The 72,089-nt window shown below is 40.8% G+C and overlaps 1 protein-coding gene and 1 long non-coding RNA gene across 4 annotated transcripts; one reads left to right on the forward strand and one right to left on the reverse strand.

Moving 5' to 3' along the window:
- Positions 1–2,979: 2,979 nt before the first annotated feature.
- LOC140465858 (uncharacterized) lies at positions 2,980–19,743 on the reverse strand. Of its 3 annotated transcripts, none has more exons than XR_011955172.1 (4): positions 19,621–19,743; positions 4,418–4,635; positions 4,124–4,225; positions 2,980–3,646 (listed from the first exon to the last, which is right to left on the reverse strand). It is a non-coding gene; the product is annotated as an uncharacterized lncRNA (long non-coding RNA). The 3 variants fall into 3 exon arrangements; XR_011955171.1 differs by having other exon boundaries at positions 3,867–4,225; positions 4,448–4,635; positions 19,621–19,724; XR_011955170.1 differs by having other exon boundaries at positions 3,867–4,225; positions 19,621–19,724.
- A 78-nt stretch (positions 19,744–19,821) lies between these two features.
- Positions 19,822–51,021, forward strand: slc35b1 (solute carrier family 35 member B1). Its single transcript, XM_072561725.1, has 9 exons — positions 19,822–20,121; positions 26,961–27,058; positions 27,635–27,765; positions 34,534–34,564; positions 35,617–35,777; positions 39,953–40,079; positions 44,698–44,804; positions 46,666–46,819; positions 48,132–51,021. Exons 1-9 carry the CDS (start codon positions 19,964–19,966, stop codon positions 48,188–48,190), a joined length of 1,026 nt encoding a protein of 341 aa, XP_072417826.1. The 5' UTR covers positions 19,822–19,963; the 3' UTR covers positions 48,191–51,021.
- The last annotated feature ends 21,068 nt before the right edge of the window (positions 51,022–72,089 follow it).

The following is a 72,089-nucleotide window of genomic DNA, read 5'->3' on the forward strand; positions in this document are numbered from 1 at the left end:
ATGGACTGAATTTAGTTGATTCACTTGGTGCATTTCCAATGACAAAAAGTACAAATGGAATTCTTTTATCCCAATCATCTGGATAGACTTGACAATTAGGCCTTAACATGGTCTTTAATGTCTGATGCTACCTTTCTAGCGGTCTCTGCAATTCTGGATGATATACAATGGATTTCAATTGTTTTGTTCTTGAGCTGTCCATAACTTCTTTGAGTAATTTTGATGTAAAGTTTGACCCTTCATCTGATTGTATCTCTGTGGGTAGTCCATATCTAGTGAAAAATTTGCGTAACTTCTCTACAATCCTTTTAGCTGTGTATATGGCCTCTGGAAATCTAGTGGCCATTCCTTTTGTTAATACTGATTCCCACTTTTTGTTTTAGGTAGGGACCCTATGCAATCAATTAAGATTCTTGTAAAAGGTTCCTCAAATGCATGAATGGGTATTAAAGGTACAGGTTTTATTATTGCCCGTGGTTTTCCAATTACCTGACATGTATGACACATCTGGCAAAATTCAACTACATCCTCGTGTAGTCCAAGCCAGAAAGAATGTTTTTATATTTTAGCTTGAGTTTTTCTTACTCTTAAATTACCTCCTACTGGGAGTTCATGTGCCACACACAATACCTCTTTCTATAAACCACTGGTATTATGGCTTGATGAACTTCTCTTATTTGCCTGAGTATGTGATGGTCTCCATTTCCTCATTAAAACATCATTTTTATGAAAGTAGCTTTCAGGGATACACTCAGATTCCTCTTCTATGTATGCTTTTTGATACAATTGCTTCAGTTTTTCGTCTTTCTGTTGTAACTCAGTTAATGTCTCTGAGCTAAAGATATCCACATTAACCTCCACCTTTTCCTGTCTTATCTCAACCAGTTGATCAAGCATGGTCTCTGATAATTCAACTCCAACTTTCTTATCTGTATTATTTGATCTCTCCTCCTGTTTCAACTGGTGACTTTGTGAACTTGATTCTACACAATCAGGAAAAATCCCAGGTTATGCTTCCTATAATACCTCAGTTCCCTGATTTTCCTCTGGTTTTTTAACCACAGTAGGCAGCACTGTTACCTGTGAACCAGCTCTATCATGAGCAAGATCAAATTGTATGTCTGGAGCCGAGAGTTTTACCAGTACTCTTCCCACTGCTTCTCCACTTTTCACTGGACACTCTAACCTCACTCTACATTAGTGATCATTTCTTGTCTCACCGTGAATTCCATATCCTAGCACTTTTTCTAGTAATACTCCTTCTGAGTTACACATCTCATCTCTCAACATCAAAGATTGACATGATCCCATATCTCTTAACACTGTAACTTCTTACCTGCTGTTCCTGGCCAATGCAAGTAAACTTTACCTTCACAGGAAAATGGTTTAAGAAGATCTGGCACTTCCTCCTCAACCAACCTCCAACCAGATTGTCCATTCTGGTGCAGCTTTTTAGCCTCCATTGTGCTTTCCATTACCACTTCAACAAAATTCACTGGCTTATCCAGTTTTCATACATCCATCTTCCCACTGCTTTTCTTAACCCAACAACACTACTTTATTGCAGTGAAAATACCGGAGCTTTCTAACCTCTCTTTCCCCTTTATGGGTTTCCTTTTTACCCTGTAGTAAGTTATCCTTATGAACCTCATTGAGATTTGCCTTTCCCTTACCACATAAGGATTTCTCGATTCTCCAGTTTCCATCCTTCATGGATTGCAATTGATGTTGGAAGCCAAACTTTGATTTATGGACCAACTCATAATCATCAACCATTTTAGCTGTGAATTTTACCATTTAACTCCACTCTTCTGCATAGTTCTCACTACTTCAAAAGTGAATTTTTGAATTCCTCCAAACTACTCACCTAAGATGTCATATATTTGCTCTATTTTGAATGCCCTTATCCACCTATCAAAATTACTTTGTTTGATCCTTTCAAACTCAATATATGTTTGACCAGGGTCTCTCCTTAGATTCCTGAAACATTGTCTGTAGGTTTCTGGCACAAGCTTATATGCACTTATGTGGCTTTCTTTACCTCCTCAGATGCCCCAATACTTCCTCTGATAGTAATGCAAATATCTCACTACCTCTACCTACTAGCTTCGTTTGGATCAACAAAACCCACATGGTCACTGGCCATTTCATTTGTTTAGCAACCTTCTTACATGAGGTGAAAGGGCTTTTATATCTTTCTCGGCAAATTTAGGCAATGCTTGGATATATTTAAACAGATCCCCACCAGATCTTTGGTTCATCCTCACTCTCTTCCTCACTGTGCTTACCTTATGCCTTCACTATTCCCTCAGTCTCAATGTCAGAAACTTGGAACTCTCTTCTACACCAGATGGACTGTAGCAGTTCAAGAAGGCAGCTCACCACCATCTTCTCAAGGGCAATTTGGTATGGGCAACCAACATTACATGAACCAATAAAAAGAATTTAGTTGTAAAGTGCCAGAATTAAACACATTTCATGCTTTATTCCTGTTATTGCATTATGTAAATCCCACTATAGTCCATGATATGGAATTCTAGATGGTAGTGTAGTGTTGGCCTTAAAAATATCCTCAAACCAGACCACTGAGCGTTGAACATTAAGTGTCAATTACTCATGGCAATTGAAGGAAAATGGAAAAGTACATAAAAAACAGACATAATGCAAAAACAGCCTATTTTTACTGGGAGGTAACCACATAAAACTGGATTACCTGTCCTACTGTGTAGTTACATGGGGCAACCTGGATATGTTTTTAAACCTGTTTATAAGTTGTTATGAAGTGGAGGTTCAGCACATGATGTTAGATTCAGAGTCATGTTAATGTCAAGGACTTTGCCCCACTCATTGTACTTTTCACCACTGGGTTAGGGTCCAAGTGCCACCACTACTGAAGTCCCTGGTAGATAGAAGAAAGTGTAAGGCTCACATGTCTTGTATACATGTGTACAATGTAGTTTAAGTGAATAGATTCACTCATTAGTTTGCAAATGTCTTGAAAATATATTAATAGAACAGAAAATCTCTGCCACTTTTACATGAAAGTCACTACACCATGATGCCTACATCAATTACATAAGTCATACTCTATGAGAATTAAAATTAAGATTAAGGCAAAATTCATCACTGTTCAGTTAATAGCTCCTGGGCTTGGGGAAAGTCAATTAAGGCATGATAGTATACCCTGAAGAAGCAGTCGGGACAAGACCTCCACGATGGGCTGCTGGATACTAGGACAGAAGTCTCCACTGAAGAAGACCACCATGCTGGGCCAAGATCACCACTCCTGGACAAGTCTGCCTGCCAGGCAGCTGGAATATGTGCATACCGAAGACAAAGATCTGCACACCGAGATGAGACTTCCATGCTGGCACAAGACCACAACACCAGAACAAGATCACCACACCAGTTGACCACCCCAATAGGAGACCGCCACTCCTGGCCGAGACTGCCTTTCTCCTCCTTCAAGCTTCCATGCCTTGCTGTAGACCTTGAGCCTTGGCCTTCCCTGGGTCAGGGAAATCAGTCCCAGGCCTGATCCTTGCTTGCTGGGAGACCCTGGGCTGGAATGGTACCATGTCCGGTTCTTCCTGGCGTTACTGCTGCTGCCATCCGAGACTTCCTCCTTCACCTGTCACTTTCCAGGCTTAACAAAAAGAAAATGAAGAAAAAAAAAGCAAAAGTAAAAAGAGATATAAAGTTCCCTCATTCCGTCACCATCTTGAAAAAAAGTACTAAGTAGGTTAAGCTAATGAATTTGCTTTATAACAAAGTGCATGCATATTCTTTCATTAATTTTGATCAGATTTTAAAAGTTCATTTGGTAGTTTCAGCCTAAAAATACAGATAGCAAATATTTAACTAACCTACTGAAGATGAGATGCTTTTCCTTACAATGAAGTCCAAGTAACTTTGAATCATTTTCACAGGTGCAAAATGGAGAATTGCCACAATTAAGCCTTTATCTCAGTCGTTCTGGTCATGTTCAATTATATGTCATTACATTTGTGGTATGTATTTTGGTGAACAATTAGCCTTTTGCTGCAGTCTGTTAAGAATCTGTTGCAGTTTCTCAAGCTATCTTAGACATTTAATCTACCTGTTCCGATGTATTATGACACACCTGCAGAGTAGGTGGTACTTGAACCCAGGCCTCCTGGCTCAGAGATAAAATGCAGACACTATCACTGCACCACAAGGGACCCACCACATTGCCTTATCCTTTCTGAAAGACAATTGCTTATGATTAGGCTAAAAGAGTTTAGTTGGATTTTAGTGTTAAATCTTACAAAAATGACAAATGATGAAGTGAGCTACGAAATCAGTACAATGTATTTAATGCAAAAGCCAAATGCTCAAGAACATGCTAATATTGTTAATATATGTGACAAAATTATTAGATGAAACTTAATTTTACCTTTAGGTAGATCCTTTATATTTAATATACCTCATTCATCTGAATGATTCACGTTTTTTATTAAGGCTAAAACTTTGACTTATGATTCTTGCTATAATATATCCTTCAAGTTACATATTCCCAAATGTTTCATGTTGCTGCCTCGTTCATTGAGTAGCAATAGTTGTTTCTTCTGTTTTAGTACTTATTGAATGATGGCCCACTAAATTCTTCTTGCTCTGTAACAAAAAAAAATGTTTTAACAGTTTTTCATGAGCTTTAAAGCCAAAGAATTATTTTTAAAATGTAATTACTGTAATAGTTTCAGGCAATTTGTGCACAGCATGCTCTCACTGTGACCAGATTATTTGTTTTGTTGTGGTTGATTGATGGAAAAACATTGGCAAGAACATCAAGAAATAATGACAATTTTTACTTGATTTCTTTTTGTGCTTAAATCCCAGAGTGCAAGCTGAATCCATGATCTTCTGATTCAGAGCCAAGTATTACAAGCTGAGCTGTGGCTAACAATTGAACCAAAGCACGTTGTACTGAGAACATTGGTACATTTAATAAATCAACAACTTGCATTTGCAAAGTGCCTTTAATATAAAAATAGTTCCAGGACATTTCTATGGAGCACTTTGTACAAAATTGAACACTCAGATATTCCAAATATTAGGACAGACATGCCCCTTTGAGCATTCTTGAATGATTATGATCTCTGTAGGCATCAAAACCTGTTGGATACTGAGATGGTAATTTTGGTTTTCAGAAGCCAATGTGTCAGCACGCTGATCGGCATGTACGAAACCTCAGTTAAACTTCAGAATGGCTGTACAGCCATCAGCTAAAAGGGAACACTGGTCAGGCAGATGGTCCAATTCAAGACTGCAGCTTGGCACCGTTTCAGTCCAGGAATGGGTCATGGTCAGTAATGAAAATTGAGCAAAATTGTGTTCAGATCTGAGTGGTCATTCAATCGGTGGCATCTTACAAATTCAATCTGGGGGACAGGTCTTAGTCAATCCAGTATGTCATGACAAGAGAGTTCAAGGGTTATACCTTATATGCCGTTGTTGAGGCTCACAAGTAACTCGAATCTGGGGACTTGTCTGGTTGTATTGGCCAGCTAAGGGAATGTTTACAGTCGTGGGATAGTCATCTCATATAGTAATGTGGGATCTGATTGGATAGAGTAGAAAGTCTTAAAGTGGGGAGGGCGTCAAGGAAACATGAGGTTGTCCGAGAAACATGGACAGTGAAACCATGGACAGGAATAGAATCAGGGCATAGCATGGGTCAGAGGAAGGAAGCTGTAACTCCATGCTGCAAACAAAATATTGAACCTCAGTATCTTAATCATAAAATTAACTGTAACCAAAGCCCTTTTGATTTCCAGCAGGCCACACCCAAATTGTGGGGAGTAACTAATTTTTTTTTCTGGAAGGGGTGGAGATGATGGCTGGAATGTATGACCAACTGAAAGGCCAGCCCAATGATCAGGAGTCCAGTGATTAGTCAAAGCTAAGAAGGTGCCTTCAATTCCCACTAAAGAGGCAGTCTACAAAGCTCATACCATCCTGCCCTCTGAGTGATGGCAGGGGAGACCCTGTAAGGTTTCTCTACTACTTTTGTCCATCCAAGATTTGATATGGAGGATGTTGCATGTAGCAATATCAGACAGTAGAACGCTAAGGCAGTCATAGACTCCCAGGCCACTTGAGTCATTTGCAGCCTTGAAGAGTCCATGCTCCATGTGTGTAATTTGTGGGGACAGCAACGTAAAGTTGGTCGGGCTGATTACTGTGCATAGGGAGGGGTTGTGTGTAATCCAGCAGTACCAGATGCCTCCAAGCATCTGCAATGTCAGTGACAAGGAGCAGCCTTCTCAAGCCACACTCCACTGAAGAATCACATGGAGCACATGCTGGTTGGGGACTTCGCCAGGCACAAGGATGGCATTACCTCTAGCTTCATGTGCAAGTGCAGAGAACATACACTGCTTAGCGATACACCCTTATAAGGTTTTTAGTCTGTCCAGGTGCTGTCCCAGCATTTGCAGTTGGGATGGAAGCAGTCTGCTGACAAGTATACCCTGGTGACTTTGGAGATTTTAGCAGATATCTTCTGGAAGCTTTGTGCCCAAAGGGCCCTGGCCTGCTGAGAAACTCGACTGCTTTAGCTGCTGCAAGCAGGGTTGCTGGTATAAAGAATTGGAAGGCCATGACAAGTCTGTACTGCCCTGAGGTGAAGCTGCTGAGGAGCCTAACTGGCGCTATACTTCCTGGTGAGTGCCTGCTGGCACCTGCCCATCTCCTTAAGATGCAGGGGCACCCAGAGTGAGATCCAAGTACTATGACCTCTCCCGCCTTGCCATTGATGTGGAGTACTCATGGCAACAGCAACGAAATGCAGTTTACACTGCACATCCAACAGCCACAGAAGGCTCTGCTGCACTCATGTTGGAGCTGCTGTATTAGTCAGGAGGCGAATGGACTCCACGGTCTTACACTTCATTCTAGTAAGGAGCTCCGTTATTCCCTACCTATCTTCAGATTGACCATGTCACTTAAGGAGAAAGTGAGGACTGCAGATGCTGGAGATCAGAGTCGAGAGTAAGGTCAGGTACAGTAGCATGTCTTCTGCATGGGTCTCAGCAGGTGCCTGCTTTCTGGCAGTCATAGAGTCATACAGCACAGACAAGGCCCTCCAGCCTATCAAATTTGCACCAACAATAATTACAACTTAAGACCTTTCAGTGTTTGAGGCCTTGGGTGTTTCTGCCTCCACTAACTATGGCCCTATGTTGGTGTTGATCACTTCAGATCACCAGGTTGTTTATGTAGGTCTGGCTAATATATGCTCCAGGTAATTAGCTTTGTGCTGATGCAAAGTGCCAGACTTCACTGGTGCAACCTCCGAAATACCACAACTTTCATTCTCAAAGGTATGGTGTTGATGAAGAGAGGCTGTGGAGTCATGGACAATAGACAATAGGTGCAGGAGTAGGCCATTCTGCCCTTTGAGCCAGCACCACCATTCATTATGATCATGGCTGATCATCCTCAATCAGTATCCTGTTCCTGCCTTATCCCCATAACCCTTGATTCCACTAACCTTAAGAGCTCTATCCAACTCTTTCTTGAAAGTATCCAAAGACTTGGCCTCCATAGCCTCCTGAGGCAGAGCATTCCACACACCCACCACTCTCTGGGAGAAGAAGTTTCTCCTCAACTCTGTTCTAAATGGCCTACCCCTTATTTTTAAACTGTGTTCTCTGGTTCGGGACTCATCCATCAGCGGAAACATGCTTCCTACCTCCAGAGTGTCTAATCCTTCAATAATCTTATACATCTCAATCAGATTCCCTCTCAGCCTTCTAAACTCAAGGGTATACAAGCCCAGTTGCTCCAATCTTTCAGCGTAAGATAGTCCCGCCATTCCGGAAATTGACCTCGTGAACCTATGCTGCACTCCCTCAATGGCCAGAATGTCTTTCCTCACATTTGGAAACCAGAATTGCACACAATATTCCAGGTGCAGTCTCACCAGAGCCCTGTACAGCTGCAGAAGAACCTCTTTGCTTCTATACTCAATTCCTCTTCTTATGAAGGCCACCATGCTATTAGCTTTCTTCACTGCCTGCTGTACCTATATGCTTGCTTTCATTGACTGAAGTACAAGAACACCTAGATCTCGTTGTACTGCCCCTTTACCTAACTGCCTTCCTGTTCTTGCCACCAAAGTGCATAACCACACATTTATCCACATTAAACTGCATCTGCCATGCATCTGTCCACTCACCTAGCCTGTCCAGGTCACCCTGTAATCTCCTAACATCATCCTCACATTTCACCCTGCCACCCAGCTTTGTGTCATCAGCAAATTTGCTAATATTACTTTTAATACCATCATCTATATCATTAATGTATATTGTAAAAAGCTGCGGTCCCAGCAATGATCCCTGCGGTACCCCACTGGTCACTGCCTGTCATTCCAAAAAGGAGCCGTTTATCATTACTCTTTGTTTCCTGTCAGCCAACCAATTTTCAATCCAAGTCAGTATCTTGCCCCCAATACCATACATTCTAATTTTGCTCACTAACCTCCTATGTGGGACTTTATCAAAGGCTCTCTGAAAGTCCAGGTACACTACATCCACTGGATCTCCCTTGTCCATCTTCAGAGTTACATCCTCAAATAATTCCAGAAGATTAGTCAAGCATGATTTCCCCTCATAAATCCATGCTGACTCTGACCTATTCTGTTACTGCTATCCAGATGTGTCGTAATTTCATCCTTTATAATTGACTCCAGCATCTTTCCCACCACTGAGGTCAGACTAATTGGTCTATAATTCCCTGCTTTCTCTCTCCCTCCTTTCTTAAAGTGTGGGACAACATTAGCCACCCTTAAATCCACAGGAAAATGATCACCAATGATCCACGATTTCTAGAGCCACCTCCTTCAGTACCCTGGGATGCAGACCATCAGATCCCGGGGACTTATCAGCCTTCAGACTCAACAGTCTCTCCAACACCATTTTCTGCCTAATATAAATTCCCTTTAGTTCAGGTCCTTCAGCCACTATTACCTCTGGGAGATTGCTTGTGTCTTCCCCAGTGAACACAGATCTGAAGTACCAATTCAACTCTTCTGCCATTTCTTTGTTCCCCATAATATATTCACCCGTTTCTGACTTCAAGGGCCCAATTTTAGTCTTAACCATTTTATTTCCTTTCACATACCTAAAAAAAGCTTTTACTATCCTCCTTTATATTTTTGGCCAGCTTACCTTCGTACCTCATTTTTTCTCTGTGTATTTCTTCTGTTGTTCTTTAAAAGCTTCCCAGTCCTCCGTTTTCCCACTCATCTTTGCCACTCATGTTATACTTTTTCTCTTTTGACTTTATATGTTTCTTAACTTCTCTTGTCAGCCACGGCCACCCCTGCCTCCTCTTAGGATCTTTCTTCCTTTTTGGAATGAACTGATCCTGCATCTTCTGCATTATACCCAGAAATACCTGCCATTGTTGCTCCACTGCCATCCCTGCTAGGGCATTGCATCAATGAACTTTGGCCAGCTCCTCCCTCATTGCTCCATAGTTCCCTTTATTCAACTGAAATATTGTAACTTCCGATTGTACCCTCTCCCTTTCAAATTGCAGATTAAAGCTTATTGTATTATGGTCACTACCTCCCAATGGCTCCTTCACTTCGAGGTCCCTGATCAAATCCAGTTCGTTGTACAACACCAGATCCAGAATTGCCTTCTCCCTGGTAGGCTCCAGCACCAGCTGTTCTAAAAATCCATCTCGGAGGCACTCTACAAACTCCCTTTCTTGGGGTCCAGTACGATCCTGATTCTCCCAGTCTACCTGCATGTTGAAATCCCCCATAACAACTGTAGTATTATCTTTGTGACAGGCCATTTTCAGCTCCTTATTCAACTTACACCCTACATCCAGACTACTGTTTGGGGGCCTGTAGATTACTCCCATGAGCGTCTTTCTACCCTTAGAATTTCTCAGCTCTATCCATACTGACTCTATATCCCCTGATTCTAGGTCCTCCTGCTTGATTGTTCTGGCACTAGTGGCTACAGAAGGAAGAGAAATAAGTAGTTGGTGAAAAAGCCAATGAATTGCAGATGCTAGAAATTAGAAACATAAACAGAAATTACTGGAAAAACTCAGCAAGTCTGGCAGCATCAGTGGAGAGAAAGCAGAGTTAATGTTTCAAGTTCAGTGACTCTTTGGAACTGAGCCACCAGACTCAACGTTAACTCTGATCCCTTCTGCTGGGTGCTGCTAGACCTGAATTTCTTCAGTTTCTATACAATAAATTTCTAGAACTGATTTTGATTCTTGACATGTACCATGGATTGTTAAATAAAAATCCAGAATTTCTTAAAGGTAAAATTATTCCTATTAATTTTCTTGTATTGTTTGCGTGTGTGTAATGCCTTTGCTATCATTTTGCTTAATCAAGTTGTAGTATTTCCTCTCTACATTTTGTGTTTCGCGTCCACTGACCCTTCTTCCAAACTGCTTGTAGGTAGGAAAAGCTTGGCATATATGCTGACGTTGGGTTGGGGGAGGGGGCAGGAACCCAGAGAGAGAGAACAGCAGTTGGGCAGACAAAGGAATGGGTAAAAGTCAGCCTGGGAGAATCAGTAGCTACTAATGGGGATCACAAGTAGTTGATTTGTGATAGTAGTTGATGTGGTGACAAAGACAATTGTCTGTGCGTTGGGATAAGGACATAGGAGAAGGTATTTAGGCCATACAATTATTGAACTCAACACTGAGTCCAGAAGATAGCAGGGTCCACAAGTGGAAAATGAGATGCTGTTCTTCCAGTTTGTGCTGACCTTCACTGGAGCAGGCCTGAGACAAATGTTGGCCAGGGAACATGGTGGTGTGTTGAAGTGGCAGGCAACAGGAGGCTCAGAATTATTTCTACAGACACAACATAGGTGTTGTGCAAAGCAGTTGTCCAGTTTGCATTTCATCTTCCTAATGCAGAGCAGACCACATGGTGAGCAGCAAATACAGTAAACTAGATTGAACGAAGTACAAGTAAAGCTCTGCTTCACCTGGAAGATGTGTTTGTGGCCTTGGATAGTGAGGAAGGAGGAGGTAAATGGGCAGGTATTACGCCTTCTGTGATTGCATGGGAAGGTGCTGCGGGGGTGTGGGGAGGTTTTGGAAGTGGAGGAGGAGTACAGCAAGGTGTTCCGAAGGAAACAATCCCTGAGGAAGGCTGACAAGGAGGAGAGGGGAATTTGTGTCTGGTAGTGGCATTCTGATGGAGGTGGCAGAAATGGGAGCTAATGACAATAACTATCCTGTACAATTGCCTGTGACCAAGCTGGATGGGTACGATGGGAGGGCCTTCTAGTGCCATTTACTAAGCAGGGAGATCCCTTCTTTCCCAGACAGCATACCGCAGAATCTCTAAGGAGGTGTCAGTAAACTGCTGGGAGAATTTCTGTGTATTTTGTGACAATTATTAGCTGGTTAGGAACAAAAATCACAGGCTTCTGTAATGTCCCTGACAACCTGCAGGTTGCCTTTCAATATGACGCTTGAACCTTGAACTTTGGAAAGTCCCCAGCAGAGTCGACATCTTCCTGCCCAATTATTCCATATGATTTGCCAATGAACTTGCACAAAATCTTGCTTGTATAATAAGGTGTAAAGCACACAATTGCACAATAACATTCCCTGGAGCATGATGGACATGGTTAATTTTAACATGCGCAGTACCATTTTTTAATGTCAGAACAGAAAATCCTGCTTTATGTCTTAAAAGTAACAATTTACGCTCTGCCTCTTTCTTCACGTACAGAAAGATGCTCAATAATACTTTAAGGGGCAAAGAAGAAAACAGAAGGACTGGACTGGGGCAGTGCAGTAATGGTTGAAGGAATGGAATTTGGGAAGGCTTACTTAATCTTAAATAATTTAGAAAGTGGCTTCAGAAAGTAGGCAGATCATGGCTGTAAGTGCAGCCTTTGATGAAAACATGGAGGCGGTACTGGAGGAGCAGGAGAGCAGTTGGTGATTGGGTGGGGGTAAATCCTTGGGAGACATTTGAAGTTAAAAACAAACTTTGGAAAGCAGAAGAATAGGATCTGACAGAGTACAAGTTCGTTTTTGTTACTTGTAAATATTTATAATTGGGATATTCTGTGAATGGTTATGCTATGAATATTCATAACCAGGATTTGTTGACTTATTTGCACAACAAGATCCTCAAACCCAGTTATGTTGCAAATTGAAGCACGCCCAGTGGCTGAGGTAATCGTTATCTTACAGCAACAGCTACATACTTGTGTTTTTACAGTTGGAACTGACTCCTCCCTAGAGCAAACTAATGGCTATGATCATGGCCAAGTGTAGCATGCTGCTTATTGGGTAAGCTCTGTCATACATCACCAGCTCACTGCTCATATGGTAGGCTGTCCTGTACACTTACTGGGCTCAAGATATGTGTTCTATATAGCTCCAAGCTCATGCCAGCACGGTGTCTGCTGCTCACTGCTAATGAGACATCCCCTGCTATGCACTGTCAGTTTTATGACTGGAGATATTTTACTCCTATTCATTCCTAGCTCACTGCTCATGTCCTTCCATCTACTAATGGCTTACTGCTCCTAGGACCTGTGGCCAGGAGAAAACAGTGATGGTAGACAAACATGCTACAATGAGAAGGGTCTATCAGCTCACTACCTGGCATTAGTACCTGCTTTATGAAAACCTGTAGTAAATAATATTTAGTATTACACAGTAATAAAATTAAAATAATTGCTGACAGCTTTAGTGAGCTACAGGAAAGAATCGTAATTCAAAAGGTACTGAAATTACCACTTCATTTTTAGTGAGGTTTATTTGCTGTTTTGTTCATCCACTAGGTGGCCATGATACATCAACAGTAGAAAGACCAAAATGTTGAAACAGTGTCAACCTAATAGGACATTTCAAATTTAAAATGTCCAATTAAATTCTAATATTTTCTATTTTAGATTTCTTATGGAGAATTTCCAAAGCAAACGTTTTATGTACTTCAATGTATTTAAATTTCCTATCAATGTAAATCAGGAAAATCCACATTAATTGTTTTCAGCAAATATCAGTTATTGAAACTGATTTTGTATGGCTTTGTGAGGAGCAGGTCATGCTTCACAGGTCTTACTGAATTCTTTGAGGATGCGACAAAACACATTGATGAAGGTAGAGCAGTGGATGTGGTGTAAATGGATTTTAGCAAGGTGTTTGATAAGGTTGCCCACAGTAGGCTCATTCAGAAAGTAAGGAGGCATGGGATACAGGGAAATTTGGCTGTCTGGATACAGGATTAGCTGGCCCATAGAAGACAGAGTAGTAGTAGATGGAAAGTATTCAGCCTGGAGCGCGGTGATGCATGGATCTGATCTGGGACCTCTGCTGTTGTGATTTTTATAAATGACTTGGATGAGGAAGTGGAAGGGTAGGTTAGTAAGTTTGCCGATGACACAAAGTTTGGTGGAGTGGTGGATAGCGTGGAAGACTGTTGTAGGTTGCAATGGAACATTGACAGGATGCAGAACTGGGCTGATAAGTGGAAGATGGAGTTCAACCTAGAAAAGTGTGAAGTGATTCATTTTGGAAGGTCGAATTTGAATACAGAGTTAAAGGCAGAATTCTTGGCAGTGAGGAGGAACAAAGGGATCTTGGGATCCATGTCCATAGATCCCTCAATGTTGCCATTTAAGTTGATAGGACTGTTAAGAAGGCATATGATGAGTTGGCTTTCATTAGCAGGAGGGTTGAGATTAAGAGCTGTGAGGTTATGCTGCAGTTCTATAGAGCCCTGCTTAGACCATACTTGGAATATTGTGTCCAGTTTTGGTCGCTTCATTATAAGAAGCTTTAGAGAGAGTGCAGAGGAGATTTACCAGAATGCTGCCTGGACTGGAGGACATATCTTATGAAGAAAGTCTGAGGGAGCGAGGACTTTTCTCACTGGAGCGAAGAAGAATGAGAGGTGACTTGATAGAGGTGTACAAGATGATGAGAGGGCAGAGATGGCTATCACAAGGGGGCAAAATTTTAAGATGATTGGAAGAAAATTTAGGGGATATGTCAGAGGTAGGTTTTTTACACAGAAAGTGGTGGGTGTGTGGAATGCACTGCCAGTGGTGGTAGTAGAGTCAGATACATTAGGGCCATTTAAGCAACTCTTGGATAGGCACATGGATGATAGTAAAATGAAGGGTGTGTAGGTCAATAGGATCAAAGGTCGGCACGACATCGAGAGCTGAAAGGCCTATACTGTGCTGTACTGTTCTATATTCTATGTTGTATGTGAAATTGGTAAACTTAGAGGCTGTGTGACTATTTGATCAGAAATTTATGTTGAGGTCACCGAGGTGGTAAATAATCTGGTTCGGCCTCACGTAATCACTTAAGAGTAACATGTAGATGATAAACAAGGGGTAAAGAAAAGATTATTGGTGGAGAACACAAATAACAAATACAGGAGGAGTAAGAAAGGTCACTTCAGGTGACAGGACAGTAGGACATGATATTCTGACAATGAAGCTGAGAGTGAAGTTTGGTAAATGGGTTAGTGCAGTCATCCATTTCCACAGGTCTAGTAATAGCACTGCTGTAGGTGAGGGGAAAAGAAAAAATGGTAGCATGTTCGTAATATCATTGGACTAATAATCCAGAGAGCCACATTAATGGCCGGGGCATTGGTGTTAATCTTACCATCGTAGGTAGTGGAATTTGAGTTCAATTCTTAAATCTTGAATATAAAGCAAGTCTCAGTAATGGTGACCATGAAACATCAATTGTAATAAAAACCCCATCTGGTTCACTACAGCCCTTTAGGGAAGTACATCAGTTGTCTTTACCTAGTCTGGTTTACACAACTGATCCACAGCTAGGTGCCTGACTCTTAACTGCCCTCTGAAATGCCAGTTAGTTCAAAAGCAGTTAGGAATGGGCAGCAAATATGTTCGTCTTTCCAGTCTCATCAACATTTTATGGAAAGATAAAACATCTGGATTCTCTTCCTCAAGAATTCTAAGAACAAATACAATCATGCTGCCAGTAAAATACTGGCCATTTCACTGCAGTTATGTTTTGTTGAATAAGTTCAACATTTGAAAACCAAGGTCCCAGGGCCTCATGAGCATTTTAAAAATACACAAGGAAGGTCAAACACAGAAACATAGAAATTAGGAGCAGGAGCAGGTCATTCAGTCCTTCAATATAGTCATGGCTGACTATCCAACTTAGTACCCTATGCCTGCTTTGTCCTCATTCCTTTTGATTTGGTTAGTTTTAGGAACTATATCTAACTCTTTCTTGAAAACATTCAATGTTTTGGCCTCAACTACTTTCTGTGACAAGAATTCCACAGGCTCACCTCTCTCTGGGTTAAGACATTACTCTTCATATCAGTTCTAAATGGCCTATCCAGTATCCTAAGACTGTGATCTCTTGTTCTGAACTCAAGTCATTGAGAACATCCTTCCTGCATCTACCCCGTTTAGTTCTGTTAGAATTTTATATGTTTCTATGAGATCCCCTTTAATTTTTTTAAACTCCAACCAATGTAATCCTAACTAATCCAGTCTCTCTTCATGCCATCCATAGAAGTCTGGTAAAGCTTTGTTGCACTTCCTCCTTGGCAAGATCATCTTTCATCAGATAGAGAGACCAAAACTGAATACAATACTCCAAGTGTAGTCTCATCAATGCTCTGTACAATTACAGCAAGACAACCCTGCTCCTGTACTCAAATCTGCTTGCTGTGAAGATAAACATACCATTTGGCTTCTTCACCACCTGCTACCCAAAGGAGCTGCTCACCGACTTCAGGAAGCAGAGTCGAGGACATACCCCTTTCTGTATCAATGGTGCTGAGGTGGAGGTGGTCAAGACCTTCAAGTTCTTTGGAGTAAATATTACCAATAATCTGTCCTGGTCCATCCATGTCAATGCTAGTCAAGAAAGCACATCAATGCCTCTAATTCCTCAGAAGGCAAAGGAAATATGCATGCCCACAATGACTCTTACCAATTTTAATAGATGCATCATGGAAAGCATCCCATCCAAATGCAACACAGCATCCAATTGCTCTGCCCAAGACCAGCCTTCCTTCCATCGACTCTATCTACACTTTCTAGTGCCTCGAGAATGTAGCCAACATAATCAAAAATTCCTCCCACCCCATTTATACACTCTTCCACCAGGCAAAACTTACAAAAGTTTGAAGGCACACACCAAGAGATTCAAGAACAGCTTCTTGCCTGCTCGTTGTTAGACTTAGGAACAGACCTCTCATATATTAAAATCTTTCTCTGTACCTTTTCTGTGAGGAAACACTATATTCTGCATTCTGTTCTAGTACCTTGATATACTTATGTAAATTACAAAGTTTGCATGCAAAGCAATACTTTTCACTGTATCTCGGCACATGTGACAATAATGAATCAAATTAAATCTCCATGGTTACTTTCAGTAACTGGTGGACAAAGACACTAAGGTCTTGTTGCACCTTCCCCTTTCCATTCAGATAATAATCTGCTTTCATGTTTTTGATACCAAAGTGGATAGCTTCAGATTATATTCAATCCACAATGCATTTGCCCACCCACTCAACTTGATCAAATCACACTGAAGCATCTCTACATTCTCTTCAAAGTTCACCCCCCACCTTACAACACATTTGTTGTTTTTAAACTTGCTAATATTATAATTAGTACACTCATCTAAATGATTAATATATATTGTGAATAGTTGGGGTCCAAGCACTGATCCATGTGGTACTCCACTAGTCACTGCCTGCCATTCAGTAAATGGCCCATTTACATCTACTCTGTTTCCTGTCCACAAATCAGTTCTCTATCTATGTTAGTACACAACACCTTAATCCCATGTGCTTTAATTTTAAACACTGATCGCTTCTTTAGGATCTTATTAAGAGCCTTCTGAAAGTCCAAGTAAATGTCATCCATTGGCTCACCCTTATCAACGCCACAAGTTACAACCTTGAAACATTCTTGCAGATTTGTATGATATCTCTTTCGTAAATCAATGCTGACACTATCCAATCCTGCCACTGTTTTCTAAGTGCTCTGGTATTAAACTTTTTGTAATGGATTCCAGCATTTTCAGTACTACTGATATTAGTTGAACTGGTCTTTAATTTCTTTACCTCCTTTTTTCAAATAGTGGGGTTACATTAGCCTTTTTCTAATCCATAGGGACTGTTTTCCTTTAGCTAGACCGTGTGTTCCCCAACATTTTTGGGGCATTATTTCTGTCCTTTGTGAAGACAGAAGCAAAATATGCATTTGATTGGTCTGCCACCATCTGATTCCCATTATAACTTCCCATGCTTCTGATGGTAAGGGTCCTATATATGTTCTCTTTTTCTCTTCACAACTGTAGAATATTTTACAATCAGCTTAGTTTTGATTTTCCCCTCTCTTAATCAATTTTTTTGTGCTCTTTTGAAGAAATCTAAACTGCTCCCAGTCCTCACATGTGTTGCTTTTGTTTTTGCCCTTTTTATATGCCCCCTCTGTGGATCTAATGCTATCTCTAATCTCCCTTGTTATCAATGATCAAGTCACTTTTCCCCTTTTAGTTTTGAGCCAGGCAGGAATGAATAAGTATTGTGGTTCCTCTTTGCACACTTGCCATTGCCTATCCACCAACAACCCTTGAAGTAACATTCCCTAATTCATCACAGCCAACTCGCACCTCATACCATCACAGTTTCATTTATTTAAGTGTCATCTTAATGAAAAATTCCATTATATTGCAGTCACTTTTCCCCAAGGATCTTATACAGGTAGTTTGCTGATTATTCCTTTCTCCTTACACAATACATAGTCTAGGATGGCCTATTCAATAAGATACACGCAGAGTCATAGAAGCCATTCAGCCATCAAGTCGGCACTGACCCTCTGAAGACATCCCATCCATCCCTGTAACTCCACGTTTACAATGGTTAACGTACCTGGCCTGCACTATGGGGCAATTTAGAATGGCCAATCCACCTAACATGCATATCTTTGGACTCTCGGAAGAAACTAGAGCACCTAAGAGGAAACCCATGCTGATACTGGGAGAATGTGCAAATGCCATACAGATGATTACTCAAGGCTGGACGTGAACCCAGGTTCCTGGCACTGTGAGGCAGCAGTGCTAATCACTGAGCCACTGTACCGAATATCTGCAATACTTTTGGTGAAGAGCAAAACAAAGACTTAAGCCAAGGAAATGTCTGTGAACTCAACTGTATTTCAGGAAATGTCTGATGGAAGCAAAAATAGGCATTTAAGCTTGACCTCTAACCCTGCTTTTCTTGATATATAGTGGAAGGTTTCTGTCTAGAGAATTAGAGGACAAAACTGATCAAAACTTTAGTCTGCATTTTTTGACCAATATGATTGGAATAGCTGGATCTTTATATTAGAAAAGAAATAGTTTATACTGTATGCCAAACTTTAGATTTTTACAGTTTTTAAAAAAATTTTGGACAGTGGGATTGGTATTAAATTATTATATTGATTACAAAAAATTCAATATTAATGTTATTTATTTTTCTTACTGAGGCTGTGGGTAAAGCTTTATTCATTGATGACATTTAGCTGCCTTTATGAACTGCAGCAGCCTCTGTAGTAATGGTGTCATAGATTTTTTTTGTAGGGAATACTTGAAATCTTTGCCATGAAAAACCATTACTGCATTTCAAAGTATGACATTGATTGTGAAGTGTTGAATGATTCCTGAGGCTGGAAGAAGCAGCATCTGGAAATATATATTTACATATCCTTTATAAGTAAATCTCGCCAGTGGAAAAAAAAGCATTGTCCTCTTGGACTGTAGTCTGCAGGAACTTCTTTAAAAAAATCAGAGTTACAGCTTATCAAATACAATAATGAAGTTTGCAAATTGTGTGTGACTTTAAGTGACCCAAAGAGTTCTAATGATTATTCATATCAGTGAAACAAACTAGTATTTTATTTATTAAAAATTTAAAAGGGAATGGGAAAAAAGGGGACAATTAAGCTAAAACAAATCTAGAGAACAATGGAGAAACTCAGCAGGTCTAGCAGAGTTAATGTTTCGAGCCTATTCAACATTCTTAAGGGACTTGAGAAGGAATTGTTTCCCCTTGTGGGAGAGTCTTGGGCCAGAGTAAGGGGTCAAAGATTTGAGACATAATCATAGAACGCTTACAGTGCAGAAAGAGGCCATTCGCCCCATCAAATCTGCACCAACTCTCTGAAGAGCAAGCCCCACCCACATCCCTTCCTAACCTGTACATCCCTGGACTGTGAGGGGCAATGTTTGGCGTATCTAATCCACCTAACCTGCACACTTTGGGACTTTTAGAGTAAACTGCAGCACCAGGAGGCGACCCACGAAGAGAATGTGCAAACTTCACAAGGCGACAATCAAACCCGGGTCCCTGGCGTTGCCAGGCAGCAGGGCTAACCACCGAGCGTCCCCAAAATGACATGAGGACGAACTTCCGACAAGGCACGTGAACCTGTGGAATCATTTACTGTAAAAGGCTAGGTCATTTAGTATACTGAGGTGGACAGATTGTTAATGAATAAAGCCTATCGAGGAGGGAAAGGAATTGAGGATTATTAGATCAGCCATATGAATGGTACAGCAGTAACGATGGACTGAGTGGCCTACTTTGGTTCCTGTGTCTCACGATAAACATCCGTCATCCATCTCCCGCGCAGGCGCCCTATCAACAACCCACACGACAGCCCAACCGCCTCTTACAGGACCCCTTTGGCCGAGGGACTCGGCTGTGCCGGTTATTTTTCCTCCATTCTGGGACAAGCCTGCTGGATAATATCAATATTTTTTTTAAAAATGTAAACAGGGAACGATCAGGGGGTTGCTTGAATTGTCAGGCTGGGGGCTGACGTTGTGGTCACCCGTTCCGTCTTCAGGCAATAGGATCGGGCTGCCTTCCTCTCCCTCCTTGGCCAGGGGGTGGGAGGAGAGATGGTGGTCCGCGCGGAGGCTGATGGGACCGGTTGAAGTTGTTGCCCTGGAGCCGGAGGCGCCGAGAGAGGCGACCGAACCGTCCATGGAGAGAATACCCAGCGAGAAGCTGCGGCTGCTCCTCTGTTTCCTGGGAGTCTTCGTCTGTTACTTTTACTACGGGATTCTGCAGGAGACGATGTGAGTGTGCGGAAGAGAGAGACAGAGTGAGGCTTCCTGATTGAAATGGCGGTGCAGCTCCGGATTGCTCGGCATTGAGGGGGGGGGGGGGGAGAGGACAGGGGCAACAATGATGAGGTGGAGATGCAGCAAACAGGTAGACTCATCAATCCTTTCCTAGAGCCCAGGCCTGTTTCTTACCAAACCCCCAAAGAATAAACAGGCTTGCTGTTTCCTTCGAAATTATAAACTCAGGTGAAATTATACACAGAAAGAGAAATTGTTTCAGAAGCTCAGCATCTGTGGAAAATGAAAGAGTTAACATTGATCAGTCCTGAAGAATTTTCTCCAACTATTTATATTTTTGTTCGTTTCGCAGTTCTTAGTTTTATTGCAGTGATGCACAGATGATGCAATGCACCCTGCAGACATGTGGCAGTTTGTGTTCCTACAGTTGAAGAGCTACTGAGATCCAGGCTCTTCATGGCCACACACTGGAAACCAGTTTCAGAACACTGAGTTGTTTGATTTGCAAAAACTAGTTCTGTTGCCTAAAGTATTTTTTTCACATCTATTGCTTCTCTAAAAATGTATGAATACTTTCAAAAGCAAAACATGTGACTGTTACTCCTCTTTTAAAAAGTGTGTCCATTTTAAGACACTTTGCAGTCGTGTTTTAGATTGCTCTAATTGTCTCTGTCAAGCTCCTTCAGAAGCTCGATTTTAATGAGATTACTTTTCTAACTCTTCTAAATTTGAGATTGTCTGATTTGCTCAATCTCCTATCTTTGGATGGTCCTCTCTTCCCAGGAACTAATTTAGTGAACTCTTGTTTACTGCCTATAATTCATGTATATTCTTCCTTTAAATACAGAACAAAACTGCATGTAGTACTTTAGATGTGGTCTGACCAAAACCCTGTATAATTTTAGCAAGATTTTCTTTTTTAATGTCAATCCTGTTAGAATAAAATGCAATCTGCAGTTTGCTTTTCTAATTGCTTTCTGTAATGTATTGCTAACCTTATTCCTTTTGTGAATAACTAGTGTCTCAATATTAACATTTAAATGTGATACAATTTTTTAAAAAAGAAATTCCACTTTTGTTCTTATTACCAAACAATTAACCTTTCAATTTCCCACGTTAAATACTGTCTGTTCCCTTGTTGCCGATTCACTGAATCTGTCTAGATTCTTTGTGTCCTAATCTCAGTTTATGTTACCACCTAACTTTGTACTGTCAGTAAATCAGAGATACATTGCAGTAAATCTCTAAGTTATTAATATAGACTTTAAATAACAGAGTAATGAACATTGATTATTGACATTTTACTAATTACGCTACCAATTTGGAAATGCTAAAATCATTCCTAGTATGTTTCCTGTCTATTAGCTAGTCTTCTCCATGCTAATATTACCTTCAACTTTTGTGTCCTTGTGTTTTACCCATATGTGATACCTTATTTCTTTTGGAAATCCAAACTTGCTACATTTGCAGGTGCCCTTTCTTACTCTACTAGTTACATTCTTAAAAAACTCACTATCAAAGGACATTGGTTAGACCACTTTTCAAATACAGTGTTCAGTTGTGATCTCCCTGCCGTCAGAAGGATGTTGTGAAACCTGAAAGGGGTCAGAAAAAATTTACAAGGATATTGCCAGGATTGGAGGGTTTCAGCTATATGTCATCTCGTTTCCCCTCCCCCTTCCTCCCTCCCCTCCCCCCCCCCTCCTCCTCCCCCCCCCCCCCCCCCCCTCCTCCTCCCCCCCCCCTCCTCCTCCCCCCCTCTTCCTCCTCCCCCCCCTCCTCCCCCCCCCCCCCCCCCCCCCCCAATAGAAGCAAAACGCTTAGAGACACAAAGTAGTTTTACCTCGTTCATTTTTTATTCTGGGCCCTGGAGGGGGTGGAGGAAAAGAGAGAGAATGATCACCCATGTACGCAGGGGCATGTTCTCAATCTTCTCTCTCGAACAGCAATTTCTTAATGAATTATTGTCATTTTTACAGGGAGGAGCATCCGGATCAGGCAACCTAAATATTGATTGGGTGACGGTTACAATCAGCGAGTGTCAATAGTAAAGATTAAGCCATCTGCTGTTAAACAATGAATGTTCTTAACCTTAACTGGCTTCACATAATGAATACTTTTCATCTTGTTAAACTGATCTTACATATTGAATGCTTCCAATATTGTTAAATGGCTCTATATAATGAATGCTTTCCACCTTGTTAACCCATTACCCTTGCCTCTAAGAAAGTCTATAGTCTTAAAATTTGTCTTTCAACATTTAGACTAAAATGTAATGCGGAATTATAGAACGCATTTACTGCACTAGAAAATAGACTGGCAGGAAGGCTCAGAAAAAGTGGAGAACTCGAGGAATGCAGAAGACAGGGACATCTGGGCTCACCAAGTGAAAACAGATGCTATAAGGCAATTAAGAACATTTGCCTTAGCATCTGTGAATTTGTGTGAACAGGATACAAGTGATAACATTCACAGCCATTCCCTTGTGAAATTAATGACCGTGTTTGATTTTGATCCTGAAGCAAAACTTGGTACCATCAAAAGCTTTGTAATTAACGGTCAGATGCTGCCAATTATAATGGATTCATATTACCCCTTGCACGCAGGGCAGACAGTGTTTCTGCTATTGTCTTATTCCATATTATAACTTCTCCCATCTCTAGCTTTAGAGAACAACATTTGTTTTTTGTTTTCATAAACATATTACAAGCTGGTGGGTGGCACGGTGGCACAGTGGTTAGCACTGCTGCCTTGCCTCACAGCGCCAGAGACCCGGGTTCAATTCCCGCCTCAGGTGACTAACTGTGTGGAGTTTGCACATTCTCCCCGTGTCTGCGTGGGTTTCTTCCGGGTGCTCCGGTTTCCTCCCACAGTCCAAAAATGTGCAGGTTAGGTGAATTGGCCACGCTAAATTGCCTGTGGTGTTAGATGTAGGGGTAAATGTAGGGGAAGGGGTATGGGTGGGTGCGCTTCGGCGGGTGGGTGCGCTTCGGTGGGTCGGTGTGGACTTGTTGGACCGAAGGGCCTGTATCCACACTGTAAGTAATCTAATCTTAAAAAAAAGCTGTGTGAGATTTTACATATCCTGGCTGGCTACTCTTTTTTTTAATGAACTTATCAGTTCTCATTCCCATACTAATGAATATAAGGTGTTATTTCTCCTTGTACTGTCTGGTCTCTCTTAATATCGACAGCTATGGTCATGAAAAGAGCCCATTCCCTTTTGAGCTGTTGGGCATTGCCAATCTCCATTTCCTCATCGCATCTTTGAGTGTTTTGTGGCCAGCCAACACACACCCAAACCCCCCCGCCCCCCCCCCCCCCCCCCCCCCAGAAAAAAAACAAAATTCTGTCTCCTTAGCTAGAAATTGAATAGAAGTAGGTCATTCTTACATGGACTTTAGCAAGGCCTTTGACAAGGTTTCGCATGGTAGACTAATTAGTAAGATTAGACCACATAGGATCTGGGGAACTAGCCAATTGGATATAAAAGGTAATTGGATAGAGGGTGGTGTAGAGTGTTACTTTTTAGACTGAAGCCCTTTGGCTAGCAGTGTGCTGCAAAAATTGATGTTGGGTCCACTGATATTTGTCGTTTTATATAAATGATTTGGATGAGAATATAGGAGGCATGGTTAGGCAGTGTGCAGATGACACCAAAGTTGGTGGTGTAGTGGATAGTGATGAAGTTTATCTATGATTACAAAGGGATCTTGATCAATTGGGTCAATGGGCCGAGGAGTGACAGATGGAGCTTAATTTAAATAATTGCAAGGTATTTGCATTTTGTAAGATGGATCAGGGCAGATCTTGCACAGTTAATGGTAGGACCTTGGGGAGTGCTGATGAACAGAGAGACCTAAGGGTGCAGGTACATCATTCCTTGAAAGTGGCATCACATGAAGACAGGATGGTGAAGGTGGTGTTTGGCACACTTGCATTCATCAGGCAAAGCATTGAGTACAGGAATTGGGACACCATGTTCTCGTACAGGATATTGATAAGACCACATCTGGATTACTGCATACATTTCTTGTAGCTCATCTTTAGGAAGAATGTTATTAAACAGTAAAGGGTGTGAAAAAATTTACAAGGATGTTATCAAGACTTGAGTTATAAGAAGAAGCTGGATAGACTGGCACTGTTTTCCCTGGAGCATAGGAGGCTCAGCGGTGACCTTATCAATGTTAATAAATTCATGAGGCGCATGGTTAATGTGAATAGCCAAGGTCTTTTCCCCAGAGTAAGATAGTCCAAACGTAGAGGGCATAGGTTTAAAGTGAGAGGGGAATGATTTAAAAGTGGCACCTCTTTCCACACGGTGGTGCAAATGTGGAATGAGCTGTTAGGGGAAGCGGTGGGGCAAAGTAGAAATACAACATTTAAAAGACATTTGGGCAAGTACAAGGATAGGAAAGGTTTAGGGGCATATGGGCCAAATGGGACTATTTAAAGGACAGAATCCCAGTGTGGAAGCAGGCCACTGCGCCCATTGAGTCCACACCAACCTTCCAAAGAGCATCCTACTGAGACTCACCCCTTTCCTGTAATGCTACATTTCCGGTTCTGCTAACTTGCACACCCTGGATACTCTGGGCAATTTAACATTCCCAGTCCATCTAACCTGCCCATCTTTGGTCTGTGGTCGGAAATTGGAGCATCTGGAGGAAATCCACACAGACACTGACAGAATGTGCAAACTCTACACAGACAATCACCCGACGGTGGAATCAAAACCTGGTCCCTGGCGCTGTGAGGCGGCGGTGCTAACCACTGCGCAACCATGCCACCCCATTTCAGTTTAGGAAATCTGGTGAAGTCGGATTGAAGTGTCTGTTCCCGTGCTGTATGACTCAGTTCAGTCCCTCAAGCCTGCTCTGCCATTCAATAAGATAATGTTATCTCTTCATGTTGCAAGTTCGACAGTTCCATATACTGATCACCTTTGTTTCTCCTCCCTAGCAAAAATCTTCCTTTTCCTTCCTTAACAAGAGTCAATAATCCTACATCTATTGCCTTCTGAGATAAACCAGCACACAATGGTATATCTGTTTAAGAGGGAATGATCATCGGGGGCTTCTGAACTGTCTGTCATGATAACTAGTCTTCCTTGTAATCACCTAGCTCTTTTTGGTCTGGTTGGCCCTTATAGTGGTGTGACAAACTTGCTAAACATGCTTTCCACAATGTTCTCAGCCTCATGGATTCTCCATGATCAGTCCATCTGCAGCTGTAAGATGAGTGCTGTGCCAATCAGAAGTTAGAAAGGAAGGAAAGACCAAATCGTAAGGTTTATGATAGACTGGGAGCTGGTATGGGTGAAACATTTTTCTTCCATAGATTGGTAGATGAGCAAGTGTTCTCCTTCCTGATGCGTCCTTGAGAAGATGTTGATGTGCTGCCTTCTTGGACTGTAGCAGTCCATATTTTTATAGGTGCATCCACAGTGCTGTTTAAAAGAGAGTTGTGTGACTTTGACCATGTGACAGTGAAAGATGAGTAGTTCCAAGTCAGATGTGGATGGTGTTCCTGTGCATCAGTTGCACTTGTCCATCTAAGTGATGGTGGGATGACGCAAGTTTGTTTTTGTGTTATTTGAGCTGCATTCATTGAGGCTAATGGAGAATTCTGGATGACACTCTGGACTTGTACCCTGAAGCTGATGGACAGACTTTGGAGAATCAAATGAATTATTTGCTATAGAATTCCAACCTGCTGATTTACTCTTGTAACCCCAGTATTTCTGTGGCGAGTCCAGTTCACTTTCTGGTCAGTGGTAATCCCAGGTGATCATGGTGCATTCAACCAAGGCAATGTTATTGAATGTCAATGGGAGATGATTAAATTCTTCTATCTTAAAAGGAAAATCATGCAACACCAGGTTATAATCCAACAGGTTAATTTGGAAGTGCTAGCTTTTGGAGCCCTGCTCCTTCATAAGATAGCTGTGAATTCTATTTTGTTTGAGATGGTCATTGACTGGTACTTTTATAGTGCATATAGCGAAACATGATGATACAAGGCATAATAAAAATCCATGACACAATAGAAATAGAAGATTGGTCCACAAGGGGTGTAATTGGGAACAGCAGAATCACGCCAACAGGTTCCACCTAAAAACGTGGGGGCAGCAGTGAGGTCTGGAAGGATATGAAGACAGTGAATTGGGAATCTTTACAGTGGTGGTGTAACCTTTACCTTGCAGTACTTTTGCCTGAACCTGGGGTGGCCACAGATGGTGTTGATATTGTTAGCTCTCAAGTTATAGCCTCTAACTCCCGCTGATCAGCACTGTCTTCTTCAGTAATTGAGTATAATATTGATATGGAAATAGGGTTCTCATGCTTTTTGGTTCTGATACCAAAGTGCCTGATTTTGCGGTAGACAGCTGCTTTCTCTGGTTAGCGAGTGATATGGAGCCATATTTTAGCTTTGCCAGTTTCATTTTAGTCCATCTTAAAATGGTAGCTATAGCGTAGCTAACAATCTGAGCTGAGGTCTGTGACTGCACTATGTGAGGACAGTATCTGAGTCTTACCCTTTTTGTGTTCAGTCAGGCTAAATCAATGCTTCATCCAGGATGTTTTAGGAACAATCCTGATTTTTAAATTCAGTTTACATGTGTGCAACGAATGTGAACTAAATTTCATTTACACGTTAGACCTAAATGATTTCGGAGATGTGGTTTTGAAGTCTGTGTTTATGGTCTGGTCTCTGTTCATGCAAGTAATTTTCTTTACATAATTGATATCTAACTGGTAACTGAAATGATTGTGATTTTTTTTGCTACCAGAAATTGTCTAACTTGGGCATTTACATCTTTTGTATTACAGAACCAGAGGCAAATATGGAGAGCAGCAAGAATCATTTACTTACGCAAAATCACTTGTGTTTGTACAGTGTATTGTTAATGCCATCTTTTCTAAATTAAGTAAGTAACATTAAAGATGTTGAAGAATATTTTATAAATATTTTTAGTATTTACATGTGTACAAACTATATTTTGAATTTCCCTAACTTTTCTAGATTTTGGACTTATTGTAGTGGAAAGTTTATGACAATTACTGGCCTGGATCTTGTGGTCAGCAGCAAAGTGAAGGCAAAAGCCACTGACTGCATTTTAAACTATGATCATGTATTTTTCATAAGCCGCAGTTCCTACTGCTTTCCCAGCTGTGGGTATAAATCTATTGGCAAGGTAAAAGGTGATGACTAATGTTAAGGCGCATTCCAAACAAAGCTTCTGACACCCCAATCACCTTAAAAAAACCACCGTAAAAGCATGCACTTTGAGGTCTGACTTCAGTTCAATGATAGTTTGTATTTATGTAGTGTGAATGGTATTTTTTTTTGTTGGTGAAGTGCCCTTAAGTATGGGTATTTAAATATCTAAAGAATTGCAAAGTACTTCAGTAGTGGAGCATGGTATTCAAAATTATGAAATTGTTTGTCCAAATATTTTAAGTTGTATTTTTTAATTATATCTGACTGACCTATCTTGTTCTAGTTATACAGTTGTTGGAAAAACCTTCACTTGAACGAACGCCACGCTGGCTGTATGCAGTTTGTTCAATGTCCTACTTAGGAGCAATGGTTTCTAGTAATTCTGCACTTCAGTATGTCAACTATCCAACACAGGTTGGTACTGGATATTGCATAGTCTTTTCAGAAAATATTTTTTTTCCCCAATGTTCAAGTCTATAGCTACTTAAGAATAATGTTTTCCTTTTAAAAACAAGATATTTCACAGTACTGGATATGTATTTGTTTTGTGTCATTTGCATTGTAAGACAGTTAGAGGTAAATAATGTAAACCTAACCTTAGCTAACCCTTATAATTGTTGTTCTGATTCATTTATTTAAAGAAAGTGATAAATTTTTAAAAAGTCACTTTTCTGTCCACAATCCATAAATATAAATATTTGGATCTCTTTGAATAACACTTTACAGATCTCTTCCTTTGAGAGTAGCATTTATATTTGCAAGTGTTGAAGAAATTTACCACTAAATTGTGTACTAAACAGATGAGTGTTTGAGGGGGTAAATGTGTTTCAAGCAATCCAAATTCGCATAATATTTTGTTGGAGTAGATCTAGAAAAAATGGATTTAAAAAAGTACACAGCCCAGTTAATGTGCAATGCAAATTGGGATGCTGACCTCGATTAAAATCACCGCTCAACATCCTCCACTCAAATGAAAAAAGTCCTAGCCTCTCCTTACAACTCAAACCCTCCAGTCTCAGTAACATCCTTGTAAATCTTTTCTGCACCCTCTCCACTTAAACAGAATCCTTCCTATAGCAGGGCAACCAGAATTCCACACAGTACTCGAAATGTGGCTTCACCAATGTCCTGTACAACCACAACATGGTGTCCCAACTCTCTTACTCAATGGTCTGAGCAATGAAGGCAAGCATGTCACATGCCTTCTTTACCACCCTGTTTACCTGTGACGCAACTTTTTCAAGGAACTATGTACCTGAACCCCTAGGTGTCTCTGTTTGATAACACTCCTCAGGGCCCTACCATTAGCTTTGTAAGCCCTGATCTGGTTTGCCTTACCAAAATGTGGCACCTCATATTATCTAAATTAAACTTCAACTGGACTGAGGAGTGACAGAAGATCAAGATCCCTTGGTAATCTTAGATAACCCTTTTCAATGTCTACTATGCCACTGAGTTTGGCATCATCTGGAGACTTCCTAACCATGCTTCCTATATTCTCATCCGAATCATTTATATAAATGACAAACAGCAGGAGACCAAGCACCAATCCCTGTGGAGTACTGCTGGTCAAAGGCCTCCTGTCTGAAAATAAAGCCCTCCCCCACCATCCTCTCTCCTACAATGGATATAAAGCCAATTTTGTATCCATTTGACAAGCTCTCTCTGAATCCCGTATGATCTAACTTGACTAACCAATCTCCCATGCGGAACCTTGTCGAAGGCCTTACTACAGTACACGTAGGCAACTTTGACCACTTTGGCCTCATCTATCGGTCATGTCCTTTTAAAAAAAAAACTCAGTGTGTTTGTGACACACTATTTTCTACCCACAAAACCATGCTATCTCTGATCAGTCCTTGCCCCTCCAAATGCGTGTAAATCCTGTCTCTCAGAATCCCCTCCAACAACTTACCCATCGCTGACATCAGGCTCACTGGTCAAAAGTTCCCAGACTTCTCCTTGCAGCCTTTCTTAAATAAAGGCACAATGTTAGCCACCCTCAGTCTTCCAGCACCTTGCCCGTGGCTGTAGATGATACAAATGTCTCTGCTAGGGGCCCTGCAATTTCTTCCTTAGCTTCTCTCAATATTCTGGGACACACTCAATCAGGTCCTGGAAATTTATCTACCTTTACGCTTGTTAAACCTCCAGCGCCACCTCCCCTGTAATGTGGACTGTTTTCCATATATTTTTATTTCCCCAAATTCCATAGCTTCCCTTTCTTTCTCCACAGTAAAAGGGTGGCATGGTGGCTCAGTGGTTAGCACTGCTGCCTCACAGAATCATGGTCCCAGGTTCAATTCCAGCCTCAGCTGACTGTCTGTGTGGAGTTTGCAGGTTCTTTCCGTGTCTGCGTGGGTTTCCTCCGAGTACTCAGGTTTCCTCTCACACTCCAGGTCAGGTGAATTGGCCATGCCAAATTGCCCATAGTGCTAAGTGCATTAGTCAGAGGGAAGTGGATCAGGATGGGTTAGATTAAATTAGATTCCCTTCGGCCCAACCAGTCCACACCGACCCTCTGAAGAGCAACCCACCCAGACCCATTTCCCCTGATCAATGCACCTAACACTATGGACAATTTAGCATGGCCAATTCACCTGACATGCACATCTTTGGATTGTGGGAACTCTTTGGAGGGTCGGTGTGGACTGTATGGGCCGAAAGGCCTGTTTCCACACTGTAGGGAATCTAAATACTGATGTGAAATATTTGTTTAGTATCTCTCCCATCTCCTGTGGTTTCACACATAGACATCCTCGCTGATTTTTAAGGGGCCCTGTTCTCTCTCCATGATTGCTCTTTTGCCCTTAATGTACTTGTAGAATCTCTTTGGATTGTCCTTAACTTTACTTGCCAAGGCTATCTCAGATCCCAGTTTTGCCCTCCTTATTCCCTGCCCGTACTCCCCTTTTACTCTTCCAAGAGATTCACTTGATCCCATTTGACTATACCTGAGAAATGCCATGTGCTGGATTCTTGACCAGAGCCTAAACACCTCTATTCATTGATTGTTCCCTACTCCTACCAGCCTTACCCTTCACTCTGCCTCTGAGCTCTCGTTATCACACTTCTGCAAATTTCCCACTTGCCAGTCGTCCCTTTACATGCGAACAGTACAATCCCATCAAAGTGATCCTTCCTTTCTTATTTTTGAGTTCCAGCCATATAGTTTTACTGGATGATCTCCCAAAAATATCCTCTCTAAGTATAGCAAATGAACAAAGAAAATTACAGCACAGGAACAGGCCCTTTGGCCTCCAAGCCTGCGCTGATCCAAATCCTCTCTCTAAACCTGCTGTCTATTTTCTAAAGATCTGTATCCCTTTGCTCCCTGCTGATTCATGTATCCGTCCAGATACATCTTAACTGACGCTATCGTTCCCACCTCTACCACCTCCACTGGCAATGCGTTCCAGGTCCCCACCATCCTCTGCATAAAGAACTTTCCACACTTATATCTCCTAAACCTTTCCCCACTCACTTTGAACTCGTATCCCGAGGAATTGAATTCTGTACTCTGGAGAAGAAGCTTCTTGCTATTCACCCTGTCTATACCCCTCATGATTTTGTAGTCTTCAATCAGGTCCCCCCCTAATGAAAATAATCCTAATCTATTCTACCTCTCTTCACAGCTATCCTCCTCCATACCAGGCAACATCCTGGTGAACGTCCTCTACACCCCCTCCAAAGCATCCACATCCTTTTGGTAATGTGGCGACCAGAACTGTACGCAATATTCCAAATGCGGCTGAACCAAAGTACTATGCAACTGTCTCATGACCTGTCAACTCTTATACTCAATACCCTGTCATATGAAGGAAAGCATGCTGTATGCTTTCTTGACCACTTTACTGACCTGCGTTGCCACCTTCAGGGAACAATGGACCTGAATACCCAGATCTCTCTGTACGTCAATTATCCCCAGGACTTTTCCATTTACTATATAGTTCATTCTTGAATTGGATCTTCCAAAATGCAACACCTTGCACTTTCCTGGATTGAACTCCATCTGCCATTTCTCTGCCCATCTCTCCAATCTATCTATATTCTGCTGTATTCTTTGACAGTACCCTTCACTATCTACTACTCCACCAATCTTGGTGTCATCTGCAAACTTGCTAATCAGGCAACCGATACCTTCCTCCAAATCATTTATATATAAATCACAAACAACAGTGTCACAGTACAGATCCCTGTGGAACACCACTGGTTACGGGTCTCCATTTTGAGAAACTCCCTTCCACTAGTGCCTCTGTCTCCTGTTGCCCAGCCAGTTTTCTATCCACCTAACTAGAACACCCTAGACCCCATGCGACCTCACCTTCTCAATCAGTCTACCGTAGAGATCCTTATCAAATGCCTTACTAAAGTCTACATATATGACATCTACAGCCCTTCCCCAACTTTGGCACCTCAAAGGAGGTTTGTAAGACATGGCCTTCCTCACACAAAACCATGCTACCCATTACTGATATTCCCATTTTCTTCCAAATGGGAATAGATCCTATCCCTCAGTATCTTCTCCAGCAGCTTTCCCACCACTGATGTCAGGGCTCACTGGTCTATAATTACCTGGAGTATCCCTGCTACCCTTCTTAAACAAGGGGACAACATTAGCAATTCTCCAGTCCTCTCGGACCTTGCCTGTGTTCAAAGATGCTGCAAAGATATCTGTTAAAGCCCCAGCTATTTCCTCTCTCATTTCTCTCAGTAACCTGGGGTAGATTCCATACGGATATGGGGGCTTGTCCACCTTAATGCCTTTTAGAATACACAACACTTCCTCCGTCCTTATGCCGACTTGACCTAGAGTAATCAAACATCTATCCCTAGCCTCAACATTCACCATGTCTCTCTCCTCGGTGAATACCGATGCAAAGTAATTGTTAAGAATCTCACCCATTTTCTCTGACTCCACGCATAACTTTCCTTCTTTGTCCTTGAGTGGGTCAACCCTTTTTCTAGTTCCCGTCTTGCTCCTGATATATTAAAAAAAAGACTTTGGGATTTTCCTTAACCCTGTTTGCTAAAGATATCTGATGACCCTTTTTAGCCCTGCTCATTCCTCATTTCAGATTGGTCCTACATTTCTGATATTCTTCCAAAGCTTTGTCTGTCTTCAGTCACCTGGACCTTGTGTACGCATCCTTTTTCCTCGTAGCTAGTCTCACAATTTCATCTGTCATCCATGGTTCTCTAACTGTGCCATTTCGAACCCTCATTTTCACAGGAACATACCTCTCCTGAACTCTCATCAACCTCTCTTTAAAAGCCTCCCACATATCAAATGTGGGTTTACCTTCAAACAGCTGTTCCCAATCCACATTCCTGAGCTCCTGCTGATTTTTTTTGTATAGTTGGCCTTCCCCCAGTTTAGCACTCTTCCTTCAGGACCACTCTTCTCTTTGTCCATGAGTATTCTAAAACTTATGGAATTGTGATCACTGTTCCCAAAGTAATCCCCCCACTGAAACTTCAACCACCTGGCCGGCCTCATTTCCCAACACCAGGTCCAGCATCGCCCCTTCCCGAGTTGGACTATTTACATATTTCTCTAGAAAACCTTCCTGGATGCTCCTTACAAGATCTGCTCCATCTAGACCTCTAACACTAAGTAAATCCCAGTCAATGTTGGGAAAATTAAAACCTCCTGTCACCACCACCCTGTTGCTCCGACATCTTTCCGTGATCTGTTTACATATTTGCACCTCTATCTCACATTTGCTGTTGGTAGGCCTGTAGTACAGCCCCAACATTGTTACCACACCCTTCCTATTTCTGTGCTTTGCCCATATTGTCTTACTGCTCGAATCTTCCATAGTTTCCTCCTTCAGCAATAATATTTTGTTTAATCAAAAATGCTCCCTCTCCTCTTGCCTCCCTTTCTATGTTTCCTATTGGATCTAGACCCCAGAACATTGAGCTGTTGCCCCTGTCCATCCCTAATTCATGTCTCTGTAATAGCTGTCCCAATCCCATTCATCCACCTTAGTGTCAGATCTTTTGAATTGAATTAAACGCATTTTAATTATTCAGAATTACCTCAGTCTCTGAAGTGCTCTCACTGACCTTGTCTAACTGACCTGCTCTGCTTAACTTCAAAGCCCTTCCTCAGCTTTCTGTCTCTCCTCACTACTGCTTAGGATAATTCTCCCCCTCCCCGTGCTAGTTTAAAGGCTCTCAAGTCGCACAAGTAAATTTCCCTGCCAGGATATTCGTCCTTTACTAGTTCAGCTGAAACCCAGCCCTTTTGAACCAGAACCCAGTAATCCAGAAATCAGAATCCTTGCCTGCACCATCTCCTCAGCCATTCATTTATCCACCTATTCCTACTCTCACTAGCACATGGCATCGGAAATAATTCAGAGATTATTGCCTTTGAGGTCCTGCTTTGTAACCTCCCACCTAACTTTCCTGTATTCTCTCTGAAAACCTTTCTCTACCTATATCATTTGTAACCAGTGTGTGTAATGACTTCCGGCTGTTCAGTCTCCCCTTTCACAATTTTCTGCAACTACTCTGGCATCAGAGAGACAACACGACATCTTGAATTTTGTTCACAACTGCAGAATCGCCTGTTTGTGCTTCTGACTGAAGACTCCCCTATAATAATTGCAATTTTGAACTGTGACAAACTTGACTTAAAAGATCCAATCATGATGCCTAAACCCTGACTGCCACTGATATTTTCTTCTGAGGGGCTGCTACCCCACTTCCACCATCTCACCCCACCCCCGGCTCCAAAAATATCCAGAATGGTACATTTGTTTGATAGGGGATAGCCATAATGGACTTCTGCATTACCTTCCTACTTCTCCTGTTTTTAATCATTTACCTGTGGTGTGACCGCTTCTGTAAAGCAACTAACCTTCACGTCTGAGCTTCCTGAATGCTCTACAGTGACTCTAACTCCCCCTCCAGCCAGTCCAAACAACACAACACAAAAGTAGATTACTTACGATTTACTTACAGTCTTCATTTAATACTTTTTCCTTAGTTAGGCATCTTACACTGTCTAAAATCAGTTTTAGGGAGCATCTGTACACTGGTCGTATCCAAACATGCAATAGAAAACAAATTATGATAGTGCGTTATGTAGTATATTTCTTTTTCAATAAAATACTATTCCTCATGACAGTTATTGTCTTCAACGTCTAATGACTATTCTTTTCATTTCAGGTTCTAGGTAAATCATGTAAACCTATTCCAGGTAAGTTAACATGAATCAGTTGAACTGGTATCAGATCCTGTTGTACTTCAGCAATAATGACAGGTATGCACATGCCACTTGCAAAGGCATAAAAGGAATGAATGCTGAACTTAAAAGTTCAAGATCACGAAAGATAAGATTGCCAATAATGGAGCAAAAGGTGAAGAAAATACACAGGCGAGAGGCAGGCAGGGCTCAGGTGTTATAGGGAAAGTGGTAGCTGATTTCAGAGATAGGAAGGGACAAAGTCATGAGGGCATCAAACAGAAGGATAAGTTAAATTCTTTCCCTGAGGCATTACTGAGGGAGGAGAAGGGACTTAGTGAAATAGATGAGTTCCTGTTCTCTGCTAAAATATTGTAATGGAGGTGAATAGGGAGATGTTTTGATAAAGAAATCTGAAGCTGAATTCATTCTTTTTTGGCTGAGTTTATCAGTGGCCTTGTCAAGGATGTTGGCTAGAATGCAGAATTTATGACATTGGCTGAAGACAAAGACTTCATCTTTCCATGATGCCCCAAAATACTTCACATCTCTCAAGTCATTTGTTGAACTGCACTTACTGTCACTACGTGAGTAAATGCAGTAGCCAATTTCTTTGATCTCTTGAAAGACCAAATAATTTATTTTTGATGAAATTTGGAGGGATGTTGGCCTACTATATAAGATAATTCCTTATTCTTGAAATAATGTTACAGAATTGATTACATCAACATGAGAAAGGTTACAGGACCAGTTGTTAATTTGGCAAAATCTGAAAACAATGCAGTACTAGATAATGGAGGTTGATAAAGGAGACTGTGTTCCGTCTTGCCGTATGTTGAATAGGCATCTCTGATACCTAAAAGGAACTGTTCTCCTACTAGATTATTATTGGCATACTTAGTGAGTACTGATGCCTTTTATGGATAAATCAGCGGGATTGTGTTGATTTTTGATCCGTGTTTACAATATCACATTCTTTTTAGTTGCTCCAGTCTAGATGATGATCTTTATAAGGTTGTGATTTATACTCCAGTTTTTACAATTGGTTATTTTGTTTTGTCTTTCAGTGATGGTTTTAGGAGTCCTTCTTGGGAGGAAAAGATACCCATTCACCAAGTATATGTGTGTGCTACTCATAGTTTTGGGAGTAGCATTATTTATGTACAAACCTAAAAAAGGGATTGGCAGTGCAGATGACCACATCTTTGGATTTGGGGAAGCACTATTAGTAAGTAAACATCGTATAGTGTTTTCATTATTTATTGAATATGTTTTTCTTATTGTACTTTAACCTTTGGACTCATCAATCTATAGAAATAACAATCCTCTAACCTAAAGCAAAAATATAAATTGCTGGAGAAACTCAACAGGTCTGGCAGTGTCTGTGGGGAGAGAACAGGGTCAACATTTCGGGTTCAGCGACTCTTCAGAACTGATTGTTGCCAAGAAAATGGAAAATGTGATATATATGCTGAAGATGGAATGGGTGGTGTGAAGGAGTAAACAATAGGTGGAGATAGGGCCCAGAGAAAACAGCAGTCATGGGATGTTTTATGTTTCCAATGTAGAGGGCACCACATTGTGAGCAGGGAATACAGTAGACTAGATGGAGTGAAGTGCAGATAAATTACTGCTTCACTTGGACAAGGACTGAGCGACCACTTTGCATAATACCTGTGTTCTGTCTGCAAAAATGACCCCGAGTTTTAGGTTGCTTGTCCCTTCAGCACATCACTGTGCTCCTTAGCCAGCATTGTTGACTCGAGCCTGCTGCAGTGCTCCATCAAGGCTCAGTGTGGACTGTAAGAACAACATCTTCTTTCTTTCTTGGAAATACTGCAGTCTTCAGGAATCAATATTGAATTCACTAATCTTAGAACCTAAACAGTTAGTTCCATGTCCTTTACACCCTTGGCTCCATCATGACATGAGCTGCTTTCATCATAGCCCAGCCATTTCACCAACTAATGGTTCAGTTTGTCAAGTTTCTTTCTCCTTGACTCGCCATCAGCCAAGCCTTTGGCTGTCAAGCTACTAGATACTTTTTTGTGTCTTTGGGCTCCATCTGCACCTATCACTTACTCCTTCTAAACCACCCCCCAACCCCATGATCAGCATAAGTATTATCTTTTCCTAGCCACAAGCAGTTCTGAAGAAGGATCACTGGATCAAAAATGTTGACTCTGCTTTCTTTGCACAGGTGCTGCCAGACTTGCTGAGTTTCTCCAGCATTTTTATTTTTGTTTCAGATTTCTACCCCTTGCAGTTCTTTTTTTAATCTTTTAAGCTGGCCAGTCTTATAAATGCAAAACGAAAATTTACGATGATGGCTAAATGGTTCTGTAAAGATAATTCTCAATCGCTGAGGAATAAGAGTCATAGCGATACAGTACAGAAACAGACCCTTTGGTCCAAATTGTCCATGCTGACTAGATATCCTGAATGAATCTAGTCTCATTTGCCAGCATACTGCCCTTTAGATATAGCTGGCAATACATAAGTGGAACCCAGTCCTGTAAACGTACAACTGAAGACATCAGATCACTTGAGCCATCAGCATGGAGCTAACAGTTGGGATGCTAAAAAGGTGATTCAGGTGCCTGGACAGACCGTGGACCACCGTTCAACATGCACAGTGGGTATTTAAAGCAATAATGGTCTGCTTATGGCTTGCTCAACAAGAATGGAGCTGTCGGAAGTGGAAGATGAGTGTTCTCTCTCCCTAGAGGAGGATGAATGGCAGGGGGAGGAAGTGTGTGATGTGGTTAGGATACCATTAACTGAATGTACAACTGACTGGGAGGTGCAAGACAGCCTGATACAGCATTCTTCATCTTGACAAAGGTGATACAGCTATCTGGCGCATATACATTCAGATACCATTGGGTCCCAACTCCCAATAATCCCAACATCCAACTATTCAAGATACCTTCCCATATTTTACTTATTCCCATATTAACCTCCACGTGGATTTGAAGACCTAAGACATTATGGCACACATCCCTCCAATTTCTTTTTAATTTCTTCTGCCTTACATAGCAAGAACATTGAGCTTCTTATGGCATTGCTTCCAGTTCCACCACACCAGGAACCCAGAAGTCAGATGCTTTTTATTTGATTAAAACATTAAATTGATTTGCCTTTTTTCCCCTGTTTTCTTCCATTCTCTTGCCTGAAAGTGTCAAAAACTGTTATACTCAAGCAGTTTTTATTTCTATTTACTTTCTTAAAGCACTCATCAAAACATTTTGGATCTTTTTGATCTCCATTGGCCACTTTAGAAGTCAGCAAAACTTTCAAAAATCACTTCTTCAAAAACTTAATAGATTTTTAAAAAACAAATGAAAGCCCAGGTTGTAAAGTGAGGCAGTTGTCAGCTTAAATATCCAAAACACTGTCCTGACTGTATGCATAAGTGATGGATAATGGATGATAAGCATCCAATTAAAATAAATAATTTTGGATTAGTTAGACATTCAAAGTTAAGGCCTTGAATATCTAGTGTCCTTCTGATCTCCTGGACAGCCAGTCCCCTCGATTTGTATGCAATTTGGAACCCAGTGCAGGACAATGTAAAATAACCATTTGTAAGTAAAGGAAATGTTCACATATCAGGTCTTTAAAAATACACCATCAAGGGATTGCGTTTGTCAGGACAAGCATTCATTAATCAGACATTTGTACACCAGTAAACCCCTCCACCGTGCTCTCTGGGGTAGAGAATTCCAAATATATATCACCTTCTGAGGTAAATGCTCTGGATCTCAATCCTGAGATCATGTTCCCTGGATCTAAAATCACCAGTCAGGAGAATCAGCTTAACTGCATTCACCCTGTCACACCTTGAGGGAATTTTGTTAATTCCAATAAGGTCACCACTTGTTCTTTGAAACGTTTTGGAGTACAAACCAATCTCCTATATCTTTCCTCACAACAACCTCATCCCAGGGATTAATCTGGTGACTTTGCCAGTGTCAACATCTTAGGCGTCATCATCTACCAGAAGATAGACCAGCCACATCAATACTATGAGTGCAAGGACAGAACAGAGGCTGAGTATTGAGTGATTGACTCATCTCCTGACTCCCCAAAGCCTTTCCCTTACCTAATGCCAGGAGTGTTTTTAGAATACCCTCCATTTGCTTGATCACATCAAGGGAAGAGCAACCATCCAATGGTTTAACTAGTTAATCCCTCCACCACTGGATCAGGTTGGCTGATCTGCACCCCATCTCCAAATTGCAGAAAGCCTTAACATGTTTTTTTTTATCTGAAAAGGATAAGAAAGCAAGTGATGAGAGCATCACCAGATTTTTTTTCAAGTCACATCCACCTCCTATCTCAGGAATAAATTGCTGTTCCATTTTTGGCGGATCAAAATTAGAATTTTGTCCCCATGGAGTATCATCACAATAAGCTTCAGCAGCTCACCTTTTTAAGGATAATTAGGGGTGAACTGTAGTGCTGGCCTTGCAAACCATACAAACATCTCATGAATGAATAATGTTTTTTAAAAATATGCAAGGTACTGTTATAGTGGTTCTTAATTATAGGATTCATACCTATAACTTTTATTTTAAAGGAAGATAAGTTCTCCAACATGCTGTTGAGGAAACAACCTGAGTGTTTGGTTAAGACGGTATTTCTGTGTTAGTGATTTTTATACACATCTGTCAGCTGAATTTAAGTATCACTTACAGTGGAACAGCTCGGCTCATATATATGCCCAGCTATGGACTGAGGCAGTTCTAGAGAGCAGTTTACCAGCACCTTCTCGGGGATGGTTAAGAATGGACAATAAATGCTGACTAAGCCAGCAAAACTCAAATAAGATCATCAGACTCAGGAGCAGAAGTAGGTCATTCAGCCAATCAAGTCCAGTCTGCTCTTCATTAAGATCATGGCTGATCTAATAATCCTTAATTCCACTTTCCTACTTTATTCCTTATAACCCTTGATCCCATGAATGAACTGAGAAAAATGTCAGCGCTGTCTGAGATATTGTTAGATCAGCAACTTTGTCCAATGCCCTTAACTTTTTTCCTTGAGACATTAACTATCGTTTGAAAATAGCAAATTTAATAATGTCCCTTTTTTGATTTACAGACCCAATCTTCTCTCAGGTTTGAGTGCTATCTTTTCTCAATTTGTGCTTTTTCAATTTTATTTGGCAACTTCATTTAAGTTCTGTCTCTTTATCCAACCTTAAGGCTTAACAAAATGGACTGAAATTTTTTTGTGATGCCAATAACTGTAATTTATTTCCATTTTAACAAAGTAATATGTGTGTATGTATGTATTTCACCGTTATAGCTTACCAATACTAAGGAATTATGCTACTGATTGCTTGCTGACCACCCCATACTTATATGTATGACAAACATGATTCTCTTGCTTTTACAGTTAGCCTCCTTGACCTTGGATGGATTAACTGGAGTAGCACAAGATCACATGAGGGCTAATTTCCAAACTGGGTCAAACCAGATGATGCTGAATATAAATGTTTGGTCCAGTCTATTCCTGGGAATAGGTAAAAAATGTTGTAAATATGCTTTAGAAGTTTTAAAAATGTTTTATGAAATGGCAAATATCTTTCAGTAACTTGAAGCTGCACAAAGAATAGCAATTATAATAGGTGGTGTGTAGGGCAGTTACTATACTAGGCCTCCAGTTTAATACTCTGGAATATATTCCTTAAACTGTTATTGGTTGCAGTGTATTGAGCAAGTTACTGAAGTGTACTGTCTGTGCTCGATCAGTATTCAAAGGATCTCGGTCTTGACCCTTTCCCTGCCACTCACTCGCAATTGCCTTGGCTGAATGCATATCGGTAAAGTGAAAATTAAAATGAAAATTAAGTTGTTATTTATGAATTTCCTCTGTATTCAACTGGATTTATAGAAGTCACTTTTTAAAAAAAATCCTGTCTTTTAGTATTAATCTCTTTATCCTATCAACTGGCAGGGGTTAGCAGCCCAAATATAAGTTCCATACAATTTTCTTCTCTTCACACTAATGGCAGATGAATGTTTTGTGCCATTTTGTGTTTCTTGACATCTGGTATCTCAGCTAAAGAGATGCCATTGACAGTCCTTTTGTTCATGGCTTATCCTCCTTCTACATCCTTACAGGGTACGAATGGGGTGTTGACTTTTCAAGGACGACTTGTGAGGAATGTGATATTTTTTTCACCAGCGTTGTGCATTGTCTTGTCTTAACATGCTATACCTCTTTTTTTTTGCTGTTTTTTATAAAGGAAAAAGCAGGATGGTATAAAAAAAGGTCGTCTGGGTTTTCACAGGGCTTCTGTTAAGGTCTTTGCTCGCAGATGCTAACAGAGAATGTGAAATTAGAAGAAGTGACAGAATGGATTGTTAGCTGACAGCCAGACAGAAAGCAGACTAAAGGATATGTTCACTTGCAGACTGGTATACTGATGTTCAAAAAGGACCAATGCTGGGGCCACTGTTAGTCACAATTTATATCAATAATTTGGATTTTGGAATCCAAAATAAAGTTTCTAAATTTGAGGATACCACGTGGTGAGGTAAGATGAAGCATGTCACTTGCAAAATACAAGTCAATGTGAACTAGAGGATGAAAGATCTCTTGAAGCACAAATATAGCAATGAGTAAAATTTAAGTCACAATTAGCAAGACCATTAACAAAACTAACATCACAGATTGTTTCTAAGGCGATAGAATTGAAAACTAGGGAAAGAACTTCAGTTCGACCATTCTTTTACTTCAGCAAGGAGAACTGCATGCAGTATTCTAACATGGTATATATGCAGTGGAGAGGCTCGAGAGATGATTCACAAAGATTCTACTGGAATGTATGGGTAGACTTATGAAGGAAGTAATACCAGACTGGATCAATCTTGAGGGGGAAGGGGTCGAAAAGAGAGTGGCCTAATTGAGATTGTGAAAATTATGAATGGTTTTGACAGAGTGCATAGAGAGAGAATATTTCCTTTTATGGGGCTGAGTGCAACTAATGGCTAACAAGATGCTAAAAGCCACCAGAAAATCCAGTAGGGAATTTAGAAGAAATGGCTTTACGGAAAGACTAATGAGAATGTGGAACTTACTACTGTGGAGAGTGGTTAAATTGAATATTACAAATATTGACTTATTAACCTAGTGACAAAAAGCTGTTAGACCCACTGTGATATAGGTTACCTGAAGTACTGCAGTCTCATGTAAGGCTTGTAGTTTGTGTGACCTTGTATGAATTTGCATGTTTCTGCTTCCTTGAGGGCTAACTTTTAGCATTGAGGGAGTAAAATGGAACAGCATAAAAAATGTGAAGTACTATTTTTCATTTCTAAATGAATTTTGTATTAGGTTGTGTTTATACTCGCGCGATCAGCATTTTATGAAGGGATGAAATCCTCAGGTGGTCTTGTACCTTTGTTTGGTGCATTGTGAAATTAAACAAATTATTTTATGTCAATTTATTTTGGAAAACTCTTCATAGAAGTTCCAATGTGCTGGCATCTATAATTCAGTTCAAAATTCAAATCTTTGCTTACTGAAAAGCTTTTGGAAATATACATTTTGGGTCTGAAGATGTAAATTGGTGCCTATTTCTCCTTTTAATAAATCATAACACACACTGTATAATGATTCAAAGCTGTAATTGTCAGAATTTTAAGTTACTGAAACTTGTATAGTTTTGTTTGTTTATGAATTGTATTATAGTCTTGTCAGGATATAAAACATTTTGCTAAGTTAATGATATTTGGTAGTAAAGTTTGCATAAGTTACATCTCGAGTTCAGCATTATGATAGTTTTGTTAGTTTTGTTAACACAGTCTCCTCTAATCCACAAGAGGGTGCTCAAGTAAAGACAATTACATTTTTGTAGTTTTATAACAGAACTTGAAATTTGAACGCAAATGGAATTCTTGCAAAGACAAGTAATATGCTTGACATTGACTTGGTCAGTAGAAATATGTCATGAAGTTAGCATTCTCAATCCTAAGGCATTACATCCTGCTTTACATCCTGCTGCAGGGACTTGAGCATGAAATCTAGGCAGGTTGGCCAGCACAGTAGTCAGAGTGATGTACTATTGGAGCTGCTGTCTTCTGGGTGTGACGTTAAACTAAGGCTGTGGTATCCTCTCAGATAAAAGATCTCATGGCACCATTCAAGGAAAAATGTGTGCTCCCAGTGTTCTGGCCAATATTTATCCCTCAATCAACATCTTTTTAAAAAATAAAATCTGGTCATTTATCTTGGAGCAGTTTTTGAACTCTTCCTGGACACAAATTAGTTGCCATGTTTCCTACATTATAATGGTGACTGTGCCTCAGAATAACTAATTGGCTGCAGTGCTCTTTGCAATGTTCTCAGGTTGTAAAAGTTGCTATATTAATACAATTTTGGGGTTTTGAGCACACCAATTATTAGTAGTTAATGTAAACATTTGTAATATTTGTGACGTTTGAAACATGAAAGGGAAAAAGTCAGTAATGCACTGGCAGAGATACTGCAGGCTTTGGCATTTCTCTGTAACACAGTCCCATTTTTCTGTAGATTTTTGTTATGGTTTGGAAGCAATTATGGAATGCTTAATATTTATTTAAACGTTCATCATTTGTTATCAATTCATCTAGAGCAGCAATTCTACATCATTTGACATGCTCAAGATTTTACTGAATTAAAGGTTCATGCTTGAGAGGGGCGAGTAATGGTTTGGAAGGAGGATGTGGTTGTGGGTAGGGGGCGCTATTGATGTCTGGACCTGACCCATTTCATTTTGGAATCAAAACTCTGACCAGCTCAAATCACACAGCAGTGTATGTTGCTGTTTTGATTTTCATTTTAAAAATAATAAAATTTGTTCTTTTGGAGGAGTTGGGGAAGATATTTTTAAAGTCACTAGCATGTGAAATGTAGAACTTGTTCTTGTGGCTGTTTTTCTTTGTTATGGACTAATTTGATATATATGTGATAAACAGATTTAATTAAACTGAGGCTACATCACATTTGTAAGCCAGTGAATGCATTTCTTATATTGGAAAGGAAGTGGTCCCTACCAGTAAATGCTTTGAAGATAAAATATCTTTTATTTAAATGTGACATCTTTTTATCTGAGTGAATTTAAAATAACTGAGTAGCTGCAGTATAGTTCACAGAAAATGTTCTATTTCCCATATGAAATCCAGTGGCATCTGTCAGCAAGTTCCCCAAAGAGCTTGTCATTTTCTCAGAATCGATGCCAGTATATTTGGCATTTTCCCAACCCTATAGAATAGTTTTCCTTCATAATGCCTGAATTTTTTTTTTGTTGTTCAACGTGGGATGATTACCTTTAACTTTGATAGTTAATTACTCTACATATAAAGGTTAGTGCTAGATTTTCTGGGTATTTTACTCCATGGAAGATAGTTTAGCATGATATTTCTGGAACACAGCTTTTTTTGTTTTATACAAAATGAATGGAAAAATACTTCCTCCCATCCTTCCATCATCAGTTCTAAATCTGTTTCTTTTGGATGGCGTTAACGTTATTTTCTGCTCAAACTATTCTGAGCTCTGGTTTTGCCACTTTGCTCTTGAACATATAATAAAATTCAGATCACTTTGCTATTTGAAACATGCTTGAGGTAATGAAAGTTGCTTAGCATATCAAGAAAACAGGAAAGAATCTTCAAATGTACATTATTTGAACATGCTCATTGCCAAGGGATCTAGATATTCAGACTGCAAAATATAAAGAATGGCTAGGCAATGAAAACACACTTACTTGCAATTTCTTTTTTCATTTTTTGGAACAAAATGTCTATTGCTTTGATGTTAACTGTTCTGAAGAATTGGTTCAGATTAGATTTAAAATTTGAGGCAAATTCAAAGATTTTTCGAAAAATCTTTGAATGCCTGTTTTGCCACTATAGATTCATATCCAGAGTTATTTTTTGGAAAGAAATTAAATGTGAAAGACAGTGAAATTTTCTGTTCCCTTCCATTTGTCTAGCAAATGCAATTATTTCTAATTTCCCTTACTTGCTGTCAAAAATATATTTGGATACATTGTGTAAATTGGATACCTAAGTGTCATTGTTTTACCTATTACTTTTCATATACTATTTTAAATGTCAAATGAGTTCTTATTCTATTAACAGCTCTTTTTCTTTTAGGAGTCCTATGTACTGGAGAATTATGGGAATTTCTGTATTTTGCTGAACGCCACCCCAGTATTCTCCACAAGATACTTCTGTTTAGTTTAACTAGTGCCCTAGGCCAGGTCAGTATCATTTATATTCCAATGGAGCATTTAAGGCTCACACAACATCAACTGGATACTTAATAACATGCACAAGATTTTTTTGTATAATGTCCTCTTGATAAAATAGTTGTGATAAAAATTTGGCATTTATTTAAATGTATATAGATATGGTAATGCAAAGGTTTAGGAAGTAGTAGCCAGTCTTCTGATGTAGTTTATATTTTGGATCCATTTTGGGAAATATAAACTATAATTTGTTTTAACATTCAGATGCTATGTAATAATTTGACTTGTTCAAACTGAGTTTTCTCTGGGTTTGCGATTTGTAGCAATCCCATTATCTTGCTCTGTGTATGTATTTCATACCCAAAGCTTTAACCCCTTGTGGATTCAGAACTGTGAAATCAATTGGGAAGTCAGTATTAAAGCTTCAAATCTGGAAAGATGATGAAAATCATGTTAAAATAAATAAAAATGTTAAAATGGTTATCCCAATGAATTAGTGAACGAATGTGACTATCTAATAGGACGAAGTTTGAAGTTGACTTTGGGCTATATTGACTTGACTGTGCTTAGAATTTAGAAGTTGGGTGGAAAGACAAGCAAGGGAAGATAGGGCAATTGTGAAACAGCTTTTTGTAGGCACTGATATAATCTCAGCTAATGCTCCTGCTGTATTGATGAGATCCCAGAGTGAAACTGAGATCCAAAATTAGATCCGATTTTTAAAAAAAAACTGTGGAGGTCAGATATTGAACACATTCACGAGTCTGCCAGTGTATTTCTAACATAAATTTTTTAAAGTGTTTATTAAACAAGAAAAAACATAAATAAAAATAATCAATATGAGGAATGAGAAAGGTTGGAATGCATCAGAAAAAGATTCAGCTTCATGCTACCACTTTTATCCAAATAATATCTTTATGAGCAGTCAAACCTCAGTGAAGAGTCATCATCAGCTTCAAAGCTTCCTGCTCAGACTCTTGTTGAGATAGCTATAATCAATTCCCTTTTAGCAGATTTCTCCCTCTCTCTCCCCAAGACACCAGAAGCCTACTGCAAACCAGACTCTCTTTTACTTGTTCTTTCAAATAGGGTGGCATGGGTGGCTCAGTGATTAATAATGCTGCCTCACAGTATCAGGGACCTGGGTATGATTCTGTCCTCAGGTGACTGTCTATGTGGAGATTGCATGTTCTCCCCATGTCTGTGTGGGTTTCTTTCACAATCCAAAGATGTGCAGGTTAGGTGGATTTAGCATAGTATATTATTCTGAGTATCTGGTGATGTCCAGGTTAGGTGGATTAGCCATGAGCAATGCAGGGATAGGGTTGGGGGTAGGTCTAGGCATGCTGTTTGGAGGGTTGGTGTGGACTGAATGTCCTGCTTCCATATAGTAGAGATTCTATGATTCTATAAAACTCAACTGTCTGGCTACCTTGCCTCCACTGTAGGGAACCCCCATCCATAGACTAGGTAAAAATGTGCTTTTATTTTAATTGCATTGAGCTGTTAACTGTCCCAACTCTTCACGATTGTGAAACCTTATTAAAAATGCATGTGATCAAAACAGACCCCCAGATCATTTGGCACCACAGCCCCAAACTCTCAAATGAAATTAAAAATGGCAGACTGTGATGTCCCTTTCTTAACACACAGATGCAAAATATAAATTCAACTAATTGTTATAAAGTAATGTAAAGATGCCCAGGAATTGTATAAAGTTGACAATGAGCTGTGGGTAGAAAGACTTCTCTTCTTCAAAATCTTAAAAGAGAATTATCTGTTTAATCTAATATTGGCATCAACAAAAAACCATTGTGGAATATATGTGTACTATGGGATAAAGTCAAATTAAAGATTTTAATTTCTTTTCCAGAGTTTCATCTTTATGACAGTTGTTTATTTTGGACCTTTGACGTGTTCAATCATCACTACAACCAGAAAATTCTTTACTATCCTTGGTTCGGTACTTATTTTTGGTAATCCGATTAGCTCTTTGCAGTGGCTAGGCACTGCCTTTGTATTTCTAGGTAAGAGATATAAGCTTTTCATGTGTCAAATGGGACTGATTTAGTTTAGGAAACTTGACATGAATGAATTGGCGTGAAGGGTCTGTTGTAACTCGATAAGCCTGAAAAAAGAAAGTTAATATCAAATTAATTAAGACAGTTCTCTGCGTGGTAATTCAGACATTTGAATCAACAACCAGCCCAATATGAATTTATTATTTTGTTGAGCCTCTTTATAAAAATCGGTAAGTACTGAACGAAAGCTTGCCCTAACTCCCCTCATCCATTTCCCAGCTTCAGAGGGAGATCATCTTTGTAGTTCGAGTGAATATCTTGAAGATATTTTAGATGTTAGTGCCATTTTAATGCCATTTCTATTTTAAGAAAGTTCGCCGGTGATTGAGGCAGTCAGTTGTTCTGTGTCCTAAAGTTGTTAGAGCATCTGTTTGTCTTTGCTGTATACTGTTGTGGTTTTGTTTGCCGAGCTGGGAATTGGTGTTGCAGACGTTTCGTCCACTGTCTAGGTGACATCCTCAGTGCTTGGGAGCCTCCTGTGAAGCGCTTCTGTGATGTTTCCTTCGGCATTTATAGTGATCCCAGCTCGGCGAACAGAACCACAACAATGAGCACCCGAGCTACAAATCTTCTCACAAACTTTGTATTCTTTTCTTGGATTGTGGGTGTCACTGACGAAGCCAGCATTTGTTGCTTATCCCTAATTTGCCCTTAAAGCAGTTGGTGTGTTAGGCCATTTTTGAAGATAGGTAAGACTCAGCCACGTTACTGAGACTCTGGAGTCCGGGCCTAGTACGGATGGCAGAGTTCCTTCCCGAAAGAACATTGTTGAACCTGATGGGTTTTATGACAATCAAAGGTTATATCATGGTCACAATTAGATTTTAGACTTTAAGGCTAGCATTCAATTTCAGATTTTTAAATTGAATTTAAATTCCACCAAATGCCATAGTGGTAACTGAGCTCCTCGCTCTTCAAGCTGGGCCAATGGATTCACCATTGAATTCTTTTTCCAGCCACAATTGTAGTTTGTTTATGTAAAACGAATGATGCTTAATCACACTGCTAAACCTTTAATCACTTATCTTTATATGAGTGATCCTTTAACTTGTCTGTTTGAAAATTCCTAAAATCTCTTATTCATTCAATCCTCAGAATCCATGAGTAAAAATGGATTCTTCTCATTGGCTGCCAAATTGATTTGCGATTCAGAGAATCTAGCTTAACTGCATTTTAGTAAACATCCAGGAAGCTAAGATGTTGGATTTTCATAGATCTCATTAATAATATTTTCATTTTCTATTTTTTCTCTCATTAGGACTTGGTTTAGATGCCAAATATGGGAAAGCAACTAAGAAAACCATCACTAAAAACTGAGCCTGTTATTCAACCAGAAGATTTTGATAATTGGTGATGTTGCCTGAGCTTTATTCATTTATTTTTAAATTCTTTCCTTCGGCAGTTATCTTAATTAACTGTTGGAATAGTTCACTTTTTTTAAAAAGTTCCCAGATTTATGTGTCCATGTGAGTACTTTAAGATTTTACACCAACACTTTGTGCAATACTTAACTTATTATTGTGGACATGTTAAAGCAATGTCTCGTATCAGACTTAACAAGTAAGTGCTATCAGTAAAATTCTAGATTTAAACTAAGAACTGCAGATGCTGGAGATCTGAAACAAAAACTGAAATTGCTGGCGAAACTCAGCACGTCTGGCCGCATCTATGGGAAGAAAGTACAGTTAGCGTTTCAAGTTCAGTGACTCTTCAGAATTGAGTCACCGGACTTAACATTAACGCTGCTTTCTTCTGCCGGATGCTACTAGACCTGAACTTCTCCAGCAGTTTCTGTTGCAATAAAATTCTAGAACTGATTTTGGTTCTTGACATGTAGCATGGATTGTTAAATAAAAATCCTGAATTTCTTAAATGTAAAATTATCCCTATTAATTTTCTTGTATTGTTTGCGTGTGTAATGCCTTTGCTATCATTTTGCTTAATTACGTTGCAGCATTTTCTCTGTACATTTTGAATTGTCTTTAAAATTCCAGAAACCAGCTTCCTCATGTTTTTGTCTGTAGTGTATCAATGGCTCTGTATGATTTGGATACAGATATTATATAATCATAGCTTAAAGTTGCATTATCTAATTGTTCATCTGCATGACCTTGTTTGAAACATCTCAAGGTGTTTACTTCAATTCTTCACAAGCCTCACAAAAGCAAGAAAATGCAGATGCTTGAAGTCTGAAATAAAAGCTAAGAATACTTGGCCAGTCTGGCAGCATGTAGAGAGAGAAGCCAGTAACTCTTGGGAGTCATCAACTTGACCTGAGTGTTCTACTTTTAAAACTCAAGTTCTTGAATTGTTTAAAAAACACACCCAAAATGTATTGAGGTAACAATTAAGAGCTAATATATTTTTTTAAATCATTAACTGTAACTGTAGAGATTATTCTCAACTCCAGCTTCTGCAATTTGAAGTGAGGATTGTTATCTATTCCTGTTTGCTACTGCCCAAAGTTACTGTAGTCTGTGTGAAATTAAGCGCAGTTTGGTGCCATTTGAATCAGCCATGATCTTACTGAATGGTGGAGCTTTGAGGCTATAAGGGCTGAATAGTCTACTAATCCTTCTAATTCAACTGTTCGTATTTACATATAAATGTACTGTGATTTTAATAGCTACTTTAGAGGGATGAAGAAAAAGCACATGTTAAGAACTGAGCCCACTGCAATCTGATTTCATTGCATTACATTTAGACACCCATGTCAGAGAACCATCTGTTCTTTGCCCATTGTCCCACATAGATCATGGAATGACTTTTGCAAGTTGCAAGGATTTTCGAAATAAAAGCTTTAAACCATATCTTTAGTATACAATAGTTTGTACATTTATATGGTCCTTTTAGGTGACTATGCCTTTCAGTGAAGATAACTAACTAATTGAATAGTTCTGGTTGAAACAGAGGACTAAAAGTATTGATTTGATTGAGCTGTTTACAATTATGTATGATTGGGGCATTGTCAGTTGAAACACAATTTTCATTGGTTGTGTATTCAAAGAAAATGAGAATATAGATCAAAGATTAAATGTGAGAGTTTGGATGAGGAGGAAGAAATATTTTTGAGACTGGATTGTACCACTGGCATGGTCTTTGTTTCAACTACTAATTCCAATGTTTAAGATTATTGGTTATTGAAAGAAAGGGGAAAATTGCAATATGCATAGGCACTAGATAGAAGGACTGTTAGGACATCTGCTTCTACGGAGAATTAACAGCACTGTGGACTAGTTTGATCAATGAATTGTTTCAATATCAGCATTAAGTGTAAATAAAGTACAGTAATGATGAGGTTTTATCATGAAATATCTTGTAGGTTAATCATATCAATAGTGTAAACTAAGTTTTGGTTTTGTTTGGTTTGCCTTATTTGTATGGTTGAGGGCAAAATAGCCGTATCTACATCTGTAGATCATTGGGTTGATTTCTCCAATTGGAAGTGGTTGTAAAATGAGATGGCAGACGTGACATTTGCAGTTTATGGGAAATTGTTAAATGCCGTCTGAAAAAAAATGATTTTATAACATTTTGGAGCTAGATGCGAGAACTTTATGATATAATCAGTGAGTGGTCATACCTAATTATAGGTATACTTGTACTAAACTTTAGATAGGCAACAGAACTCAAATTGCCTAAGTTGAAGATGCATTTCTATCCCTCACTCTTCAGTTCCACTTGCTGGAGCCACAAATAAATAAAGTGTGCACTGTTTATGAAACGCTTCATAAAAACAGCTTATCTTGGTCTGGGTTAACAGGCATTTCATAATCTCAGGAATAGCGTAGATTTTGGCAGAAGAAACAAATGAGGTCAAGGTGCAATTTCTGACCCTAGCAACATTATTTGCCTTACAGCAGTTCTTGTCAAGACTTGCATCAGCAACTTAGTTTTCTACATCCATAGAGGAGTTGAAAAGCAAAGATTAATGTTAACTGTTTTGAATCCTGAAAATAACACGAAAGCACTTTTGTTTTGTGTTAAGGAGGTGTGTGGAGCTCTGGATAAGACTGCATTGATCATTTTTGTTCTCATGTATTTAAACCAGTTATTGATTTTTAACATTTTTCGGGAATAAATAATGTACAACGTTATTTCATATTTTTGGGTCTCAAAGTTCAACAAATAAAAACAGTTTTTGATAATTGGCTTCTTGTACAGAATGTCTTTTAGTGTGCTGTACAAGGGTGTCACTCAGCATTTGATCATAACAGGTCTATGGTCCCAGTACCATTGTACGCATCAGGAGCTCATGATGTTATGTTGAATTATACAACCTTGTCACACTGCTATTTAGTGTGATGATCATTACTGTCTAATATCATTGCAGTGTGTTGATTCTGACTAGTTCCCTGCCGTCAACTTGTATATGTGCAGCATCTGGCTCTTTATCCTTTGTATTCCAGGTGGCTTTAGACCCTTCAGATTCAGAGCACTTAGGTTTACAACGAAAAACTACTTTACTACGTCTGATCTTCTGAACTAAGAACTTTATAATAACAAAACAAGTTACAACATCTTACAACATGCTGCAAAATTAGGATGTAAATAATTGAAACTTCACAACTTTGATAAAAAATAATTTTAACTTCTGGTTTCAGCCGAAAACTGAAGCTGGAAATGAAGCCAAAAGCATTTGGAAAATGTATCTTGCAAGACTTTTACTTTGAGATTTTCTCAAGCACTTAACCAGTCCCTAAGTACATTGTGCATATTCTAATGTGTAGGTAGAAATAGTGACTCGAAATGTGAAAATACTACAGTTTTAATTTACACCATTATATTTCATTTATGTGTAAATACCTACTTATTAAGTTGCTACTATCGCACCTTTTAATGTGATGTCACCTATTTCATGGCAGGCGTTATGTAAAAAGGGGACTTTATGTGGCAACCTTGTCCTCCTAATATGCCAAATCAGTATGATATTTAAAACTACTGTTTTATAGTTGATTATCCGTTTAAAGTTAAGAAAGCATACATAGAGACATTCGGCTTTATAAATAGAGGCATTGAGCACAAAAGTAAGGATGTTATGGTAAACCTTCACAAGTGTTAGTTCGGCCTCAGTTGGAATATTGTCAAGCTTGGGCTCTGATTTAGGAAGGATGTAATAAAATCATAGCCATACATTACAGCAACAGGCTCTTCAACCCAACTCGTCCAATTTGTTTCCTAAATTAAACTAGTCTTATTTGCCTGTGTTTGTCCATATCCCTCTAAACCTCTCCTATCAATGTAGTTGTTGAAATGTCTTGTAAATCTTGTAATTGTACCCATCTCTACCACTCCCTCTGGCAGCTTGTTCTCTTTATGCACCACCATCTGTGTGAAAAAGTTGCCCCCATTAATCCCTTTTAAATATTTCCCCTCCCGCCTTAAACTGATGACCTCTAGTTTTTGATTTCCTCACCTTGGGAAAAAGACCTTGCCAATTCACCTTATCACGGAGGTACATAAAGAGGTATTAGGGTAACCAAAAAACTTGTTAAAAGAGATTGATTTTATGGGACATCTTAAAGGATGAAAGGATATTGAAAAATTTGAGGGAATTCCAGGAGATGCGGTCTTGGCAGCTCACAACACAATGGTGTACCAATTGAAATTGAGGTGTAAACGAAGGCAATTACAGGAGTGCATGCATATATCTCAGATGGTTGTGGGTCTGGAGAAGATTACATAGAGTGTGCAAGGCCATTGAATGGATTTGAACATAAGGTGAAGAATTTAAAATTGGTTCCAGGTTTAAGCGGTTGTTTAGTAGAGATGAGCAAACATTGGGATGATATTTGATACAATGAAGGTCACATGATGAATTATTGATTATTGTGTCGAAAGACTAGAGAAGCTTGTTCTCCTTGTGGCAGAGAAAGTTAAAGAGAAGTCTAAAAGTGCTGTCCAAAATTATGAAGGCTCTTGATATGAGTAGATGGTGAGATACTTCCTACTTTCATGCAGGTCTATAACCAAAAGAAACAGATTTAGAGAGAATAATTGGTGAAAGAGGAAAAAGTGAGTTAAGTTTTTTTTTCATGCTTTGTTACTTAGAATACACTGCCTGAAAAGATGTGAAATTGGTTATGAAAAGGCAATATTTTCAATGGTATGGGAAGAAAATATGAGTGGGGATAATCAGGTATTTCTGTTGAAACGTTGGTACAGGCATGACTGTTCAATTGCTTCCATCTGTACCATGTGATTTTACGGACTGGCTTTTTAGTAAGCAATTCCAGATATAAGTCCAAACTTAAGTTTACTTAGTGCTTCAGTATTGGCTCAGACATTGAATTCTTGAGAATTTATAGATGCCAATGGACAGTGGCGTAACAGTGTTACGACACAGGGTAAACCCTCCTGCTTAATTTAAACCAGCAACACAGAAAAGGTTTATCCTGTGCAGTAATCTGTGAAAATTCCAGAGGCCAGGAACTAGTTAAAGTAAAAATTAACAACTTTATTTCTTAAAGCATAACAGAGAATAATTAAGTAACAACTATGTACAACTCCTTCCTCTAACCTATCTTTTACTTTCCCCTGTACAATACAGGTCTGATTAAAAATCCCAGTTAGATTTACGAAACAAAACTTATCTCAAAACCAAGCAGCTTTCGGTTTTTCTCTGATTTCCTGTCGTCGTTTCGTCGCCTTGGGGACTCTGCTTCACAGGTTACTGATCAATAAAGGTAGCTTTTAAGAGGGCTATTTGTCGAGCAGTCTCTACGTGCTGGTAGCCTGGCAGCTCTCCTCTCATCTGTTTGATTTTCCCTGGTTTTATACCCCCCCAAAGCATTGGATTGTTCCATTAGCTTTTAAGATTGTCAATATACTAATTTCAAACTTGATTGGAGGTTGGTATTTTGGGTATAATTTAAAATTGGTTGAATTTGAATTTGTTTTTGTCTCCAGGCAACTACCAAATTGAGTTGTTCACGCAAATGTTACAATTTTTTTTTTCAGAATACTTGGTTCTGTCGGGTAGTTCTGTTACTTTTAATTCTCTTAGCGGTACAGTACGTCCACATCTTCATAACAACAGACATTGACCTCTCAGCAAGCTGATCAGTGATTATCAGGAGTCATTTCATGTTAAAACTTTAACAATTGAATGGTGAAAGTATGTGGGCGAAACATTAAAGCACAAAGAGACCCTAACATGTTATGATATCAATGGGCACATATTTCTTTCAAAAATATAATTTCCTTAGTGACTAATTGGAATAAACTGAGGCAAGATTTCAGGTTTTAAGGGTTTTATTGTATCAAACTTAAAATCAGTATAGACCAAACATTACTTAATAGACAACTTAGATAAAACTAAATGAAAGTACTTTCAACTAATGCAAGCAGGATATGTCTTGCTGTATAGATGCATGACACCCAATTTTCTAGCAGTCTCACCTCTTCCTGCTAAATAAATCACCTCCACTCTACTCAAATTAAGGTATCTCCACTAGTAAGTTCCACCTTTTCAACTCCTTGTCCCTTAATCTCAAAGTCCCATTTCTTTTGTTTTGTCTTTTTAAACTGAGAATGAGCTTTCTGCTGAGTGCAGGCTCAGACACTCTACTCTTCTCAATAGCATCTTTCTTTGTTTTGGTATCTCTATGTCCAAAAAAATGCTGTCCTTTTCTGTGTCAAGTCATGAACACTTAGTTGATTTTCAGTAAGTTTCAGTTGTGTTTCTTTTCATGGCAACTAGATTGCGTATGCCTTTTTGCAGGCAATGGTTCCATTTTGCCTCCATCCCCAGGAGCAGAATATTATTTCCCCTTCAGCTAAGGGAAGCATCTTGAAACAAAACTTGTAAGGTCCTATATTTGTAACAATGTTCCCTTGACTGAGAGCACGAATCTGGTGTGATATGTGTAGGAGTAGAAGTGAGTCATTCAGGACAGAGTCTACTCTGCCATTCAATGAGACTGTGGCTGTCTGATAATCTTCAATTCCACTTTTCCTGCCTTTTCCCTATAAACACTGATTCTCATACTTATTAAAAGTTGGTCTATCTCAGCCTTGAATGCACTTAACAACCCAGTCTCAATAACCCTCTGATAAAGAATTCCACAAATTCACTGCCTTCTTGAGAAAAGAAATTCCTCCTCTGTCTTAAATTTGATACCCTTTATTTTGAAATTATGTCATCTGATATAGCCTCTCCCAGAAAGGGATCAACATCCCAGCATTTCCCAAGTCAACACCCTTCAGAATCTTGTATGATTGAATAAAGTTGACTCTCATTCTTCGAAATTCCATTGAATACAGGCCCGACTTGCTTAACCTCACTCAAGACAGTTCCCTCAATACCTAGGATGAACTTAGTGAACCGTGTGTGTCCAATGCCAGTATATCATCCCTTAGGTAAAGGGCCCAAAATTGTTGACAATATACCAGCTTGGTCTCACTCTATAGTTTTAGCAAAACCTCCTTATGTTTATACTCCATTCCCTTTGAAATAAAGACCAATATTCCATTTGCCTTGCCTATTACCCACTGAATTTGGATGCTAGCTTTTTGTGATTCATGGGCGAAGGCTCCCAAATGTAGCTTTCTGCAGTCTTTCTCCATTTAAATAATATTCAGCTGCTTTTATTTTTCCAAATTATATTCTGTCAAGTTTTTGCCCACTCACGTAACTTGTCTATATCCCTCTGCAGACTCTTTGTCATCCTCACCCTTTGCCCTACCACCTATTTTTGTGTCATACGAACTTGGCTATAATATGTTTACTCACCTAAATCATGGATATTCATTCTACATAATTGTGGCCCAGCATTGACCCCTGTGGCATTCCAATAGTTGCAGGTTACCATCCTGAAAGTGCCTACCTGATCCCAACTCTCTTTTATTAGTGACCAATCCTCTATCCATGCTAATACATTAGCTCCAAATCCACGGACATTTAAGTAGCTTAATGCTTATCAAATGCCTACTGAAAATCCAAATATATTACATTCACTGTTTTCCCTTTATCTGCCCTATTTGCTACCTCCTCAAAAGAATTGTGGTAAATTTGTTCTTCATGAAGGCATGCTGAGAGTCTATGGATCATCTGCAACAGCTGAACTGCACTTCGACACAATCTGAAATCTTATGGCCTGGCATATCCCCTACTCGACCTTAAAAGAAAAGATTGAAGTATTTGCAATAATCTTCAGTCAAAAGGGCCAAGTGGATGATCCATCGCCACTTTTTCCAGAGGATGCCACTAGCACAGGTGCCAATCTGGTTTATTCCACATGATGGAGAAAGTGAGGACTGCAGATGCTGGAGATCAGAGCTGAAAATGTGTTGCTGGAAAAGCGCAGCAGGTCAGGCAGCATCCAAGGAGCAGGAGAATCGACGTTTTGGGCATCAGCCCTTCTTCTCCTGTCTGCTTACTCCTTCTCTCCAGTGTTTAGTCATCTTTTGTGTCAACGATGCAGCTTGATTCGTTCGTCCCTGCAGATATTATTCCTTGTTTTAGGTAGTCCAGGTACAACTTGTTTTCTTCTCTCGTTTGACCATATGTATACAAATTTCTCATAAAAAGGGTATTATACCTCTGCTGTGCTGCCTTTTTGTTTCTTCCTCATTACTTATTAACATTAGGATTTTTCACTGCGGTTTGTGTATTCCTGGAGATTTGAGCATATGACATTTGATCATATGACAATTAATGAAGTGATACCACTCTTAAGGCTCAATTAAGTGACATTTTGACTAAGTGATATTTGCCCACTGTTTGCAAATATTATTGAATCTATTCCTGTTGAATATCTCACTATCACCAAGCTCCAAATGAAATATTTAACTTATTTTGTCTGGGGCAGTTCTGGAAGATTGGAAAACAGCAAATGTGATTACACTGTTTTAAAAAAGCAGGCTGACAAAACATGGGGAATTATAGACTGGTTAGCTTAACTTCTGTAGGAAGAAATAGCAAGACATCTAGATATAAATTATTCCTTTGGGCTGATGCAGCATGGGGTCATGAAGGGCAGGTCAAGCTTAACTGATCTTTTGGAATTCTATGAAGACATTACGAGTATGGTGAACAACAGGGTCCCAGTAGATGCGATGTGCCTAGATTTCCAAAAGGCCTTTGACAAGGTGCTGCACAGGATAAAGATGCATGACATTACAGGTTAAGTATTAGCATGGAAGAAGGATTGGTTGACTAACAGGAAGCAAAGATCGGGGACTCATACAATCCCTACAGTGTGGAAACAGACTCTTCAGTCCAACAAGTCCATACCGACCCTCCGAAGAGCGACCCACTCCACTTTTACCCCTGACTAATGCATTTAACCTACACATCCCTGAACATATAGGCAATTTAGCATGGTCAACTCACCTAACCTGTACAGCTTTGGACTGTGGGAGGAATCCCATGCAGACATGGGAAAAATGTGCAAACTCCACACAGATAGTTGCCTGAGGCTGGAATCAAACCCAGCTCCCTGGTGGTGTGAGGCAGCAGTGCTAACCATTGAGCCACTGTGCTGCCAGGATAAATGAGTGCTATTCTGTTTGGCAATCAGTAACTAGTGACGCGCCTCAAGGATCAGTATTGGGACTGCAATTATTTGCATTTTCACAGATAATTTGGAGTTGGGGATCACGTGTAGTGTGTCAAAGTTTGCAGATGTCACTAAGATAAGTGGCATGGCAGAGCCCTGTGAAACTTTGCAGAGGAACATAAATAGTTTGAGTGGGCAACGGTCTAGCAGATGGGATACAATGTTAATAAATGTGAAGTCTTCCATTTTGGTAGGAGTAACAGTAAAAAGGACTGTTACTTGAATGTTAAAATGTATTGTGCTGCGATGCAAAGGGACCTGGGTGTCCTTGTGCATGATTCACAGAGGGTTGGTCTGCAGGTACAACAGGTAATTAGAAATGCAAATTCAATTTTGTTCTTCATTGCTAAAGGGATTGAGATTAAAAGCAGAGATGTTGTCTTGCAGCTGTTTAGTGTGCTGGTGAGGCCACACCTGGAATAGTGCATGCAGTTTGGTTTCCTTACTTGAGAAAGGATGTACTGGCACTAGAGGGGGTGCAGAGGAGGTTCACTAGGTTGATTCCAGAGTTGAGGGAGTTGGCTTATGAGGAGATAGTAAGTAAACTGGGATTATACTCATTGGAATTTAGAAGAATGAGGGGGAATCTTCCAGAAACATATCAAGTTCTGAAGGGAATAGATAAGATACATGTAGAGAGGATGTTTCTACACAGGCAGGCGAAGCTAGGACAAGAGGGCAGAGCCTCAAAATTAGGGGAAGCAGATTTAGGACTGAATTGAGAAGGAACTTCTTCACCCAGAGGGTTGTAAATCTGTGGAATTCCCTGCCCTGTGAAGTAATTGACGTTATTTCAGTACAAGTTTTTAAAGCTGAGATTTATTTTTGAACAATGAAGGAATTAAGGATTATGATGAGCAGGTGGGTAAATGGATGGTACAGTAGACTCAGCACTAACCTTCACAAAAAGATCAGCCATGATCTTATTGAATGGCGGAGCAGGCTCGAAGGGCCAGATGGTCTACTCCTTGCTCCTGGTTCTTATGTTCTTGCATTTATCATGAGATGAGTATTATAATTTATAAATCAAAGAAAGACAACAAGAACGGAAAGATATAGGGATAAATGATATTGAAATCAAAGCTACTTTGATAATTTTGCTACAATAGAAACACCAAGTAAATACCACTGATTTAACAGAATGTTATCAGTATAACAGACTTCGGTCCAACTCATCCATTCCAACCAGATATCACAATCGAATCTAGTCCCTTTGCCAGTGATTGAGAAAAGGAAAACACAGAAGAGTACACACGTGATGTATAGGCCAAAGATGTAATTGAGTCATAGAGCTGCACAAAATGGAAACAGACCCTTTGGTCCTACGTTGACCAGTTCGCCTAAACTAATCAGGTCTCATTTGCCAGCATTTGGCCCATATTCCTCTAAACCCTTCCTGTTCATAAACCCATCCAGATGCCTTTTAAATGTTGCAATTGTACTAGCCACCACCACTTCCTCTGGCAGCTCATTCCATACTACTCTTAAGTAGCTTCTGTTGGAAGTTTTCATACAATTTTGTGATATTTTATAATTGCAAAAATAATAAAACCAGATTTAATTCAAGTAACTGAGTCCCAGCTTCAGCAAAGTGAGTTGTAGTCCTAAATGAGAAGCACTAAAGCTCCCTAACATAAGAAATAGGAATAGGGAAAGGTCTTACAGAAAGTTCATCCATGTCCTGACTCAACGGGAAGTGTTTTGGCATCAATGAGGGGTCTGGGCATGTCTTGCCGAGAGCTGGTTGGTCATGGGGATCTGTGGTCACTCTGTTAGATCTGTCCATAGAAACTAATGAGGAGCTGAGTTGGGGATACAGATAGCTAAGGTGGCCTTTGCTTTGGAACTGGGCCTTGGCAGTTTGGTGTTCAGGACTGAGGACTGCAGGCTCTGGAGAGGGGAACAACACAATTGTGCAGGGCGGAGGCAGAAAGATTTTCAGGGAGGGTAAAGTGGAGACGCAGTAAAGCATAGCTTGGAAGGATATGATGTGGGAGGAGGCTGCCAACCATAATCAGGTAAAACTTGGCTTCAAAGGTAGTCATGGTAGTTGACAGTTAATGACCACATGAGGCATGCTCACCTCTTGCCAGAGCCTCGGTGAGAAAGATAGGCAGGTGTAACAAAATGAAATGGACTGGATAGGGATCTGAGGTAATGTGGAGTCTGTGGGTGATTAAGAAGAGAATGTGAATGTTTGGGGCTCATTCAGGCTGACACTGGAAGCCACTAGCAGAGAAGTGTTCACTGTCACCTTCCATTGTGCTGGGAATGAAAAATCCCCAGTGGGGAAGAAAATGGTTGCAAGTCGACTTAGTATGGGCAAGTTAAGTGGTTCAACCCGTGAGGGAGAAGCCTGCAGCAACTGCCAGGCAATGGAAATTTAGAGGGAAAGAACATTGGTTAAAGCTCATGCAATGTTCAGAATACAGGCACACAAGATAAGATGCCTGCTCCCTGGCCATCAGACAGCATTGACTCTCTCTCTGTATGCTGCATCTCTCTAGCACAGTCACTGCTAGTCAACTGTTTGACAGCAACACTTTTGCGCACAGAAGGAACTACACATTCAGGATATTGAACAAGGAGCGCTAAAGTGTCAGTGTGACTCAATGCCATGAGTATACACTTTTGCCCCAGCTTCCAGATGGTACGGTAGACTCAGCACTGACCTTCATCCATTGAGCCTTGACTGGCCATGAAGTGCTGCCAGCTGTTGTGAAAGTGTGCATAACACCTGCACAGAGAGATTCACAACCACAAGAGCATTAAAATCTGGAACATAAATGCCATGGAGGCAGACAGATGGTTGCAGGATTTGCTGCATTGCTGCAGCTTCTGGTGTTGAGGGCCATTCTATCCGACATAGCTGTCTTTCGCTGCTGTTTCTCCCTGTGTTTGTGGACAAAAACCCGGATTGCTGACATCACAGGATCTTCTCCAGCCTCTGGCTGAGCTGGTGCCTGATCTCTGGTAGTCCTCTGAGTACCGGTAGCTTGAGGTGTTTCTTCCTCGCCCAGAAGATGATGTGCTGTAGTGGGATGCTTGCCAGATTATGGTCTCACAATCTCAATGTCTCAGGATCTCCCCCAGGGTTTAGTATCTGAGCTAGTGGGGTTGGGGAATGCAGGAAGCAGCCTTGCCAGTGTTTCCACTGAGGCCTCTGTACTCTTGTCCGTGGAGGTCAAGGAGGGTGCTTCTGAGGGAATTAGGCATTTCTCCACAGAGTTCGTGGGGAGGTTAGTGGAATCTGCAAGACAAAAGAGAGGTGTTGCAGCCACTGAGAAGTGGTGTGCAATTATTGAGACGGTCAGTGGGGTCAACGAGAGTGTTAACTGGAGTAGAGAGTGGTGCTGACTTGGTTTTTGGGACACAAATGTTTCATCATATCCTCAGGAGCGATCCTGCTGCAAAGATCAGGATTATATCCTCATAGGGGTTGAGGACGTGCATGTCGGACACCACTCGTATGGGCTCTCTCTGCTGTGTCATGGGTTATCTTGAGATAAAGGGGAGGAATGAGTGAAATGACAGTGGATGGCATGGCTGTTAGTGGTGGTACATGTTAGGGAGAAGTAGTAAAGCATTCCAAAGGACTAAGGCGGCAGCACAGAGGACATGCAGGGTGAATGGTGTAGAAAACTGGAGGGTGGGAGAGTGACTGTGAAAAGATGTGAGAGTGGCAGAGCATGAGCCTTGGAAGGAGATGGGTGCAGTCGTTAGGATAGAGTAAGTGTGAAGTGGCAGAGAGAAGAGAGTGGCACTTACTCTGGCATAGTGGAGAAGGTCATTGCCTTTCTTCCTGCATTGCTGGCTGTTCCTCAGCACTGTTGAGATTGTACTCACCCAGTTGGTGACTTTTAACCAAACATGGCCCTCTGATCCCTTCTCCAACATGTCCAGTCTAAATCTTGACTGCGCAAGGCATTGTTGGAATGCCAGCATGTCTCCGGCTACACAAGGCGGCTTTTAAAAATGTTGCAGTGTAAGGAAAGCTGATGTTTTGGTGAATATTACTGAATAGCGAGTTGTTGTGGGAATGGTGCATGGTAAGATGGGCTGGCAATTGGATGTGCACCACGTTGCAGAGGCAAGTTTGGTGATTAAATGATGCTGCAAGTTTGGTCAGTGATGACGGCAGGAAAACTCGCATAAAACCCAACAAAACCTGGACTGAGCCAAATCAATTAAGATTCAGCCCATAGTTCTGGTTCCTGGACCTTGCCACGGCTTCTTGAAATATTCATGTTTATTTTTTGATCAGCGCAAAGTCAGATTTCAATGCGTTCATTGTTGCAGTTGTTGGCTGTAATCAGTGGATCCTTCTATGTACAAGTTAGCCATTGGCTAAGGTGGCTGAAGCACACTAGTGTTTCCAAAGCAGAACTACAGGAAAAGTCAGTGGCATGTGAATGGGCTGCTGAAGCGGTGAAAAAAATCATTGAGCATAGAGGTGAACGGGAGAGTGGAGTAGGGAAGCACAGTAGGGAGCAAGGCATTCCAAAAATGACAAATGGATCAGGAGAGCAGTCACCAAACAAAGTGGAGGTCAGACTAAGGGCAGTGAGGGTTTGTTGGCCATCAGTGGCAGTGGGCCATAGTTAGTACTGCTGCCTCACAGTGCCAGTGACCCGGGTTTGATTTCAGACTTGGGTGATTGTCTGTTTGGAGTTTACATATTCTCCCTGTGTCTGCGTGGGTTTCCACCGGGTAGTCCAGTTTCCTCCAGCAGTCCAAAGATGTGCAGATTAGCTGGATTGACCGTGCTAAATTGCCTGTAATGTCCAGGGATGTACAGGCTAAATTGGTTAGCCATGATAAATGCAGTGTTATGGGGATAAGATGGGGTTTAGGTCTGGGTGGGGTGCTCTTCAAAGGGTCGGTGCAGACTCAATGGGCTGAATGGTCTCTTTCTGAACTGAAGGGATTCTATAATTCTGTGAACTCCAGCAAAAGTCAATGGCATCAGAAAAGGACAGTGTAAAACTAAATAGATGTTAATTTTATTTTGCCTGGAGTTACTCTAGATAGAAAGGTATTTCATTTGTATGAGATCATGAATACTTCCATCCAGCTAGGTCTGCCTTTTCAGCTACTTAGTATTCTGCTGCATGGAGTGACCTTATCATTTCTCACCAAGCCGATTTTTTAAGACTTCAGCTTTGATATATTTCATTCAAAGTTCTTTGAATGTCAATTAATCCGGTTAATGTGCTGCTCTGTACTTGTTTGGCAGTGCTAAAAGCTGACAGGAAGGGGAATAGGGAACATTTGTGCAATTTTATATCAAATTTTTCTGTTCAAGTTAGATTATTAGGGCAGTGACTTCTCAAATGAAATCTGTGATGTAAAATTAAGTGTCACCATTGAAATATTCATTCTTTGCTGAATATACTTTTGATGTGAATGCTTGTTGCCTGAATCACGAAACATAAAAGTACATTTTTGCTGCACATTATTTACACATGTATTTCCTGAATACGGAGCAGATCAATCTGTGGATTGTGCACTTGACTTTAAATCTTTTAACCAAACTGCCCTGGTTCAGCTTATCAAGAGAGATAAAACACATATCACAGAAACAGTCCATTCACTCCAACTGATGTGTTTTTGCTGCACAGAAGGCTTCTTCCAATCACCCCACTTCTAAACTAGAAATTGTGTCACAGGTTTGGGTGGGTGTTCAGTTTCCTTTTTAACCACCAATCAACCAATGACCCAGAGTTAGGTGGGAAGTTGTGAAGAGGATATGCAGAGTCTGCAAAGCAGTAAAGATGGGTTAAGTGAATTGGCATGAGTTTGGCAGATGGAGTATAACATGGGAAATTGTGCACTCGTCCACTTGGACAGGAAGAATAGAAAAGCAGTTTGTTGTTTAAATGGAGGGGGATTGTCAAACTCTGAAGTACAGAGGATGGGGGTGTCCAAACAGACTAATCATAAAAGGTTAGTATACAAGTGCAGCAAGTAATTACGAAGGCAAATGGAATGTTATCAGTTCTTGAAAGAAGGGTGGAATTAGCTGAGACCTACAGCCAGTCTAATCCTGCTTGCAACCAGTAATTTCAAATTCATAATTTCTAGCTTATTCCCTAGGATCTGAATTAGACACCTCTTTTCCAAACAATGCCACCTTCAGATATTGAATCCATGCTGAGTTGATACCTCATAATAAATTCTGCTACATTAATAAACTCAACTACACTTCCTCACACCCTGCACCCTGTAAAGATTCCATTCAATTCTCCAAGTCTGTTCCATCTGTCTGGTACTACAGTCTTCCATTCCAGAACCTCTGATATGTCCTCCTTTGTCCTCAACCAAGGAACTACCCCCCCCCAAAAAAGAATGGTTGATAGGACTCATTCCACCCATTTCCTGAAATTCTGCTCTCATCTATTCCCCTGTATTCCAAAACAATGAGAGGGTTCCTCTTGACTTCACCTTTTATCCCATCAAACTTGCTGTTTTCAGTGGATTTTTGTCACTTCCACCTAGATACCATCACCAAACACACCTTTGTTCCCGTCCCCTCTTTTTCCTGTATTTGAAGGGATGGTTCTCACCATAACACTCTGATCTGTTCCTCTACAAAGTCAGAACCATCATCCTGTTTAGCTGCACTTCCCACACAAGTGGAAGAAATTGAACATCTGCCTTTTACCTCCTCCTCCCTTACCACCAAGGTCATATACACACTCTCAGATGAAGTAGTGATTCACACGTATTTGTTTCAAGTTAATGTACTTCACTGTTCACATCCGGTTTCCTGTACATTGGGAATGCTAAATGCAGGATGGATGACTGCTATGCTCAGTTGCAAACATGACCCCAAGCTTCCAATGGCTACTCATTTTAATTCAGTCTCTTACTAGCTCTCACACTGACATCTCTGTCCTCGGCCTGCTGCAGTGTTCTACTGAAGCTCTACACAAATATGAAGAACAGCATCTTGCCATTTATTGAGGCACTTTACAATCTTTCCACTCAACAATTTCAAATTACAATCTTCTTCCCTCCGTTATTTGTCTCCTTTTTCTCTCGTGTCAATCTGAACGTTGGTTTTGCTTTCAGCAGTAGCTGTTCTTTCTTCTGCCATTAACATCTCATCTAGGCTATCTTTTGTTTTATTACTCATCCCATAATCACTCCCTTTATCTATTTTGTCATTTAATGTCTTCTGTTTTCCAACCTATCACAACCCTTACTCCTTTTGTTTTACCTCTTGCCCATTTTAACCCTGTAAAAGCAAGTGCTTTTCTAACATTTCTCAGTTCTGGTGAAAGGTCATTAACCTGATATGTGAACTCGTTCCTTTCTCTACACCAGATAATACCAGAGCTGTTGAGCAGTTACAGCATTTTCCATTTTATTTCTGATTTTCAGCATTTGCCATATTCTGTATTTGACTGTAATTTTGGCAAGGCCACCTTCTATTACATATCTGTAATTGCCCTTGAGAAGAAGTTACCTTCTTGAGCCACTGCAGTCCATGTGCTTTGGGAACACTGATATTCAGGATTTCTAGGTTTTTCAACGAGCAATGGTGAAGGAATGGCAATATAATTGAGAGTCAGGCTTGTGCTTGGCAGGGAATTATGTCACTGTTCCTTCATTGTCCCTGGGTCAAAAATTTGACACTTCCTTCCGATGAGCTCTTACACAAGTTTGTTCAGTCTTTCCTCAATTAAATAATACTCAGCTCTTTCATTCTGTCTGCCAATGTCACGTCAATAATAGCACACAACATTGCATTTTCCCATATTATAGTCTAACTCTCAGTGTTTGCCCACTCAATTAACCTGTCTATATCACTCTGCAGATTCCTTGTGCCATACTTGTTATTTGCTTTCCCAGCTATTTTTTTGTTTCACCAACTTGCAATAGGGATTATGTATCATGAATACACATTGTAAATAATTGTGGCCCTACCACTGATGCTGTGACATTCTGGGAGTTACAGGTTGTCATTCCACTATCCCAACTCACTGTTTTCTATTGGTTAGCCAATCCACCCATGCTAATGTACATCCACTATCATGTACTCGTATCTTGTTAAGTAGACTTATGTCTGATATCTTATCGAGCACCTTTTGCAAACCCAACTATACAACAAACTTTATTTTAATCAGCACTTATCAACCAGCACTCTTGATAAATGGGCCAAAATTATGTACCTCAAATACTGCAATATACCATGATCTCCAAGTATTTATGCTGTAAATAAAGTATAAAAGTGATGTGTAAATCCCCTTGCAATGCATTTCTATTACTGTGTGTTCTTGCACCCATTTTAGGAGTGTTGATGTTTTTACATAGACTTTTTGTGAAATGTTGATGTCACAAAGCTTCACTTCATCAGGGTTTACTGTGGTTATATGTACCTCCTAATTATCTGGAGTATTGTTTCAGTTGGCAAACTCCTGGGTCCCATAGGTGCCAGTTAATAGAAAGCTTGCTGTATTATGTTTACTTGTTCCTATTTATTTGACCCTGCTCATTACCTAATCCAAGAATTGTACTTCATGAATCCAAGCTGACTCTGCATTTTCCCAACAGCAAATGTTAACTGGTCTATAGTTACATTTTTTGTCTTTCTCAATTTTTTTTTGAGTAAAAGCAATGGCAGTTTTCCAATCCTCTGGAACATTTCCCGAATCAAGGGATTCTTAGAAGATTACTACAGGTCCATCCACCATCAGCAATTATTTCCTTTAAAATACTAGGTCCATGAAAGTTATTATCGTTTAGCCCCATTAGTTTCCCTAATACCTTTTATCTAGTCATTATAACTTTGTTCATTTTCTCCCACCACCACCCCCTCCTTTAGCTCCTTAATCGTTTAGTATTGTTGGAATGCTATTAGGGTCCTCAACTGAGGAATCTACTGATTCAACTCCTCCACAATTTTCTGGTGCCCCACTTTATCACCTCAGTACTATTATTGCCTCCCATCCTCGAAAAGAACAAAAGAGAAGTACAGCACAGGAAGAGGCCCTTCAGCCCTCCTAGCCTGTGCCGATCATCATGTCCTAACTAAACTGAACAAAAAAACTACCTGCCCTTTGTTGGTCCATATCCCTCTTTTCCCTCCCTGTTCATGTAACCATTCCAGATGCCTCTTAAATATCGCCAATGTGCCTGCTTCCATCACCTCATCTGGCAGAGTGCTCCAGGCTCCTACCACTGTCTACATGAAAAACTTCCCTCGCACAGCTCCCTTAAACTTACCTTTCTCACTTTGAACCTGTGGCCCCTTGTAATTTCAACCCTGGCAAAAACCTTCCAACTATCCACCCTATCTATGCCTTTCATAAGTTTGTAGACCTCTATCAGGTCTTCTGTCAGCCACCATCTTTCCAGTGAAAACAATCCTAGTTTTTTTAACCTTTCCTCATAGGCAATATCCTTGAGACCAGGCTACATCCTGCTGAACATTCTCTGCACTATCTCCAAAGCTTCCAAGTCCTTCTGGTGGTATGGCAACCGAAACTGCACACAATACTCCAATGAAGGATAACAAGGATTTTACATAGCTGCAGCATGATTGCCAACTCTTATACTCCATGCTCTGTTCGATGAAGGTAAGCATGCCATATGTCTTCTTAGTTACCTTGGCCACCTGTGTTGCCACTTTTAGGGAATTGTGGGTCTGCACTCCCAGATCTATCTGTATGTTAATATTCCTAAGGCGTCTGCCATTTACAATATAATTCACACCTAAATATGATCCTCCAAAATGCAACACCTCACATTTGGCTGGATTAAACTTCATCTGCCAATACCTGTGCCCAAGTCACCAATCTATCGATGCCTGTTGTATCCTTTCATAATTGGCACTATAGCAACTCCCTCAATATTTGTGTCATCTGCAAGCGTTCTGTTCAGACCACCCACATTTTCCCCCAGACCATTTATATATACCACAAACAACAAAGGACCTAAGACTGGTCCCTGTGGAACACTACTAGTTATTGGTCTCCATTCTGAAAAACTTCCACTGCTACCCTCTGTCTTCTCTGACCAAGCCAATTTTTAGATTAGGTTAGATTCCCTACAGTGTGGAAACAGGTCCTTCAGCCCAGAAAGTCCACACCGACCCTCCGAAGAGCAACCCACCCAGACCCGTTCCCCTACATTCACCCCCGACTAATGCCCCTAACACTACGGGCAATTTAGCATGGCCAATTCACCTAACCTGGTCATATTTGGACTGTGGGAGGAAACCAGAGCATTTAGAGGAAAGCCATGCAGACATGGGGAGATGTGCAAACTCCATGCAGACAGTTGCCCGGGGCAGGAATTGAACCCGGGTCCCTGGTGCTGTAAGGCAGCAGTGCTAACCACTGTGCCACCAGTCTGTTCTGCTTATATCCATCTAGCCAGCCCACCCCGAATCCCATGTGACTTTAGATTTTGTACCAATCTGCCATTTGGGACTAAGAGACATAGAGTCATAGGGATGTACAGTATGGAAACAGACCCTTCGGTCCAACCCAAAATGCAGCACCTTGAATTTATCTAAATTAAACTCCGTCTGCCACTTCTCAACCCATTGGCCCATCTGATCAAGATCCAGTTGTAATCTGAGGTAACCTACTTCATTCTCCACTACATCTCCAATTTTGATGTCATCTGCAAACTTACTAACTATATCTCTTATGCTCACATCCAAATCATTTATATAAATGATGAAAAATAGTGGACCCAACACCAATCCTTGTGGCATCCACTGGTCACAGGCCTCCAGTGTGAAAAACAACCCTCTACCACCACCCTCTGTCTTCTACCTTTGAGCCAGTTCTGTATCCAAGTTGGTTCTCCCTGTATTCCATGAGATCTAACCTTGCTAACCAGTCTCCCGTGGGGAACCTTGTTGAATGCCTTAATGAAGTCCATATAGATCATGTCCACTGCTCTGCCCTCATCAGTCCTTTTTGTTACTTCTTCAAAAAGCTATCCCTAATCAGTCCTTTCCTTTCCAAATACATGTAAATCCTGTCCCTCAGGATTCCCTCCAACAACTTGCCCACCACCGACGTCAGGCTCATTGGTCTATAGTTCCCTGGCTTGTCCCTACCACCCTTCTTAAACACTGGCACCACGTTAGCCAACCTCCAGTCTTCCAGCATCTTTTTTGTGACTACAAATATCTCAGCAAGAGGCCCAGCAATTACTTCCCTAGCTTCCCACAGAGTTCTAGGGTACACCTGATCAGGTCCTGGGGATTTATACACTTCTTTGTGTTTCAAGACATCCAGCACTTCCTCCTCTGTAATAGGGACATTTTTCAAGATGTCACCATCTTTTTCCCAACATTTTATATCTTCCATGTCTTTTTCCACAGTAAATACTGATGCAAAATATTCATTTAGTATCTCTCCCATTTTCTGTGGCTCCACACAAAGGCTGCCTTGCTGATCTTTGAGGGGCCCTATTCTCTCCCTAGTTACCCGTTTGTCCTTAATGTATTTGTAAAAACCTTTTGGATTCTCCTTAACCCTATTTGCCAAAGCTATCTCATGTCCCCTTTTTGCCCTCCTGATTTCCCTCTTAAGTATACTCCTGCTGCCTTTATACTCTTCTAAAGATTCATTCGATCTATTTTGTGTTAACAAATTCCTCTCCATCTAAACCTTTAACACTATGGCAGTCCCAGTCTATGTTTGGAAAGTTAAAATCCCCGACCATATCTGACATATGCTTCCTTCTTTTTCGTAACCAAACCCTCAATTTCTTTAGTCATCCAGCATTCCCTATATCTACCAGCCTTTCCTTTCACCCTAACAGGAATATACTGTCTCTGGACTCTCATTATCTCGTTTCTGAAGGCTTCCCATTTTCCAGCCGTCCCTTTACCTGCAAACATCTGCCCCCAATCAGCTTTTGAAAGTTCTTGCCTAATACTGTCAAAATTAACCTTCCTCCAATTTAGAACGTCAACTTTTATATCTGGTCTATCCTTTACCATCACTATTCTAAAACTAATAGCATTATGGTCGCTGGCCCCAAAGTGCTTCCCCACTGATACTTCAGTCACCTGCCCTGCCTTATTTCCCAAGAGTAGGTCAAGTTTTGCACCATCTCTTGTAGGTATATCCACATATTGAATCAGAAAATTTTCTTGTACACACTTAACAAATTCCTCTCCATCTAAACTATGGCAGTCCCAGCCTATGTTTGGAAAGTTAAAATCCCCTACCATAACCACCCTATTATTTTTACAGATAACTGAAATCTCCTTACAAATCTGTTTCACGATTTCTGTCTGACTATTAGGGGGTCTATAATACAATCCCCACCCCCACCCTCCTCTAGCTTATCTCTTCACACTTCAGGCTCACTGCCTTTATTCCTGATGAAGGGCTTTTGCCCGAAACGTCGATTTTGAAGCTACTTGGATGCTGCCTGAACTGCTGTGCTCTTCCAGCACCACTAATCTAGAATCTGGTTTCCAGCATCTGCAGTTATTGTTTTTACCTAGTTGATTTTAGCCCTACTGCGAATCCTCTTGCAAGGATGCCTGCCTTGAAGAAGTTTTCCTCCTCTCTCTACAAGAATCTCAGGGAGTCCCTCTCCCACTGCAACTCCCAGGTCATTTCCACTACCCTGAAGCTCTTCAACCATGTCGTGAAACAAACTCGCTACCACAGCCACATTCGCTTCCTCAGTGCCTGCCTCCGTAACCAACTCATCCCACACGGGCTCTAGACCACCTTTAAACCAGCAGAGTTCAGACCCGAACAGGACAAACAGTACAGACTACAGATTCAAAAATACCAGCAACAGTTCTCCTTCAAGATCCTCCGCTCCACGCTTGCAGCAATGCGCCGTCACCTAACCTCTCTACAGTCAGCCCTGCCTCAGCTGAGGGCCACACTCTCTCAGAATTGCAAAGGACCCACTCTGTACTACATCCTCAGGAGAATTCATACTCTCAACAAACAGTATTTCAATTCCATCTCAAACATCAAAAACTGTAAGTACAACAAACTTTTATCCACCCAGCGCTCCTCAAACATTCCAGAAGATTCCCCTGGCCTCGGAACCTATTCCACCATTAGCCATGCGGCTGATGCAGCTACTACCCCCATGCTGATTGATGATGTCACTTCCGCCCCAATCATGGCCGCTCCCACAACCACTTCCACCCCTCACAATTCCTCATGCATCACACCTGACATCACTTCTGCCCTTCACATCATCGCTGATGCCACATGCTCAGTGACTTCCGCCACCCCTACTGCCGTGGTCACCACCACTTCCGCCCCCACCAGCGCCACTCACCTGCATTCTGCTGACATGCCCCACACAGACCCCACTGTCACTATCCCCACCCCCCAGAACCCCAAAGGGAACACTACCCCTGCTCATGACTCCACCCCCATTCCCCCCACCATCACACCCACTCCAGTTACAGGTTCCGCCCCCACTCCCAGCTCTACACCCACACCAGATCCCAGCTCCCAGCCCTGCCGAGTTTTCACCATCCCCCCAGACCTCCCCCTCACTGAGGACGAACGATCAGTCCTCAGCAAAGGACTCACCTTCATCCCCCTCCGTCCACGTATCAATGAATTTAATACACGCCGTGATGTCGAACAATTCTTCCGTCGCCTCCGCCTCCAAGCTTACTTTCACAATCAGGACTCCCGCCCACCTTCCAAGGACCCCTTCGCCCATCTCCAACACACTGCATCCACCTGGACACACCGCGCTGGCCTATTACCTGCCCTCGACCTCTTCATTTCCAACTGCCACCGGGATATTAACCGCCTCAACCTGTCTACCTCCCTCCCCCACTCCAATCTCTCACCCTCACAACGCACAGCCCTCCAATCCCTCTGCTCCAATCCCAGCCTCACCATCAAGCCAGCGGATAAAGGGGGCGCAGTGGTAGTCTGGCGCACTGGCCTCTACACCGCTGAAGCCAAACGTCAACTCGAGGACACCTCTTCCTACCGCCCCCTCGACCATGACCCCACCCCCCATCACAAAACCATCATCTCCCAGACCATATAGAACTTCATCACCTCAGGAGATCTCCCACCCACAGCTTCCAACCTCATAGTCTGGGAACCCCGCACTGCCCAGTTCTACCTCCTTCCCAAGATCCACAAGCCTGACCACCCTGGCCGACCCATTGTCTCAGCATGATCCTGCCCCACTGAACTCATCTCTACCTACCTCGACACTGTCCTATCCCCCCTAGTCCAGGAACTCCCCACATACGTTCGAGACACCACCCACGCCCTCCACCTCCTCCAAGACTTCCATTTCCCTGGCCTCCAACGCCTCATCTTCACCATGGATATCCAATCCCTCTACACCTCCATCTGCCATGACCAGGGCCTCCAAGCCCTCCGTTTTTTCCTCTCCAGACGTCCCCAACAGTACCCTTCCACCGACACCCTCATTCGTTTGGCCGAACTGGTCCTCACCCTTAACAATTTCTCCTTTGAATCCTCCCACTTCCTCCAGACCAAAGGGGTAGCCATGGGCACACGTATGGGCCCCAGCTATGCCTGTCTCTTTGTTGGCTAGGTAGAACAGTCCACCTTCTGTAGTTACAACGGCACCACTCCCCAGCTCTTCCTCTGCTACATCGATGACTGCATCGGCGCCACCTCATGCTCCCGCGAGGAGGTTGAGCA

The sequence above is a fragment of the Chiloscyllium punctatum genome, chromosome 42 (genome assembly GCF_047496795.1).
Source record: "Chiloscyllium punctatum isolate Juve2018m chromosome 42, sChiPun1.3, whole genome shotgun sequence".
Lineage (NCBI taxonomy): Eukaryota > Metazoa > Chordata > Chondrichthyes > Orectolobiformes > Hemiscylliidae > Chiloscyllium > Chiloscyllium punctatum.

Excerpts from the sequence above, each read along its gene's own strand:
- slc35b1 (XM_072561725.1), top strand. The coding sequence starts at position 19,964 with ATGGGACCGGTTGAAGTTGTTGCCCTGGAGCCGGAGGCGCCGAGAGAG. Across the intron at positions 20,122-26,960 it reads GGGATTCTGCAGGAGACGAT|AACCAGAGGCAAATATGGAG; the intron begins GTGAGTGTGCGG and ends TTTGTATTACAG. Across the intron at positions 34,565-35,616 it reads ATCATGTAAACCTATTCCAG|TGATGGTTTTAGGAGTCCTT; the intron begins GTAAGTTAACAT and ends TTTGTCTTTCAG.